At 44.7% G+C, this 72,089-nt stretch overlaps 1 protein-coding gene across 1 annotated transcript; it reads left to right on the forward strand.

Moving 5' to 3' along the window:
- The first annotated feature begins 6,472 nt into the window (after positions 1 to 6,472).
- On the forward strand, positions 6,473 to 31,593 carry LOC119648842 (transmembrane protein 145-like). The gene is made up of 6 exons (XM_038050717.1): positions 6,473 to 6,706; positions 6,840 to 6,989; positions 7,109 to 7,254; positions 16,581 to 16,965; positions 29,651 to 29,876; positions 30,169 to 31,593. The coding sequence occupies exons 1-6, from the start codon at positions 6,602 to 6,604 to the stop codon at positions 31,512 to 31,514; spliced, it is 2,358 nt and encodes a 785-aa protein (XP_037906645.1). The 5' UTR covers positions 6,473 to 6,601; the 3' UTR covers positions 31,515 to 31,593.
- Positions 31,594 to 72,089: the final 40,496 nt, after the last annotated feature.

Here is a 72,089-nt window from a genome sequence, read left to right on the forward strand (position 1 = left end):
CACTCACTAGCTCGATGAACGGAAACAGCCTGTTGTATATCACCCTCTCCAACAACTTCCCCATAGTGTCTAAAACATAGATAAAATGGTTTTCTTAGATTGAAAAAACGTCCTGTTGAACCGTTGGCTGAGGTCCCCTTTCTTCTTGTTGCGGAATTGCAATTATTTAGAACAAAAACCGCGGGCGCGTCACTTGAGGTGATTCTTGTCCACGAATCTTGTTCATTACAGCTTTGTACGCAACGCCCCCGCCCCGATGATATTCGTCTTTTGCAGATAAATATCCTCATTCCACTGATAAGGATTGATCAATCAGCGCACTGCAGGATAGACTAACGCCGTATATAGCTCCCTAGAGCCAACTTATCTTTCTCTGATGTAGCTCTCTGTGTGGACGACATGTAGCTCTCCATGCCAAGCTTCTCGTTTAGCAAGACCGTTAGTGAGTAATGATAGCCACACCATGTACTAGGTGGCCCTACTATCAACAAAATGGATCTAAACTGGGAAGTCGAAAAACACCTCCCCGAATCCAGGTTGTGCACCTATTGGATAGTTTGCAGTCGGGTTAACTGACTGTATTCGAAAGGAACTTCACTGACACCTGATCGCCTCAGTAAGTAAGCTTCGCCTTAACGTACTACGTGAGGCTAAGGCACGACGGACCTTCTAACTCCCATACTCCCCAGAACCAAAGGAGTACACGAATAAAAGCAAAATATAAATAAAACCAGAGAAGCGTACCGCACACAAACTGGCCAACCAAGTGGGTGCACATCTCCGAAACACTGAGAGCCAGGTGATTACACCCAAAAAGGGAGGAGTTGTGGCGTGAAGCAAGGGAGGATTAGCATATTGCGAGGATTACAACCAATAAAAATCACTGCTCAAAAAAAAGGGAAAACCAAAAGCACGTGTGACATCAGTATATCAGTCGTCATTAAGGAGATAGACCTCAGTGGCGCAGATGCCAAATGGTACCTGCGTTATCTGAAGCAAGGCTTGAAACTAGAAGGGGTCCTTTAGAAGGCTCAGGATAAATATAACCCATATTAATAGGAGCCAAGGAATCGGGAGGAACTGGAGGAACCCAAGAAGGGCGAAACCCAACTATGTTAATGGTGAAGGCAGGAATCAGCGCAGCAAGCCTACTATTAGCTTCGCTAGTGCGGTCAAGAGCATTCGGCTGGCCATAGTCTCAAAAACGTTTTTCGAGCAAATATTCAACGAGAATTCACTTGCCAAGATTGCAACCAGATCAGGATTTGATAGAGCCAAATGGCGAAACCGATCAAGACTAGCCGACCCCAATCGTGAGGAGCAGGAAACTACCGAAAACCTTGCCATTAGGCGTATGTGAAAGGGATGCAGTGCGAAGCTTGTATTCACCGGGATTCACTTTCGACCAGCTCACATGCCGGTGGACTGCGCGACGAAGGACACTACGGAGTGGCTTAGGACTATAGTTCCTAAATTGACAGCCTGGGAAAGAACAGAAGAACAGAAGAAGAAGAACTGTCGGCATGTGCTGTGGATGATATACCAGAAGCACACATGGTTACCGTAACGAAGATTTTAAGTGCCTCCTAATTACTTGAAAGCTCCATAGGCGATTATGGAGAGTTTTCAGAAGCAAGCTGGAGGACAAGAATAGACACCTTACGATCGAAGTGAAAGACCGATCCCTGGTAGCGATCAAACGTCGAAGTTGTCATATCAACTATAGGTTTGGTAACATAATAGTCCATGTGCACAGGGAAAAGTCTGGAAAGACATTTTAAAGAAGACATCGAGTGGAAAACTGTGGAACGCATGTCCCCGAACGAATCTCGGAAGCCATAGAAGCGGAAAACACTGTATCAATCAGTGAAGTAAATCTGTGGCCCAGTGAAGAGGCGAAATTGGACGACCCGACCTAGATCTTCTAGGACTCAACTCGGACGCCGACGTGCAAGAAAGCGGGGTGATACTCCGACAGTGGAGCAGAGCTCCAAACAATAGCCAATGGCCAGCACTAACATATCTCGGATAAAATTTAAAATAGATACGTTCCAGATGGGAGACCCTGTTACTGTCTGAGTCTCACTAGAAGCCGGGGAGAGAATTCGAGAGACAATCGTGGTATCGGACTACTTCCCAGTAAATGACTTCCAGATGCTACCGGAGCTAGTTGCTAAACTGGGGAAGCAACGACATCAATCGAAGAGGTGAGTACCTTCTTGAAATTATTCTCAGCATTAAGTTAGAGATATGACCAGCACTAGACGTCACTCTAGGTAATACTCTGATGAACGGCCTAGTCAGGAATCGGACGATGTCGGATGAGCCCTGTATATTGCAAAACAGAATAACCATTTTCGTCATTAAAGGCAACTCCGAAATAAAGAGAGCATAATAAAGAATCCTACTAGAACGGATTGGGACTCCTATTCAACGTGCCTGACCAACAACATGGCTCACTTACAAAGGGCAGTGATATCAGGAGCGACTTGGAACTTGGAATAGTAGTGGAAGACCTCATCAGAGTTGTCATTGACGCATTTGAGGCTAGCTTTCCGGCAAAGATGGTTAAGTCATCTAGACTAGCCGAGGTACAAAAAATGCGCTGACTGTGTATAACAACGTGATCACGGAAGCAAAAGGGAATAGCTTCAGAGAATTTTGTGAAGGGATCGGACAAACCAATGAAGCAACCAGACTATACAAAGCTGTAGCCAAAGATGGAATATCTCAGGATTCCACCACACTGCTGAAGGTGACAACAATGTGTGTGATACCCCAACAACGAACAAAGAAAGGTGAACTGGAAACTAACAAAAGAGGTACTAGCAAAAGAGGCTAATGTGTTGTAGGACCGGTGTAGTCTCGGGAGTTGTGAGTGAAAGTAGATGTCAAGCTCGAGGGGGCGATGTGCAAAATAATATCGACAGAGAGAAAGAGAGAGAGAGAGAGAATGGCAGAGCATTCCTTCAGAGGGAAGGAGATTCAATGGTCGTAGCCGTGACGAATAGTCCACCCAGAGAAAGTTTATTTTGAAGAAGAAAGTCAGGGTGAATTTAGGTATTATTATTACTTCAAGAGCGCGTCAGGTCTTCAAAGAAGGACAGTAGTAAAGGGGTTGTCCACCAAGATGAGTAGGTGAAGGATATTGGGGAGAGTTTAAGTGAATAACACATCCGATGACATTCGGCGTCAGCCTGTTAACCGAGCCACGACAGATCACAGTTTTCAGATTGGACTGCGAGGTAGTGAAGATAAAACAGAGGTCGTCTGCGTAGAGCAAACATGGGACGCGGGGGAGAACATTTAGAAAAAATAGGAAGGGTTGGGGGCCAAGTATACATATAGAATACCAGAGGAAGCGGAGAAGGAACGGGATGAGCACCCATTTAAAGAAACTCTGCAGGGACGGTTCGATACGTAGGAGGAGGAGCCATGTGATGATTGAAGAGGGGAAACTGACTAGAGAGAGTTTGGAGAGGAAAATATTGTCGTCAATGGTATAAAAGGCTTTGGAAAAATCGGCGAAAATATCGTGTTCCTTCTGTCAAGAATTACGATATTTACCAAGGAAGTTGGTAAAGACCAGAAAGTTTGAAACCGATTTACGAAACGATGCTGCTTTGACCGAAACACGCGACCAGCTAGTCGCTGACGTATGTCCCAAGGAATTTGGGGCAAAAGAAGAGAAGGAAGATAGAACGGTAGTTCCCAGAGTAGGGTCTCCGCTTTTGAGGATATGAGTAATTAGGTTCTCTTGCCAAAAACGAGGAAAGTAGCATTCTTTAAAACTGTCGTTGAAGTTTATACTCAGAGGGAGAGGAATACATTGTCGTGTGTGTGTGCTAACAAGGAAGAAGTGAGGAAGTCCATTGGGACCAGGTCCGACATTGGCCTCAAGATTACCATCCATGAACTTAACCAAAGAAGGAGTTTGAAGAGGAATGGCGAAAAAATTCGGAGCAGTCTGCACATAAAAAAGGCGTAAAGGTGCAGTGGTCAAGAAAGTAAACACTCTCTTCCGTGTTCACTTTCTTCACCAGAACAAAAAAGGTCGCAGCATTATTGGGGGAGTTGGCAGTGCAATCAGCAAGATTGATGAAAAAAAGGTAAAGATTGTGTGGAGTTACGGAGTAGCGAATGCGTGAGCAAACAGGTTTCAAGTCGACAGGCAAAGCGGCTTAGATATCTTTTATGTGTTTTGCTAATCATAGACTTCACATTGGAAGGCGTTGCCTTGAAATGAGCAAGGTTGGCGATACTTTTAGAAACCGGAAACTTCTATCGCAGTGTATGCTTCAGGCAGACGTTTTCATGGATTTCTTTGGTGAACTAAGTTGGGTAAGAACGAGGACAACTGGCAAAATGAGGAACTTGACAGGAGAGTAGATAGAAAAGGATAATATAAAATTGCTTAAAGCTTGATCACACGTTAAGGCAGATAGTAAGGGTTCCAGTATATTGAAGCTAAGGCTGAGTTGCACCGATCGTGAAAAACTGCAAGAGAGGCGTCTTCGATGGTATGGTCATGTAATTCGTGTTAATGAGAATTCACTTGTCAAGATTGGTCTGAACATCGAAGTCGATGATAAACGACCAAAAGGCAGGCCGAAACAACGGTGGCTTGATACGCCAGATGGGGATATGAAAGCCTCGAGATTACACCCAGATCAGGCAACCGATAGAGCGAAATGGCGAAACTGATCAGAACGAGCCGACCATGCTTGTGAACGGGACAAAGGCTGAAGAAAAAGAAAAAGGATGTGCTAGGAAGCAAGGAGCGCGCTCGGGCAGGGTGAAGGAATCAAGAGTGCGATTCAAAGAGTTATTGGAAGTTGAACAAGTATTCATGAAGGAGAAGAGTAGAAGGGAACAGTAGGAGGGGCTGTTGCAAGGAATAGGAGAGGTAGGATGATTAGACCAGTTGAGCATGGGAAAGTTACAAACCCCGTATAGGAAGGATAGGGAGGCAAGGAAATTTATCAGAATGGAGCTTTGACAAACAATTTTTAATACAGGTGAAGGTAAGCACAAGGGGCGTATATACAAGATGTAATGGACAGAGGAAGTTGGGGGCTGGAGAAACTCAAGGCACCACAAGCATAAGGAGAGCCAAAGAGGAAGCAGACACGTTCTTCGCATAGTGGATCTTTTATTGCAATTAGGACCCCATCGCGAGTGTACTTACGTAATGTGGTCTGGCATTTTGTAGTGGCTCTCGGACTCACTGAGCACAGCCAGAATAGTAGTCATTCTATAACTATTACCGCCAAAGTCATGACGATCGTCTCCAAAGGGCCTTCATGAAATCTGTGATGAGAGCTACATTCGGAGTTGGTACAGGTGTTATTTTCCGTAATAGCACGAGAGGACCAGAATTCGACAAAAAATAAGGAAGTTCTGGAGCCTATATAAAACGCTGGATTGCCACCGAGAGGGATCGGGATATCAAGCGTATTTGGAGTAGCGGGTGACAAAATGCTTCGACCCAAAAAACAGAGGTAACTGGAATGACCTGAGCGATCAACGAGGGTATCCTCCTCCTCCACTTTATTCCTCAATGAACTCAATGACTTAAGTCGCTTATTTTTTTAATTCCCATCCCCATCGCAATATCGGTTAGTAATTGAGTTTAAAACCTCCCCTGTTAGAAGTCCAGATGCACTGGGCTTAAAACATGTGAATTCAGGGTAAAGGTATATGAGGGATAGAAGCACCCAGAATACGACCTTCTCTTCCGAACTGGGTTTTTACAGGGCCGCCGTGTGTGAAGTGTTCCCCTCCTCAAGAAAAATCAGAAAATCAAAGGTTCAAACCAACACCATTTGATTTCTCGAGAACGATTTCATGTGTAGGAGTGAAATATGCGCCCACTCTAACATGGAACCCAACATTTGTAAGGATAAATGAAATATGCATAAAGGCATCTCGCACGAGCCTTCTTCAATGAAAAGCAGACAAGACAAATTTCAGTGTGTCAGGTACATGGAACCCAAAAATCGTTTGAGATCGTATGCCTTTTCCAGTCTAAATAAATTATCCGACTGACTTCCGTCAGCCTCTCCTAAAGTGGAAATTTGAAGATTCTCACAACTTTTGCTTCCAAACTTCATATTTGTGAAATGTAGTATGTTCCGACTTGATTGGAGGAAGTATAATCTGATTCCTCATAATTTCGAAAGGATTCGTTGTAGCATGGGTTATTCCCCTAAAATCATGGAAATGAAATTACTCTAATGAACGAATGGGAATGAAGTTGGAAGCCAATTAACAGTGAATTTCCCACACACGTCATAATAAGGATACGAGATGATATATGTATGTCTGAGGAGCATTATCCTTTCTGAAATCGAATTATACCAACAAAACTCTTTTGACATTCAAATTTGAAATTTAGCTGCCAGCATTATGACGCTCATTCAAAAAACATCCGTTACCAAGGCGACCAGGATCAACACACAAGCTCCTACCTCCACTCAGGTGAACAGAGAATCGATTAAAAATGTATGAAAATTTCCACCTCAACTCGCGTCCAATTTGAATAAAGTGAAAGTAATTTTCGAAAGACACCGCGGTAAATCCCCTTTTATGCTGTCGCATTATGATCTTCTCAACAGTGACGTTGTGTGTGTACATAGCACTTTATAATATTTCAAACTTTTGTGTTGTCTCAAAATATCTCGAAGGACATCTGAAAACTTTAGAGGTATGTCCACAAGTGGAGGAGACGATGAAACTGGGTCTCTCTTTGTTTAGGAAACGACAGGCTCAGGATTCCATCATTCGTTTTGTTGCTGTGTGTCCTTTCTAGCTGAAATATTTAAATTGTCTTTTCACAGGACTGGGCTTTTGTTGCACGATTCTGCTTCCTTTCAGGCAAAGGACGATATGAATATCATATTGAGTTCGAGCGAAGATACGGTGAACCGCAATTGTTACTCTACTATGACGACGACACTCAGTGGCCGGCAATTTACAAGACGGGAAAGGTAGGTTTACGGTAAATAGGACAACATCCTCTGATATTGTGAAAATCTTCACGTTCTCCATTCAGGACACGGGGTTGCATGCTATAAAGATAACTCAGCTGTCGCTCATTTCGTTTCAGACCTGCCTGCAAAAGTTGTCAGTCCTAAGTATACGAGATAATCAAATAGTGACTCTATCTGCCCGCAGTCCGTACAATGCTCTTTCCGGATGTACATTAAGGACTTCAAAGGAAGAGACAGGACCCTCTGATGACAGGAACGCAAAGTAAAGACATTTATTGAATTATATTTTCAGATTCGGCATCTTTTGTGTAGATCTGTGGATTGTCTAGCCAGTGGGAGGATGGGGAGGGGAAGGCTATGTTCTTGACAAAAAGCTGATAATTACTGGGGGTTTCATTGTGGCTCATGTTTAATAAGTTCAATTTAATCATTGTGTGGTGGTGTGAATACACAAGCCTATTTGCAACTCTGGTAAAAGTTTTGGACTCTGTTTGCGAAAAGTCTTCAGTGACTTGAAAAAAAAATGTAAGGTGATGAAGATAGAAGTGCCAAACACGCAATTTAAGCCGCTTAGAGATAACGAGGAGTACATTGACTTCTATTTGAAGAAGAACTTGCTGGAATATAAGTGATTGGAGCTTTGAGGAAAGCGGGAATTTCAGGAAATACTTGGAATGGCAAAGTACTAGGAATACCATAGTCTTCAAACCCCGAAAAATTAGCAACTGCACGTAGTTTCATAAGGGTGCCAGCTTGCATGTACTCCTGTGCTTTTTACTAAACAGTTGGGAAAGCCGAGAGGATTTCAGCGCTTTTCAGTTTTCTCTAATAATTCTGGGAGCATACAAATACTAAAAACTTCAAATGTCATATCTTGCTAAGTCATATTACTTTCACGAATATACATAAATTTCGCCAACTTTAAACCATTCAGCACCTTAAATTTGGCCAGCTAGACTCATACTTCATTCAGTTTGCCAATTAGTCAGTTGGAAATTGCTCAAAAACCTTCACACAACGTCCAGCAACATGCTTGAAGGCTATAGCGCCCAGAACTCAATACTGTCATACCTTCTTCTTCTTTTCCTTCAGCCTTTGTCACGTTCACAAGCGGGGTCGGCTCGTCGTGATCGGCTTCGCCATTTGGCTCTATCGAATGCCTGATCTGGGTGCAAGTGTCATACCTTATTGGTCAGTAAATTAAACAAACGGGCACCTATACATATCCGGGTGACTCAACTTCGGAATTCGCTTAGCTTATTATATTATTCCAGTAGTATTCCAGCTCTTTTTCGAAACCCTACATTTAAGCCGTCATATGGTGAAGAAAATGTTTGAACCTCAGTCCTGAGGCTGTCAGCTCCCTATACGATAATTAGGTCAGTTAGTCAGCCTTAGCTGACACTGAAAACCAGACCCAGGTACTTTCATGTTTGTCCTACGTTACATTATTATGTACGAAGCATTAATTTTTACAGTCCCAAGCGCATTCGAGAGATTAAGAGGGGAGATGAATGGCCATGCGACACTTTTGGCAACCAAAGGGGGTAGGTGTGACCCAACCCCACCCGTACTAACAATACTTATTATTAAGATCAGAAATCCGTGCCCCGTTGAAATAGTGACTCCTCTGTGAGTTACAGTTGCAGGATTCACTTAAAGCATTCCCTACTTGTCGTGAAGGGCAACTAAAAGGGATCCAGCAACCTGGAACTCCCAAAATTAAGTTTGCTTTGGAAACGGCTTCAGCAGCATTAACGCTTAACGCATTGAATAAGCGCGCCATTTTGTCCTCATATGGTACTAGACTGAATACTAACTGCGAGACTCCGATCCAAGATAAGGAACCACTCAACAGGGTGGTATTACGCACCACTACCGAAATCCCATGAAAATGGAAAGAAGGCTTTATATGAGCAACCCAACTCAGTTCGGGTGAGGCATCTGAAATGGGCTTTGATTGCAACTTGTTGGAACATGCGATGGGGAAACACGGTCTTAGGGGTCGCAAAAATGGTGATATATTTAAAAGTTTCTGCAGGTTCTCCGGCTGGTGGCACATTGTTCGACACAGAGGCCAGTTTTGGCTGACTGGCAGCGTCATTTGATCAGATCGACCACAAAACTTGCGAAACAAAAGATGTGCTGATATTGCCCTCGAGACTATCACTTAATGGTCACCTCCCTCCGCTTGTATAGACAAGCATCCGCATCCGCTCACAGGGATGGGGAGCTCCGGCCCTCGAAGTTTAACACAGTTCGCTTATGAAACCTGGCTGTCATTTGACGGTGAGAAAACTATCTATCGGAAGGAAGATATCTCGAACGGGCTGCCGGAGAATATTGACAAATACCGGCCTGCCATCTAGCGCGTTCTCCTTTCTGGTGCAAATGAGGTCATTGCTCACGTCCCGAAGTGGCGGCATAAGGTCTGGCTAATTCCTGGGACATAAAAGCGAGTCGAGGAACGTATGGCTTGTTGTCTTTTATTGGTGCTATAAGTGGGGGCGAACGTGATGCTCTTGAGCTTCGGTAAAGCGAAAAATATCGGGAACTGGAAATTAAAATGCGCCGTGTCAGAAGGGAATCCATTATTGTGCTAGTCAGGCAAGCAGTAGCTGATGCAAATAACTACGATTTCACTACCGTATATCGCATCATGAAAGAATTTGTAGGTAGTCTTAAGCCTGTCGATTTTAGGGAATATTTTTCCCCAATAAATTGAAGCGAATATTCTTCTCTCTTTACTGGGTGAAAGCTCGCGAAGCCTCGCAATATCGTAAATAAACAGCTGCCACTTCCTCGAAAAAATTTTGGGACTTCGGCAGTGACCAGTAAGAATTCACTTTATGATTCGGAGGATCTTTTTGTTGAGGTTTAAGCAATCCTTTGTGCACTTGGGTTCGTATCCCCCAATAAGCACCTTGGACTGCTCCATTCCTGGTAGGCCCGCCCAGTATAGTTCTCTAAACCGTCCCTCGTAATTTTTTAATGTCATCTCAGAAGGGTTCTGGTCCATGTAAAAGCGTCGCTGCTCCCCTCTTGATTAGTTCGTCCGCTGCCTCATTGCCTTGCAACTCAACATGGCCTGCAACGCAGAGTATCCAGACCTTGTTGTCTCCCAAGGCATTCCAATACCAGTTTAGAGTTCACCTGGTTGGACCTAAGTGCCTCGATTGCTGCTTGCCTGTCGGTAAGAATATCCACGCTCTCCCAGTTTGCCTTGTTACTCCAACGTGTTTCAAACTTCTTAATGAAGTAAAACCTCGTTGTCACCCCCTAGAAAAAGTATCCTTCGATTTAGGCAGCTTCCGGCCTCACCGACACTCCCAGTTATCCTGGAAATTGCCCTCCTTGCCTGCATTTGTATGTGCAGAAGGAGGGCGGTTAATCCCAGATAGACCTCCAGGGATGCCGTTGGGCATGTCCTCATTGCCCCACTGATACACACGCAAGCCATTCTTTAGGGTTTGTGTAACTCCCTGACTTGTGTGCCGAGTTCGGTTCTTTCTGCCTAGATTACTGCCCCATAGGTATTCATTGACCTTACTATTGCAATGTATATCCAAAGTAGCATCTTCGGACTGCAATCTTATCTTTTTTCTGCTATGGACCTACAAGTCATCAGAGCCCTAGTAGTTTTGCGACAAGTGTTTCCGAAATGCGTCTTCCGGAGTAATTTTTGGTCTAGCGTAATTCCCAAATATTCGACTTCTGTTTCTCGTTTCACCTCCATGTCATGTAACCTTCTGGCTCTCAGACAATCAAGCTTACGTTTCCTAGTGAATGGTACTATGGTGGTTTTGACTGGACTGATGCGCAGCCACGCCTTCCTGCAACAGGTGCTAGTAACCCTTAGTCCAGTTTGGAGTCTACACACGGAGCAAAGCAATTCCAGAGGCGTAACCCTAGGCTTACATTCCAGCATTCATTAGCACGTCCAGGAGTTTATTCACTACCATATTCCACATAAGCCGGGACAATACCCCTCCTTGTAGATAACTTTGAGTAGTATTCAAGACAATAGAATTTGTTTCTATCGGTTCTTGCTCCTTCGATATCCAAAAACGCACACAAAATTATTTTTTTTGTTTCTATGGAATCCCGTAATACATCCGTTAGCTGATATAGAGCAGTTTCGGTTCACCGTCCTGCCCGGTAAGCGTGTCGAAACGGATGTATTGGATTACACGTTAGAAAATTAGTTCTAATATCGTTGTCTATGACGTTTTAAGTGGGGACGATATCAGGCAGATTGGTCTGAAAAATTTGTGGTGAAAAGGATACTTTTCATTCGCTTTCGAAAATGAACCACTCTTGCCCAACTCCATGCCCTTGGTATATATCCCAAGGCTATGCTGCTCCTTACTGCTCCTTACCACTCTTAGGACAGATCCTAAGGTGATTTCAAGCCCTCGTTGGAATAGGCCTAGCAAAATGGCATATACTCCGGGTGATCTCAGTGGTGTAAAGGTTCCCATTGCCCATCTTACTCTAGTTTCTGAGCAGACCTTTTTTGCAAGTTCCCAATTCTCCCTTTTTCTCCTCCTTGCTTTGTATAGCCTGAATGCTTTGTGGTTTGTTTAATCTCTCCACACTTCTGAAGCTATTTTGTTTTGCTTCCCCATTCGCGTTACTATAGGCCGTCAGTGCGTTTTTGTACCTCTGCCAGTCTCCGGTTTGTTTAGCCTGATAGAAGGATTTGCGGACCCTTGCTCTCATTCTGGCGAAGTTCCTGTCCCACTAGGGTACATCACTTGATGGCTTGACTGTTTGAGCCGAAAAGGCCGGCCTCATATTCATCAATGAAGGCTCCGTCCGTCGTTCCACTGCTTCCAGCTGTATTTCATTCGTTATGTAACCAACCGCTCACCAGAAACCATGTTATTGCTCAGGAACTATGCATAGAAATCCCAATCTGTTCTCCTGATATTTCTTACCATTTTTTTTACTTCTGATTATTTTGTGACCTTATAGAGGGGTCGTCCGACACCCTCCGATTCTTGACCAGCCGTTCATCAGTATTCTCTTGAGTTATATCTAGTAACTTTAGTCTAGTGCGGGCCCCGAATCTAGGAGTACTTCCTTTATTATGTATTTCTATGTTATTACTAAGTATAATTTGAAAAAAGTACTTCTTCGTTTGATGTTGCTGCTTCCTTAGACTCTGTCATGGACGTTATCATCACAGCTGAGGATTATTGGTGGCAACCTCCTGTTATAGAACTTCACCGGTCTAACCACTAACTCCGGCGGGCTCCGGGTCTAGTCTCTTGGGAAGTAGCCTGATACCACGACTGCCTTGTCAGTTCTCGCCCAATTTCCACTGAAATTTGGATAGCCACAGATTGTGCAAGTTCTTGGTTATTCGCAAGAGGAATCTCAAGTTACCAGTATGCTTGCTCCTGCCTCGAATTTGCCTTGATAAGCCCAGTATTCTTTCGTCTGAACTATAATCGCGTTATAGTGATAAAAAAAGACTAAATTCTGTTTTCTAAATGCCGAATAAAAAAGGTTGCCCAACTTTTCCTCCTCGATGGGCGGCAGGTCCACTTCTCTGCTCGTATTTGTTCCGGAAATATTTTCAGTAAAATGGCCTGCCAGATGTCCTTTAATGCCCCAACATAGGTTATGCGGGCCTCCGGGCTGGTACCTTGGTTCCTCAACCACACGAGATTTCTAGCCAAGGTTATTTTAAGAGCCCACCAACCCAGGCCTCCGACATTTCTTTTTGGTCTCGAAGGCGATCCACAGCTGAGTCATCACCTCTTGTAGAATTCCCATCGGGGATATTGATTAAGAGGACATTTGTGTTGAAACCTCTACTGTTGCTAGTTTCGTGCCTTAAAATAAATCGATCTTATAGAACGTAATTGGCTATTTATCTCATTGTGTCGAGGCCAATAAACTCCAGCAGGTTCGAGAACATCAGACCTAACTTTGGAAACGCGCCTTTGCCCCGCCATTTGCGGCATTTATGCGGTTGGCTGCTGAGTTTTTTTACAATTGGTTTACGCTTGCATTCCCGATCGCCAATATTTTTTCCTGTTGGCGATTTCAGCACTCTGCACTGCGCCTAAAAGGATCGTTAACGTTTTTGAACTGCTACTCTTTACCACATTCGCTAGTGGATTGCCGCTTGCTATCACAATACCCTTCGAAACCGGGATTGACACTTCCCCTTCATGTTGAATCTCTTGCTCCATCTTCTAAATGTTCTAAAAATTTATAAATTAATAATTGCGAATTTACATGAAATTAGCCGCTACAAATACCATGAGTCATGGATACTTGTCCGTGTAAATATTAATTATGCACCCAATGAAAGTTTATTTTTAGAAAAAAGGCCCTGACTCAATCAAGCGTCGATTCCACTTTGATTTAAGTTAGAATCGAACCTAAGTCCTGGGGATTCGCGAGCCAATGCGCTTCCATCTCATCGTGTAGACTACTAGACCAGGTCTTTCAACATGCAATAATTCAGCTCACAAGCAATCCAATGATCAACAAATCCAATTCCCTGGCTGGTTGTCTCTCACACGCACTTTTCTCGGAAACGGTCACACCTTTTAATACATAATCTAGTAGATAGGTTAGAATGGCAAACGCCCGCATATGCGGCGAATTACATTATTTCACGTTGAGTTTAAGGGGGGTCTCCATACACGTAAAAGAGGGTGCCAATTTTTTTTTCACCGAATATAGTCAAGTCGGGCATCAAATGAAGGCCTTGATTAGTACTTCCCAAAGACATTATTGGTTTTGAAAAAAGTCAATTACTTCAAGGATCCATTCGAAGAAACCTCCAAACGAGAATTTGGAAGGATAGATTTTTGATTTGAGACGTTCGTTGAAGAATTTGTTGTTGATGCATGGAGCAGTCTCGAAACGCGGTTCGCCATTGACTGAGATCACTGATCCGGGAAACTTAAATCGCCCACTTCTGAGCAGGTTGTTACCATTGAAAGCAAATAGGGAACTGGATGCTGGATATCCGTGACAAGAACATAGAAAAGTTGGGAAAGGGAGCTTGTTTGATGAATACCGAGTGGGCACACGGAATGGTTTTAATAAGATTGCGAATTTTCCAGCTTCACTATTCGAATCGCAGTATAGCAAGTTAATCCATCGCTCTGGTTTGTCTGGTAATAGGTGTTTGTGGCAATGAATACCAGACGAGTGTGTGTGACATGCATTCAAACGTCCTCTTTAAATTTATGAAAATAATGTAGAGATGACATCTTTTTGCGAATATATAAAGGAGCGTTTTCCATCTGTTGCCGCTTACGGTCACGCTGCTCCCAGGGCAGAGGTGAATCAGCGTCTGATGAGTTGCCTCTGCCCTGGACGAAATTGTTAGTCCCTATTTTTGAATGCGTGGGTGCCATGCCCCAAACAAGGAATCCGTGGACCAAAAATCGTAAGAGTAAGTTGCTCTCCATTTGATCTGGTCCAACATCAAGTGGATGTGGACTTAGGATCCCTCACTATCCTAAACAATAATGTAGAGAGGACGATATTTTTCATAGTGTTGAAACAAATAAATGACTTTAACGTATTCAATGGTTACAAAGCGATCTATTTTTTAAATGGAAAACTGCTGATTTTTGAGAGCCTTCTGATAAGGGGATGTAAAATAAATCAGTTTATGCTACACCATATGTATGCAAGTTGTATGGTCTCCCAGGTTTCGCCAGTGTATTCCAGGCGGAAGTACTGGCGATATTGGAAGTCTGTCGATGGCTGGAGCGAAATTCGAGCCCCAAGCGTAATTTAGCCATTCTGACCGAAGCCAAGACCTTTCACTCAAGGACGACATCTTTCCGGCTGGTGGGGCAGTGCAGAGACGCGCTCAACCATCTGGGCGGCGCGCTCCCCACTCTCCTCTGGGTTCCCGGACATAGGAACATAGGGGGGAATGAGCGGGCTGACGGATTGGCCAGACCAGGCTCTGCTCTTGGCAGTCCTTCGGCGAATACAGTCGGTGTTCCGCTGGCGGCTGTCTTAGGCAGAGTCCACTCGCACTACCTAGCAGCCGCGGGCCTGAGATGGCGGAGGTTTACGAGCTGTGCCAAGCCAAGGAGAATTTGGCCCGCTTATTAAATAGCCCGATCACGAGAGCTGCTGTCCCAGACGCGTGCAAATGCATTCAAGATTACGGCGGTCTGCACGGGCACTGGCCCATAGGGGACCATGCCGCTAGGCTCGGCATACCGTACAACTCGCATTGCCGAAGCTGCGGAGAAGAAAGGGAAACCCTCATGTACTTTCTCTGCGATTGCCCAGGCAGGCTGCGGACACTGGGTAAACCATTCTTTGGGGACCTCAGAGAGATTTCTAACTGCAGGGTGGGAGAGCTGCTTTCCTTCGTGAATGCTACGGGCTGGCTTTGAACATACGAGCCGGCTGGACCCTGCCTCCCTGCTCCCATAACAACAGTAACGATCTTAGGATTTTGCAGCATCAAAACGGCGCACCACAGCGCTAATTCGGCTGCTCGGAGCGGCCACTGATACCTACCTACCTACCCATGCTACACCTTGTGTTTCCATTTTAAAATGCATCATAAGCCCCTAAACCTTCTTCGGCATTTATGGCAACAGGATCTTAGTAAAAATCAACAAAATTATAATTTTATTAGAAATTTTAATTAATTACGGAATAAATCGCCATCGGCATATAATCCAGGGGCGAGTAATCATCTTCTACTTTTTGAGTTACCTTAACTTTCTGGCAAATGTTAAAGCTTTCTCGTTACCTTTCCCTGAACCCGAAGTATTTTCAGCTAAATAAAAGGGGAGTGAGAATAAAAACAACTGAGAAATGGAGCTGCTGTGGTTGAATCTCAAACGAAGCTGAATTGCGGCAAACCAAACAAGATACATATAACGAATAATGAATTAAATCTGAATTAGAATGAGCTAAGCATTTCTGGTGAAAGTTGAACATATTGTTTCCCATTCAATAACGTAACATCTTCTAAAGAAATCATCAGTTAGCTTCTTCCCGGAAGATTCATACAAGTTAAACGAAGTTCTCCCTAATTGTTGATTTTGTACTTCCTTCCGGCATTATAATTCTAAGCATTTAATTTGTTCAATCTTGTTTTTAATAGCGTTGTTTTTCAATTCCTGCAAAGTTTCATCCCCCAACTTTCTGAAAGGTTAATATGCCAAAAGTTACCCAAAGGTTAGCAACCATGAACTCCGAACAGCATTGAATTAAGTCCAAATTCTCCCCAAAAAACCTGAAACCTGCTTGGTACAGGTAGAAGTTTCCGAGATATCCTTTCTGTAAATTTAATTCTCTCATTATTCATCCTCTCCGCAAATTTGCCAAAAAGGTGAACAGTGACAATAAGAAACAGAAATGATAAATGCCCCCGTCAGCAATGTAATCCTTTCATGTGTTTCATGGCTTTCCTCTTGGGAAGCCACAATGCTGGCGCGAGTCCCTAAACCGCACGCATGTGTACGCCTACACATATTTGTAAGTTCATCCGGCAGAGACTCAAGACAACCCTTTATATAAATCAAAACTCCGCTAGTTTATGCGACATTTCTTCAATCCATATCCTTCGTTTTGCAGGCCTACTCGACCGGAGGTGAAAGCTCGCACTACATCAAAACCCAATGATGACTCTGCCAACAAGGATGATGAATGGAACTACACATACTACGGGCAATTTCTCAAAACAACGCCTCCATCGTCCGAATCTCAAGGATCAGGATCGGGACCGACGTCGACTTTTTCACCACTCGAGAAATCAACGCACTTCGACTATGATTTCAATGTCACCTCCTTCAATGATACCATCGAGTCCTTTAATTTATCTTCCGTGGCGTACGTTCCCGTGGGACTGGATGTCGGGCTGGAGAATGAAGCGGAGAATAACACTCGCTACATGGAATACGTTGAGGAATTATTCACAGCTAACGGAGCCACTTATGGTGTTTCGGACAATGAATCAGAGGTAAGCATGGTTTGCAGTGTATTTGAGGAATTCATGAGCCTTGTTATTGGATATTTTTCTCGGGTTCCATGAGAAAAATTCCTCAGAATACTTGGATGAAGATTGAGAGCCTCCCGCTATATCATTTATGACCGTGTCAAGGGTGGATTGTTTTTAGGTTTTGTGCAAACAAAACCTTATTAAATTTGATTCATGACTGACTATTTGACTATATATCTGATTATCACACACAATTTACTCAAAGTAAATTGAGTCCTTCTTGGATTAGTGAGAGTAGAAAGTTTTCAGTCAATACGAAATTAGTTAGCTTCCTATCGATTGAGATAAAGTAACTCCTGGGGTCAAAGTAGAGGGAATCTCAAAACATCGCAAGCCTCATGTTCAGAAAATACTAAAAACCTCGGAAAGACCATAGTGATGCCCAGATATTGAACCCCCGCAGCAGTACATTGCCGCACTACCAACTAAACATCTCCCTGTCATCAGAGCTAGCCTGAAACAGGGGAGCTGCCACTCATGTAGGGTGCGTTGACGTTCTTCACAGGCAACATCCTCTCCTTTAAGTTTCGCCCTTACGGCGGTAGATAGCTTTACGCTCCTTGGTAAAGAGGGCAACGGGGATCACTCCCGCGATCACCATCACCGCCGGTTCTGAGACAGTATGATAAGCAGACACAATTCGCAAAGCTCCCCGTCTCTGTATTTGAGCAAGGCGTTTAGGATGGACCTCCGCGCCATAAAGCTGAAACGACTGCGTTGCTCCCATAAGGAGACGTCTCCTAGTAGATATATGCCCCAATATTTGCCATTGGCCGGCTCAAGCCCGAGACTCCAGCTGCAGCCCTGTCCGTTGCTGCTTTGATTTGCACGAAGAACCTCATCTTCGAGTCGAGCATTAGAGCAAGGTATTTAACCACTGGTTTTGACTCTATAGTCAACTCGCCAATCGATATGGGACGGAGTGTCGGGATTCTCTTTCAAGATGGTTTTTTTTCCAGCGCAAGGCTGAAACCATGAGGAGTCATCCATCCATTTACCCGTCACAAAAGTCTGCTTTGCGCCTGTTCAACAGTGCATTTGGCAACAAGTCGTCTACCTAACCGACCAGACGCGACTCTTCGGGCAAATCGAGTTTCAGCAGATTATGGTAGGAAGCATTCCAGAGGTACGGATCTAGGATGGATCCCTGTGCTACTCCCGACGTGATTTTCATCCTCCTTTCGGACTCTAGAGTCTCATAGAGCAGGGAGTGGTCTTTCATATAATCCGCCATATCAGCAAGAGCTAGCTTGACACGTGGGGTAAGTTTTCTAATGTGCGTAGCATATCTGTCCATCGTAATTCCGTAAGGAATTAAAGGTATTGCTGACATCAAGCGTCAAAAGGAGTACTATCCGTTGAGATCGGCGGCTGTATGCATCAACTCGATGAACCGCATCTACGACCTTCATAACAGCATCCATTGTGGATCTCCCTGTTCTGGATCCGAACTGCCTTGGGGGTGGCAGCGCAAATCGTTTCAGCGAGTCTACTCCAGATGAGTTTCTCGAGCACTTTCTCAACCGTGTCAAGCATACACAGCAAACGTTAGGCAGACGGCAACTCCAGGTCCCCTTTTCCCTTGATTTCCCCAAGCAGCAAGTCTGGGCGTTGGCGGAACATCAGTTTGTAAACTTTCACCGATATGCCATCAGGACCTGGCGCCTTCTTGTTTTTCAGAGTGAGAACTGCTTCTTCGAGCTCTCTCATTGTGAAAAGGGGGCAATCCTCCACGCTTTCTGCGCTTTTGGCATCAACCCGTATAAAAATAATGCCCGTACAATGCGGTCCATCTGGTCGGTTTTTAGTATGCAGGGTGTCCGTAGAGCCCCGATTATCCGAGTGACAAGCTTATAGTCAGGTGCACACAGGTCCACATTCACCTGGTTGACAGGTTCTACCAATCGTGAGCTTTGCTTTTATTTATCGCACTGCAGAGTCTCATTTTTGCTGATCTATACTGTATCTTTATGGCGCATACCTCCTCGTTGACGTGTAAATTTTATGCCAAATGGCGGAACTTACGACACTCCCTCCGTAGGTTGGCAATTTCTACCGTCCACCAGTACACAAAAGGCTTGTCGCGCCATCGTTATCAGGTACATCATTGAATACCATAATGCATGCAGCACTGCGTTACCAACTTTTGCATTCACATACACTATAAAAAGATCTCCAACCATTGCTACCGTAGCATCCATAAAGCGCGCTCCCTCAAATCGAAACTGTCACTCTTGTAAACCACCCACAAGCTCGATGAACGGAAGCGGTCTATTGTATATCACCTTCTCCAACGTATTAACCATAATATCGTAGATGCGACTATTCGACGTCCAGATCCGGATGCTCTGGCTTCCCACTTGGTCGTTGCAAAATCTCTCACCACAGTCACGATAATCGCAGCAACTCTATAAGGTTACTTCGGAGATTCCAGTATTCTTTCTTTCTCCTTACTAAAGTTTTTCGCTCGCAAATACGATAATTTCAACGTTGAGAGTTTCAGAAACAGCTGGTCTACCATATTTTTTTTATTTCCAGTGCACTTTGGGTCGCCACGTCCACTATTTACAATATGACCAGCTGTCACCCTCAAAGCCATCCCTGTCACCAGCTATGTACTGAGGTATGTCGGTTGTACGATCGAGTCTGATTCCCCCCGGAACTTTGTATGGAACATTTCGATGCGGGGACGACTCGTATTCCTTTCCGAGCCTCGCGACGAATCTTATTTAAGGGAAGGTTGAAGGCCTTCCTTGTTTCCTGTGGCAGCCTCTCAAGCATAAAGCTTTTGAAATCTTCCCAATATGTAACCTATCTTGGAAGATTATAAGCGCTGAGGAAGAGAGCAACTGGCTCCCGTAATATTGATATCTACGAATAAATACAATGGGGTTGTCCCTAATCAAAAAACAATCTTTTCGTTTCATTCAAACATTGAGGGCCACAAAACAGTTTAAGGTTACAAATTTCTGGAAGGGAACTGTTAATTTACGAAACACATACCTAGGTTGCCAATCAGCACCCATTTAGTATGTGTTGCCGTTCTTAAAAACCATCGCTTCCCTTGAGTGTCCCCCCCTGCACACAAGAATGGCAAGTGGAATCATTCCCGTGATCACCATCACTGCCGGTTTAGAGACAGTGCGATAGGAAGACACCACCTGCAAAGCTCCCTGTCTCGCGCAAGGCGCTTATGACGCACTTCCTTTCCAAAAGCGTCAGCCCCTACTTCACGCCCTAGACCTGAACGGATTGTAATGCACTCATTATGAAGCATCGCCTGCTTGATATAAGATCCCCATCGACCCCCCCCTGCTGCTTTGATTTACTCGAAAAACAACTCATCCTTGAATCAACTGCCAATCCGAAGTATTAAACCATTGGTTTGTACTCGATTGTCAACTCGCCGATCTCAGTCCTAATCTCCCCATTTCCACAAGAGATAACCGAGTACATGGAATGAATTGTCTAATTTACCTAGCACGTCTTTTCATCTTACGGAATTACAGGCATTTCTGACATCAATCGTTGCTAGGAGCCCCACCCGTCATGCTCGGCGACTTTGTGCCTCAGTTTGCTAAATTCCATCCAAAACTTACTTGACAGCATCCTCCGTGGATCTCCCTACCCTGAAACGGACCTGCGTTGGAGATAAGTCCGTGGCATTATATATCGCTTCAGCGAATGACCTCTTGATGAAGTTGATAAGCACTTCCCTGGCCATGTCAAGCATACAAAGTGGTCAGCATAAAGACGACAGCTGCTTTATTCGGCGTAAACCTCCTTTCCCTTTATTCAGCGTAAACCTCGCCCCTTCCAGCGGCAAGAAATAATACCCTCTTTCGGGCGAACATTGCCAGGATGCCGCGCCGGGTCCTGGCGCCTTCCTGTTTTTCTTAGAGGGGGCTACCTTTTTCAACTCTTTTATGGCAACGCCACCTAAGCAACTGTCTAGGTTTCCCCCATTTTTCAAACTATCACTTCATAACCAAGCCCCCACGGGATGCCCATTCATCTTGTCAAGGAAGTTTTGGCAGCAACAAGCTTTACTTTTTACTTCTGTTTATCGGACTGAGGTATATGGTTTGACTGAGCTCTTTTATTGTGCTACATGCCTCCTCCCGAGGGTTTAAACGTTAAAAGGAGGAACTTATGATGCTCCTTCCGGAGTTCGGTAATTTCCACCATTTACCAATACACAGAAAGTTCGCCACGTGCGGTTGCCCTCTTAGTCATGGAAATTCCTTTGACTGTCGTTATCAAGTTGATAACTCAATTGACAACAGTATCAGCTGGAGGGCGAATGCCTTCCAGCGCGGCTTTACTGTTCCAAGAGCGTCGACGAATCTGCTGGTGATCACCTTCGCGATGTTCTATACTTAGGGCTGCTGCACACTAAAAAGTAGCGTCAACCACTTCGAACGCGTTGTATCAGTCTACCAGCAACACCAGTGATTCCGCCGAGAATACTACGTCTTTGCTTTGAAGCCCGGGCGACTGAACGTTAGGGTGGATCCGGTGTTTAATATTATGAGTTTTGTTCTCACCGGTGTTTCGAGAATCCGTTGTGCGGCTTGATATACCCCATTGAAGTGAGCTATCATTGAAGTCAGCCCAACCAGGATCCACCCTCTGTGACCAAGACAGCGTCTTCAAGACCATCATCATCGATATTAGATAGACGCTGAAAAACATTATCCCTAATTACCGAAAACTCATAATGTAAAAGGATAAGAACAATAAGCCAGATGCCGTCCCGAACCCATATTGCAGCGGTACCCAAAAAAATCGGAATCAATCAAATCAATTTGTTCCGATATTGAACCCTAATGGTTTAGCTCCACTACCAGGTCATGAGCGGTTGCATTTCGATGTATGTTGGTCTGTCGGATGCGGGTCGAATTCCCGGCTGCCTCCAATTCCGCTCTCAAGACTGGACACCACTCAGAATTCATTTCATTTCATACCTCGTCAAGAATTCTGAAAATGTATGGCCTCCGTCGGTGCAATGAGCAGAATTGAGGGCCTAGCTCCCCTTTGTCCCCCCCCCACTCCTGCTGTTTGGTACCCCATCCACGCTATGTGTTGTTTTCTTTTATCCCTCTTTGCCTTTTTCGTTCGGGCCGTGGAGATTACCTGAGTGAAATCTCCTTAAGACGCCCCTTGGTCGTTTGGCTTTTTCCCCAGTTCATTTTGCGGCAGACTTTCTGGGATTGCGGTTGCTTCCGCTTTTCCCGCATCTACCGTTGCTCTCCACATCCGCCTGTTGAAGGAATCGGAATCTAGAGTTCCTGCAGCTAAATCAGACCGTTTCGCAAGCCATTACTGACGTTTTTGTTGTGGAATGTTGCAGACTCCTTCCGCTTTACAACTGGCGCACATTTCCTGAAAGGCCTTCTCTCTTCGGTTTTGGGGATAACAGTCCACTCTGCTCCTATTCGTTTTATACCCAAAGCCATCAGCCCTATTTAAGCAATTTCGTACGCAGCTCTTTCTGAAATAGGTGCACTACTAAGTACTGGGTTTGCCGACTCTGCCTCAAACGGCGCAACACCAAGCGAATTTTCACCTTTATTCTTTCTATCTATCTACCCAGTTCAAGAATTTTTTTTCTCCATATAAATTGCACTAGCGTGCATATAAGCGGGCAGCATTAGTCATTAAGGGGTGTACCCTCAATGAACTGAAATCCAACTGATCTTGTGGCAGGCTCTGTCATCATAAGATATGCTATTTATGACCATAGCACCGAAAATATTCAAAACCTCTCACCATTGTCTTTATGGTCCCTAAAACCATGTCCACCTCCGTCACATGTCCGAACAAGGTGTTGTCAACGATTCTTAATGGGTGGCTTACGATACGGGGAGTGGCGTTCCCGATCAAGTAGTTCTGACCCCCTAGTTGGCGTAATACCTGCGTCGTAGGTAGTAGCCTCGAGCCTCCACCAAACTGTTAATGACCGATACATGCCGGGACACACTGGGAATCCCCGGAGCCGTCGACAACTCTTTGTCGATTGGTGATGTACGCTTAGCTCTACCAAGATGGTAGTTGTGGGATGTATCAGGATCCAGCCTCTTCGGTACTCTGGTCGGATAGTGTAGGCCGCGTTGGCTCGAGCGAGAGGATCCGACCGTGAGTTCCGGGATCAACTAATCGTAGGTCAGGCCTCTTGGAATTAGGGTGGGGACTTTGTCCCCGAGGGCATACCCGTTCCTGACCATTGCGGCTCGCTTCCTTGCACACAATGCGCTGGTAAAAAACTTAAATGGCGAACAAAAACAAAACAAACGAGGAGATAGTGGAAATGGAGAGCTGACTCCGTTTATACACAGCACGAAAATGCGTCGCTCGCCCCAGCACCCAGCGAAGGACGTAATAAGGGCTGAAATACCCGCCAAGACATCGGGACGCGCAGATGGAGAGAAGGACTCGCAAAGTGATGCGGCACTTGCAACGGAGACAGGAGCCTAGACAGTACCAAGCAGTGCTATAATCATAGAAAGAGGGGCAATGGAAACTACCGAAGGTTAAGCCGAGTGGGAAGGCTGTCGACTACTCTGGCACAAGCTAAGGAGAAAAGGCCTGTTAAGAGATGCGCGGCAGTTGTGAAGCCCATGCGATCTACGACGTTCCTCCAGAAAAACCTTAGCAAAGGAGTGAAAAACGAGCTAATGGAACTGGAGGAGTTCCTGGACAGAATTTCCGTAAAGGGAACACCTGCAATCAAAAGGGAAGCTGCATACTATGCCGGGACCGTTTAGTGTCTGATAAGAACGTTGTGCACAATGCTTGCTTGGAGCGGTGTCCAGTCTTCAGAGCAGAATTGAAAACAGCTAGGACGCGATCAAGATGATTCGCATCCTATAAATCAATATGCACCGGAGTGCAACCGCTCACAAGTTGTTAGCACAGTTCGTTGCGGAGACCAAAGCTGATTTAGTACTCATCAGTGAGCAGTAACGAAACAAGGACCCAGATTCATGGCACCCTGACATATTGGGTACTGCTGCCACGTGGTTTCGGGACGGCACCCTCCGTTGGGTTCTTACTCAAGGCCTAGGGGATGGCTTTGTCTGGATGCGGTGGTGCTCAGAGGTGGCGGCGAGGAAGATGGTGCGGCAACCCTATCGGCCAAACCAAAACCAAGTGGCCGAGGAGAACCTCCATAGTGGTGGCACCGGGAGACGCTGTAATCACTTCGGTTTGCCGGCCGTGATTCAGTAGGCGAATGCTCCAAAGGCCTAATCAGGGCGATCAGACCCGAGTCTACACGGGGACTCATCTGAAGTGGCAAATTGGTCACGAAACCTTACCAGGGGTATACTAGTACCATGGGAACCGGGAAAGCTCCTGGACTCACATAGTTCGGGTGAACTCCTGTTGTATGTGAGGACAGCTCGGTTATTTGCGGTTGGCCCCCTAGTGGGAGTTTCACGGTGGTTGTAGTTATGCTCAAGCGAGAAGAGACCTTCGGGCCTCGACGTGGTGTTGCGTATCAACACGGGTGCCATACTCCATAGTTCGGTAGAGATTTAGGTAATTCTTGCATCCACCAGTATGAATGCTAAGCCATGCACTTGGTATAGACTGGTACCGTTGTTGCTTATCTCAGCGGGGCTCCGATTGTGGTCACAAAATCAATCCGTGTCTTAAAAGGACCGTAGGATTAATTCTCATGACAGGTGCCTACGTAAAACACCATGGGCTTCAATGTCTCTCAACAGTAAGAGAGCTACTTTGCTGCTTGAACAGCAGGTATACTAAATCATCCGCCTGAGAACATCGAGGAGCTGTGGGCAGCCATTAAAAATGCTATTTCTGGTGTAACAATCGGAGGAATATCTATGTACTCCCTGCCGTCGCAAAGACAATAGCTAAACTATGCCTGGGACACATTAAGGAACATCTCCAAATCTTGATCGACAGAAAGTGGACCGGTTTGCGCTCCAGATCCTCCATTGATCACATCAGATCATTTTGGGATAGTGAACTTCTACAAAGGCTTCGACAGCGTGAACAGAGAATGTATCTGGTGTGGTGCTCTACATAAAAGGGACATCCCGGAGATACTAATAGCTATTAACAGGGCATATATAATAGCCCAAAATTTCACGTGCACATCAAGGTAAAATCTTAGAGAACTTTGAGGTCCAAAGCGCAGTCCACCACAGTTGCATCCTGTCAACGATATAATTTCTTTTGTTATCGATGACGTTCTTTATGCTGTCTTGTCCGGAGGACGTGGAGGAGTTCAATAGACTATGATATCCTTCTCCAAACACTTCAATTACGCTGATGATACCTATTTGCTCTCAGACTGCTTCATAAATTTTAGCCAAATGGGTTTGGATTTGGAAAGAGAGGGAAGTAGAGTTGGGTTGAAAGTAAACACCAACAAACCCGTGGTCTTCAGCCTGGCGCGTTATGGTATTCTCCGTGCTTGCGATGCTGTAGAAACTAAAGAAATGAAATGTGTGTATTTTTTTATAGACATCGGACAACTATTTGATAACCCATCGCACACAAAGACATGAGTTGTCCTAGTCCAGAGGAGAGTAGAACCTTGTCGCCCTACATGGTCAATATGTTAGGAAGTAGGCAAATAGAAATGCTGACAAGAATAAACTCAATTGTCAAAAAAATTCCTCAAGGCAGTAAAAGGGCGGGGTACTGTCATCGCTAATGTGGGCTATGATAGTTGACGAACACCTAGCAGAACCAACAAACATTGCTTTAACTTGACTGCGAATCACTAGTACCTGGTGCAGGGTAGCGGGGCTGTGCATCAATTAAGCCAAAGTCAATATAGTAACATTTAGTAGGAGGTGCCACAAGTTGAAAACATATGTCGGAAAGCTACAAAGGCAGATCCATAGTAGGCAAAACATGGGGATGCACTCCGAAAATGGTGCAGTGGATATACACTGGAATTTTAAGGCCAATGATTACCTACGGGTCTATAACAGCACAACGGCCATGTAGTTATACGAACTTCAAAGACTGGCTTGTATATGTATCAGTATGGCAATGAGGAAATGCGAGGGAGATCTTCAAAATGTTCGGGAGTACCTGTGAGGCCGGGAGCTGCCTAAATCGAAGGGAGATTAATATTCCTTCTAGGTGGTGTCTTAACGACTGATTTCGACGGTTAGTTTCAATAGAAAATCTAAGACACGTTGGAGCAACATGGCAAACTGAGAGAAAGTGATGGTGACCTACGGCTTAATCAACTGATTATCTGGTGCACTGACAGACCCTTCAGGGGAGCGGGAGCGCGCAGGATATTTGTACCTGTAAAATACAATGCAACGTCACCATAATTCATCTCATAGACGCGTTGGCGTGGTTCATATGTAAGATTAACTTGCATTTTCTCAGTGGATCATGCCACACATGCCATGCTGCATACAACACTGCGTTATCAACGTTTGTATACACGATAAAGAGATTTCCAACCATTGCTACTGTAGCGACCGCTCCCTAAAATCGATACTGTTACTCTGAAAAACTTGTGCTTCTGGATAGCTCGATAAACGGAGGCGGTCTGTTATATATCATCTTCTCGTACGTATTTCCCATAATGTCGTAGATGCAAGTATTCTACATCTGCCTACAAGGCCGCCACACATCCAGTGGTGACTAGTGCGATGTCCACCTCCCCAAAGGTTTCGATGAGGATTTCGCCCTGATGTTCGCCAAAAGGTCTTCACACTCTAAGGCCCACCCGATCAAATTGCTAAAAATTATTTTAAGTTTATGATCTACAGCATCCAACAAAATACTGGCTAAATCCTTTTTATATTGCGGAATATCCTTCAGATGTGCTCTTTTTTAGTGCTAGCTGCCTCCTGCGGAGCGTTTAAACGTTGTGTTCCTCAGGCTGTTGTTATCAAGTCCATAACTCCATTGAGGACAGTGTCAGTTCAAGCGCCGTAACCTACGCAAATGCCCTCCAAGACGTCAACCGCTTTGAACGCGTTGTATCAGCCTACCAGCGACAACAGCGAATGCTGGCTTTGAAGGCTGAGCGAGGGAACGTTAGGGTGGATCCGGTGTTTAATATAATGAGCCTTGATTTCATGGACGTTCCGATAATCCGTTTCCTTCTGGAATGTGAACGTGGCATGCCCCATTCAAGTGGCCTATCATTGAAGCCATCCTCAACCAGAATCCACCATCTTTGACCAAGACAATGTCTCCCAGATTAGCAAGCCTGCGTCGAAAGTCCAACATTATCCCTAAATACCGAATACTGACAATGCTAAATGACGAGCACAGTAAGCCGGATGCCATCCCAAATCCAGATTGGAGCGGTACCCAAAAAGTCATGATTCCATAAAGCTGTTCTGACATTGACCCCTAGTCTAGCTTTTACCCCCGCAGCGAGCTCCAGTCAGATGCGGATCAGATTCTAAGTTGCTTCCAATTCCACCGATGGACACCGATCGGAACCCGCAATATGTTTCCGGATGCTTGTAGAGAACGCATCCTTCATTTTCATTGCAGGTATTTACTTCGTGACCTGCGGCAAGCCACCCTCTTGTCATATCCCCAGCAAGTTGCAGACGCGTCCCTATGATCTAAGCGCATTTCTCCGTTGTTAAGAAGTTTTCTAGCGTGTTGCTTAGTAATTTCCACCACAATGAGTTTTTGGCATCGAGAATTCGTTGGGGTGATACTACCACTCTGAGTATTCAAGACTGATGGACTGTTCTATTTCACTTTTTTCTATGAAATAGTAAAGATCTCTAATTTTCATATAACATGTGTGGTTTGGGCAAGAAATCAAAGCCTTTACTCCCAGTAGCCCCTTGACCGACCCTTGCTTTACAAGACAGGCCTTTGTTTGTTATTTTTAGACCTAATTTCACGAGGATTCCGTCTCTCTTCGTTTTTCAATTGGAAAACGAATCTGCTCCATTGTCTTTTCACTTAATCTTATATCAGATCTTGCGGAGGAATTCCGAAAGAGTTCTGGGTTCGCCGGCTTAATGAGCAGAACTTACGGCCTAGCTCCCCTTTGTATCCCCTCCTTTTCCTTTGGTATTCAACCCATGTAGTGTGTTGTTTCCTCTTGTCCTTTTTTCCCTTCTTTTTTTGGACCCTGGAAATGAACTGGGTGAAGTCTCCTTAAGACGCCCCTTTGTCTTTTCGGTTTTTCCCTAGTTCGCTCAGCAGCGAACTATCTGGGAGTGCGGTTTCTTCTGCTTTTCACGCATCTACAGTTGATCTCCATTTCCGCCTGTGGAAGAAAAGGGGATCCAGAGCTCCTCCAGCTCCATCAGATCGTTTTTCATGCTTATCTATCTATCTTCTCAGTTTTATAATTTTTTTTCTCCATGTAAATTGCACCTAAAGGGCGTTAAATTGGTCGTAGGTAGGCTGCGTCGCTTCTATATCACTTAGCACTGCACTCGTACTATTTAGGCGTCCTTCATTATTGACCAGAACCTGCCCGAAATTGCCTCTCAGGCAACGAAGAAACATCTTGTGATTTCTCGTAAACAATAGACGAACACCGGATTTACGTTTACTAATATGAGGGTTTTTTGGAGTAGAAAAACTCAATGTCTCAGGAAGGAGAGTACCTTAGCCCCCCTTTATCCTAGAATGTTCAGCTTATTGCGCTGGAACTCTCACCAAAGTTAGAGAACATTTCGCAAACCAATTCAAAGCCATTTTCGACAGTCTCTATCCAAAACTTAACTGAAAGGGATATCACTATCTGAGTGGGTAGATCGGCTGAGTTAATAGTGGATACTGCTAATAAAGAATGACATTTCCTCATCTACCTCTGGGTTGTCTTGGTTGCGCTGTCATTCAGAACATAATGAACCAAACCTAATTCATCTCAAACCGCTTTTGAAATCTTTTGGTTCATCACACTCTATCAGCATTATAATCTCTCAGGGTCTCCAATTTCTTAGCCAGTTGTCAAACGTTAACCTGGTCCACTTTTGTGTCCTGCATTACCATAGTATTCAGAAAATTGTTGACTACTACCCATGATCGCTCTACATTATACCACTTCCTGCTCTAGACCAACCTCCTTAGAGATAATCTCATCTGGAGATTGATATAAGGGAGGTACTCAGTCGGAGGTTGTTTCGTTGCACCCAAAGATTGATGCTCCATAACGCAACATAAATTTGCCTCTACCTAAAGTATTGGTCCACTATGAAGTGTTTGCATAAATTTATTTTTACACTATGAGGAAACAGATTGAATTTTACTTAAAAAAATTACGAATTTTTCCTGGGCTTTATATCCTATAAATATCCTGCTGTCAACTTTTCCTCAGTCTCGTATGAACGAAGAGCTGTACTTCAACAACCCTCACTTGTCCTTATGAGTATTTATTTGCTGAGAAGGCTTAGTGACAATGTTCAAAATCCCGTCTCAATTCAGAGTATCCTTGAAGGAATGCGGGATGCGTTCCGGAATATGAAATTTCTTAAAGATACCGCTCGCCTGAAAACATGCATCTAAAAAAATTCCATGTCCTACTCCTCAGATTCTAGGCACGATTTCTCCGAATTTGTATATTTCATGTTTTTAAATCCCTCCCCGAGTATCACCCACCATAAAAAAAACCCAAAAACAACATGAGTAAAAATACCCAAATGTTTATTTCCACAAGGCATACAACAGAGTGAAGCGAGCCCACTGGAAGTCAGAGAATCCTGGAACACTATATGTAAGCTGCCGAAGTAGCGGAGGATTCATCACAGCCCGCGAACGATGGTGGTACATTGCAATAGCGAATTGTGGAAGCAAAAAGGGAATTGATGTGAAGTACAGGTTTCGAATGACAAATGGTCCACCCGGCGACTTCTGGCATGAACATTTTTCCGCTGACGAAATGTGTAAGTAGACGAGAAAGTATCATAATCAATTGAATTGTGCGATTAGATTTCCTCGAGGTTTATTTGATTCCGAACAGGCACTCAAGGTAGCGACTTTTTTTGTAATCTGGCTTATTGAACGCTCACATTCACGGGACAAAGGGAAAACATTTTTGTAATTTCATTTGTTGCGCTCGTGCTCATTTATAACGCCGTCAATATAAATGGATCGAGCAGGCTTCCATTCCGAAATAAATCATTCCTTCACTTTGCTGCGAACTTGTCTTACTCACGTCCTCTTCTTCCTTTCCAGACATTCCACCGATACTCCTGGCTGAAAGTATTTGCTACACGTTCCTGATGCTGGCCATTTTTATATGTGCGATTGAATTGAAAGCGCGACACCTATTTCACTGCACCTATCGGCTCTTTACAGCCAGCGCGTCATTACAGTACATTGGCGTGTTATTCTCCGGGGTTGCCTGGGCAAAGTATGCACTGACCGGACTCGGACCACATGCTATCTTCGGGACATTACTTCAAGGCGCATCAGAAATTTCCTTCCTGGCTCTACTACTTCTCATGGCCAAAGGATACACAATTACTCGTGCCAGGCTCTCTACTTGTTCCACAATCAAATTGATGACTTTCATCAACGTCTACGTGATTGTCTATATCGCGCTATTCATCTTTCGAGAGGAAGTCTTCGATCCAGGGGAAGTCCTGAACCTGTATGAATCGCCAGCAGGATTGGCTATATCTGGACTAAGATGTGGAGCGTGGGGTGCATTTCTTGTATCGACAGCAACGACAGCTAAGAAATTCCCAGAGAAATCGAACTTTTACTACCCATTTGGCATCTTAGGGTCACTATGGATCCTGGGAGGTCCGATATTAGTTTTCATCGGAATATCGTTTTTCGATGCATGGGTACGGGAGAGTGTTATGTGTGCTGTATTTGCAATGCTATCTTTATGCGGTCATTCGTCATTCCTCTGGCTTACGTGGCCGTCACGTGCCAACATCAGCTTTCCGTACCATGTCCGAACAAACCATGTGGGAGTTATGTCTACAGAAGACGATGGCGCCGATTATCCCAGACATATCTATGAACCTGCGATGGAAGATCAAAACATCATTGTACCTTTATCACGTCGAACAGAGGAGCTTCTGAACGGAGTATACAATCAATATTTATGTGAAAGGGATTATTATAACACCGCAACAACCCCTCACAGTCACGCATCTTTTCCGACTGCACCCCCTCAAGACACAACATCCCCACAACAACCAAATCCACAAAGTTCTCAGCTTACACCTCAGAATCAACAGAGCACATCTTTATCACCTGAAAACGATGCTGCTAAGCAATTATATAACACACGAGGAGATGATACACCTTCATCTGAACACCAAGCAGATTCAGGACATTCTTCGTTCGACACTCAAAGCACTTTAAATAAAACCGAGACTCCACCGAAGGAGGCAGATTCTAACAGCCAACGGAATAAATTTGAATTGAAAAATAATCCCTTTCTGATAAATGGCGTCAAAAGTCAGCCCAACAAGATTATCCTAGATCCCATCAATCCGCCTGTCAAGAGTAGTCCTGGAGACGTTCCCAGGCACCTTTTCGCCGCACGGAAATCATCTGAGTAACTTCAGTCTTACTAGAGCTATTTAGATTGTGAATCTTTTTTAAAATGTTACTAATTGCAATAAATACATTAGGGATGAATCGGCGTTTTGTCTTAGGTTGCCTCTAAAGGATTCCAGGGGAGTACAGTTTGCTGCTCATCAAAAGTCTCCAAACAATCGCATACGCTAATCGCTAGCAAGATAGATACAGCGCTCACAAAATGCGGATTAATCTGCACCATATTTCACAATCACCTAATACACAACCAGGGATGATTAATCACCACCAATATAAAGCAAAAGGACGCCATTAATGCCGCCATAATGACGCTCAATTACAACCTTCTACACTAGCAATCGCTTGCTCAATCCTTGATGTAATATTAAATTGTCTGACAACAAGAGTGGGAGCCCTTGCTCCTGGCTATCCTCGTTGTATCATTATTCCCCCAGTTTCGAGCACTTTACGCCCCTGTTTTCCATTTCTGTTAAGGTATCCATGTTACACTGACATGTAAAGAACAATCAAGCCAACATTCCAAGGACGAACTTGAATAATAATAACTAGAACAATCTTAACCCGAAGGAATTCCTCTTTATTCTGGAGTAGTTTCTTACGGTATGGTCGTATGTAAATGTGGTGGAAACTTTAGGAGGTGTTCCAGTCCCGATGCCGAATTTTCGCAGAATATTTTGAATTTCGTCCTGCAGGCGAGTGATAATTAAACGAAGCTATATGGTATGGAGAGGTGTCCTCATAAGGACAAAAATCAGCGGTATCAACATCAACTTAATAATGTCGACAGAGGAATTGGGAACGGAAGGTGCTCTGGCAAGAAGATAGCCAGGTTACTTGCTAGTCAACAGGGTTTTTTGAGAGGGATACACTGAGGGTGTGTTTTCAGAAGGAAGTGACGACCGAAAGAGAACAACGATGAAGAGGGCGCAACAGTTATCCCAACGCGAAATTACTTGGACGATTACCTAGCTTGCCGTGATGCAGGAGCTAGGTGAAAAAAATTAAAACAAAAGCTGTCTTCATCACTTAATTTCAGGCAAAAAATGCGCCTCCCAGCAAGCACCTTCGGTCAAGCCATCTTTGGGGAAACCGCTTCAGGGCAAACCATAACCCTAGATCTGTATCAATTTCCAGTGAAGAGGACTGTGCCGGGCATATCCGACTTGAAGTAAACAGACGCGGCAGCAGTTCTGCGATAATCCAAATTCGTCCATCTAAATGGCAATAAGAAACAGTTCAGTCTAAGTCTTCCTGACCAGCCGTGACTATCGATGACCACATATTGACAAGACCAATCTGTCAGGTTACCACACTAAGCAAGGCAAATAACTTCGGAGAAAATTCATCCTAGCTGTGATCATTGCATCTTTGCAAAGCTCCTGCATCTGCTTTGAGCGGCAGGTGTACACCGTAAAACGATACGCCACAACTTTGGCTCCTCAACGGTATACGGGAAGATGCGCGACCAAATCCAAAGAAGCCACTAACCTATCATCACTCAATAACTGTTTCCTCTAACTTCCAGATTGAAATAACTTAGTCACCAGAAGAACTTCAACACAACCACCTTTGCTCAGCAGTCAAGAGGAGAAAAAGCTAACAGGTCGGAATTTTTTGCAGTATCGGTATTCCCGAATCGTAAGGGCCTTTGTCGGGGAAGTTCTATCATCAACACGAGGAGATTCACAGTGTTAGAATACCTGGTAGGGGCCGAACTGGAGAACCTAAACTTAGGTAACGAACACTCCTTCTTCAATGAGGTCATTCGTTAAGTGGTCGATATCACGTTGGAACCTGCTGACATTGATATAGGGTATCACATCCATTTCCTCCATTTCGGAATCCACGTCAGACAGATTTAGCAACGTAGAAACTAGTACAGATCACCTGAGTTACGATCTTGGTGTTTCCGTAACGGACTCACGGAGAGAAACAGAAATACTTGACTAGTTATATTTACTAGCAACGTCAGGTCGACCAACTAAATATTTACCATCTTATCGGGGATGGAAATTCAACTAATACAGACAATCAAGTATTAAGGGATGGATTTCAACTGTAAGTTAACATGGAAACATAATATCCAGAAACAAATTAATCCAGCGCTGAAGGACTGCAATGAATATGAACTGAAGACTAGCCCCACAATAGATGAGCAGCTTGGTCAAGAATTGGAGGGTATCGGACGGGCGTTCTAAGTCAAATCAGAGAATAATCAGATTCGACATTATGAGCAACTCAAATGTAAACAGAACTATAAGGAACCCCAGAAAAACAGGCTAGAGTTCCTACACAAGAGACCTGAGTGACAACATGGCTGGTAAGAGTCCTCAGTAGAGTCGCAATTGACACATATGAGGCCAGATGTCCGGCTAAAGCAGTCAATCATAGAGGGACAGACCCTGGTGGGACAGGAGCATAGCTGGGATGATAAAGAAAAAATTAGAAAACTCTTCAACCGGACGAAATGAACCATGTAGTGGCAGGGATACAAAAGAGCACTGTCAACATATAGCAACACAGGGGAAGCAAAACGAAACAACTTCAGAGAATTTTATGAAGCGATAAAACAAACCACAGGAAGATGAAGCATTTCCCGGGAGTGATGAGGAGAGGGTACACCTGTTTGAGGTGCTGATTTTCCCCAATCTTACCTACGGTAAATAAAACATTAAGGCGGCCTCCCGCGTCCGGTGCCAACGTTTCACCATACCATTGGATTGTGGATAGTATGCAGTAGTCCTATGACGTTTGAAGCCAAGAAGCTTTCCTAACATCACGAAAAGGGTGGATTCAAATTACATTCCTTAGTCCGTGATGATTACGGCTGGAAGTCACTCTCGACAAAGAGTCTCAGCACATGTGCCGTAATGTCAGACAGAGGTATTGAGACCTCTGCGTAAACCTGTCGATGTGTTGTCAGGCAATACTTGAATCCCTGCGGGTCTCGCAAAGGGCCGATGATGTCGAAAAGCGCTTGATTGACCTAGGGAATACACCTACTTCCTTCCGAACGTGCTAGTTGACCTTGCACTTCTGGCACGCAATGCACTGTTCGGTCCAAGAGTTTCGGTGACTAACTGGTTCGTCGTCCTGACACCAGGGTGTGCATTGCGTGTACTTCCCTGCGCAAATCGACGGAATGAATGGCCTGGGTCCATTATCTGATGCCTCGCAGAGTGAATAAAAGTTTGAGCCGAAATAGGAAACTCCTAGAACTTATATTTGGAGTTTGCTTTCAGGCTCTGAACCTCTGCATCGTCTTTTTGTGCCTCGACGATTGTCGTATAATCGACCTCGGCGGGGCCTACGACTTTCGAGATTCGAGACAAAGCGTCTGCAACAGCATAGCGTTTTCTACCCGCGTGTTGGATATTAAAAGTAAACTGGCTGAAATAAGTCAAGTACCGAAGTTGGCGAGGGGACGCTTTGTCAGTCTTTTGTCCAAGCGCGAAAGTAAGGGACTTGTGATCCGTGAGCACGGTGAAGTATTTTATAGTGGGGTACCCCGCTAGTAGCTCACGATCGTAGGCGCTGTAATTGCGTTAAGCCGGGTTAAGTTGTTTTGAGTAAGAAGCTCAACGGTTGCCAAATTTGATTCAGCCGTTGGTGGCAAGCGGTTCCTACCACTGCATCTAAGGCACCGACGAAGACAGCTAGGTATACATCTGACTGAGGAAATGTCAGTAGTGTAGCAACAAAAAGCTGCTGTTTGACTGTCTCAAAAGCATGAACGGCCTCACTAGACCACGCAATATGGAGTCTTTAGTTTTGGGCCCAGACAAATAGGCGTCCAGGATCGCTTGGTGATGAGCAGCCTTGGGCAAGAAATGACGATTACCGTGGTTGCCTACGGAAAGCTCTTTATCGCCTCAACCTTGTCTGGGTCAGGTTGGATACCGTCAGGGGTTACTAAGTGGCCTACAAATTTTACCTTTGCGACCTCAAGGAGATGTTAAAAACTGCACTAGAGATGTTCTAAGTTCCAAGATCTCCTCGTCAAAACCGATGGGGGCGTGGTTGAGCCGGGTGGCGTTCGCCGTGACACCCGCCAGCACAAATTTCGCCCCCAAGTGTCTGAAGCACGCAGCCGGATTGCGTCGCCAAAAGGGAGGCACGCTAACCGCGACTCCCGCCAGCAGTGGTGCCGCGCCTTTCGTGAATTTATCGCACGACATATTCCTAGACTTAACATATTGATGCGACGGGTAAACGGATGGATAACTGTTCATGGCTTCAGCCTTGGGCTGAAGAAATCGGAGTAGATACCAAAAGAGAATCCCAAGTAACCAAAAAGAGAATCCCGACCCTCGCGTCGCATATTAATCGGTGAATCGACTGAAAACCAATGGTTAAGTACCGAGAATTGACGAATTGACTCAAAGATGAGCTTTTTCGAGTAGTAGCGGACTGGGCTGCAGCTAGAGTCTCGGCCTTGGGTCGAATAATGGCGGTTGCTGGTAGTTCTATATTCATCAGGAGACGTTTTCTAATGGAAGCAGTACAGTTCTTTCTGCTCTACAACACGGAGGTTGGATGGCTTTCGTAAGTAGCATTAAGCAGACACAGGGGAGCTCCCTCCAGACAACATTGTCAGAAAGATGCTGAAGTGCGCTGGCAGATGGAGTCATGTTTCGGATTATATTCTGGTTCTTCTTGTTGCGAAGAAAATTGAGCTCAACCGTCAAAGGGACCGGATGGCAATGCATTCCCTGAACTAACAACTCCTTTACCCTGTCGTTGATGAAATGAATTCCTTGACCTAAATCGAGAGAGCAAGAGGGTTCGCCCAAAGTACTGTGCTGACAGGGAGGGGTTCGATTGGCAATCCGATGGCGTACCCTTGCGGGAGTTCAATACTCTCCATATAAGGGTATTCACCTACCTTACTCTCCCGGGTCATTACTAAGCCAGGGAAGAACTACACTAGAATCTGTTCATTGCAGAACGATGATCTGGTTTCTTCCATTATTATGATTAGCAATGAAAGATTAAACAAATCCAAACGAGTGGTTGTTGAACCAGCTAGAAACGACACCGTTATTTTTGAGGTTATTAAATTGAGAGTGGGCACAATCTGCCAATCTTTCTTGCTTCGAATGTATTTTACTGTCACTATTGTTTGTCTAGAACGTCACAAAATCCATGAAGCTCGAACAAACTCAGTGGCGCACTATTATTTTTTCCATGGCTGGTATTTCGGGGAGATAAGGAAGCTAATCCTCACATGAACCCCGAGGCACAAGATAACCACTACTGAATTTGTGTAAACCAAAATTGTCCCATCTACGTAGAATTCGTCTTGCAAATATTTTACTACCCTTAGAAAAGCACTTAATACTGTACAAATCATAAGCCTACAGCAGAGGGACACCACAAAGATGAACACAAACATCAATGACGAACCCGGAGTAGGGAGACTCAGGGGGCTGATGATCAATCGAATCGACCATTGCGTTGGGTTTTTCTGCCTTGTGGTTGAAATCTAAATAGTCCTAGATTATTGTTGTCATCCCAACTTATAGCCTGCCAGTCTCAAGTTGTCGGATTGTTCCGCGATAGTGACTTCCTATCATCACCTTTTTCTTAGTCGGAAATCAGAAATAAATCCCAGACAGCCACCTTAAAAGCTTTCAATTTCAAACAGATTTAATTGAACAAAGAACAATTCGCTCCACTATTTGATTTATGTCTCGCTAGAATGGATTGGGCGTCACACTGTTGTTCCCAAAATTGCTACCCGCATCTTCCCCAATAGATTATTAGTGAGGCACATATCATTACAATGTCTCCGGCAGGATGTTGGCCTAATTAGACCCATTCCACTATATGCTTGCAAATAGCGGCGAAGGATGAGCTGTTTTTTGAGTAAGTGGTACTCCCCTCTGATGTATGACTTCCATGTAATTTCCTTAATTAGTTCTCCGATAATAAGCAGAGGCTCCCCGACAAAATATTCGGCGAGAGTCTCCGAGGTAAAATGACTCTCCAGATTGTCTTCAAATTGTTTAAAACAATATCTAAACTTTTTAAATGCTTTAGGGAGCACATCAATGTAGTTTAACACAAATGGATGCTCTAGAGTGTCTGCAGAAACCACACTATGTTATGTGGGGGCGAAGTCTGCTGGTGAAGCACTTAGACAGGATATATTAACCGCAACATTTCCAGGATTCACGGGGGCGGAATTCAAACAGGACTAAATAGGAAGCAACATTATAACCTCATAATGTGTGAGGCATTTCAGAATAATGACAAACCCCAAATGGGATGCTCGTAATTGACTACAAAGTGTCGGTTCGAAAGCGGCAAACCATTGTTTTGTGAAGATGAATAAAGAGACAAGGATGGCTTGGGCACAAATACTACGTTAAATTGAAGCCCACGCTAAGACATTTAGATTCAATGATTCGAATGAATTTCATAAAATTAATTGCTTGTACGACTGATTTTCAAGATGATAATTGAGTATCGAGTTCAAAGGGAAAGACCAAATTTAAGTTTGTTTTGTTGATATTGAATTTTGTTCATTCAATTGGATGTGCTAATATATTCACTGATTTGTGTAACTTGGTATCTCCATACTATCATTGCTCTGCATCAAACACTTGAAGTAGCTAGGGCCACGTAGCGCTAATGAAGGAATTCAGTCCTTTGATATTTATCCAACTCGCTTCGCAATAAGCTATCTCTCCATAATCCTAGTCAATCCGTACCACATTCAATCGTAATAATATCATTTCAAGCTCCTTTGAAGAAGCTGTAAATAGTTCAAAGGACTAACGTATTCTTTGAACAATCGTTTTGGAACTGCAGAAAGAATGTATGACACTGAAATATCTTATCTTCAATAGCTTACTTCCATGGTAGGAAGCGAATACAAGTCTTGCCCCTGAGCACCCACTCGGAAGCCACTCGGCAACGACAACGGAATAACGATTTGCGCATTTTCTCATGGAACGTGCGCTCCCTGTACAGAAACGAAGCTGATGAGCAGCTAGCAAGTTTAGAAATATAAGCCTCATTAAGGTTCACGCCCCTACAGTAGAGACTGTAGAGTCAGAGAAGGATATCTTCTACGAGGCAGTAGAAAGAACCCTCGAAGACTGTCCCAGTTATGATATCAAAATTATACTTGGGGATTTATTGGGAGGGTATTCAGGCGATACGCTGGCTCCCATAGCTCACACCAAAGTACAAATGATAACGGACTGCGGATTATTCAATTAGCAGTGTCACACGAAATGGTTGTTGGAGAACCAACAAGTCTGTGAACTAGAAAAGTACAGGGAGCAACCGCACCAGGCGCGGAAGTTTTACCAACAAGTCAGCAGGATGAAACCTTATACACCTCGATGCTCATCCTGCCGAGACAAAGAGGGAAATCTGATTTCCGCCAGAATGGGTATGTTAGAGCGATGGGTTGAGTACTTTGATGAGCTACTGAACAACCAGAACATCGGCGAGTTGGAGGTCCCGCCAACTGAAGACGACGGATAAATACTGCAACCACCAAGTTTAGGAGAAACAGTCCGTGCAATTCATCGGCCAAAAAATCATAAGTCGCCAGGAGCCGATGGAATTACAGCCGAATTGGTTAAATATGGAGGCGACCAGTTACACCAAGTGGTTCATCAACTTGTGCTCAAGGTATGGGACAGCGAATCAATGCCCGACGATTGGCAACGAGGCATTATCTGTCTCATACATAAAAAGGGAGATATCACACTGTGCAGCAATTATATATTTATCACATTGCTGAGTACCATCTATAAGACATTCTCCGCTATCTTGCTAGGCCGGATAGCCCCATACGCCCAGAACATCATTGGCCCATACCAAAGAGGCTTCGCTCCAGGCAAATCAGCAACAGATCAGATTTTCTCTCTGCGGCAAGCAATGGAAAAACTGTTGGAATATGGACAACAGTTGCACCATCTGTTCATCGACTTTAAAGCCGCCTATGATAGCATAGCCAGGGTAAAACTGTACACGGCCATGGGAGAATTCGGTATCCCGACGAAACTAATAAGACTGATTAGGCTGACCTTTACCAATGTGCGAGACCAGATAAAGCAGCAGGATCACTCTCAAGACCACTTGACATCAACAATGATCTAGGACAAGGGGATGCCCTATCATGCGTCCTCTTTATCCTGGTCCTCGAGAAAGTGATCCGTGATGCTGAGGTGAATGCAAGAGGTACGATCCTCTTTAAGTCCACCCAACTACTGGCCTATGCTGACGATATCGACATCATGGGAAGAACCACCCGAGACGTACAAACTGCCTTCATCCAGATCGAGCAGGCGGCGCGAGATCTTGGGCTGCACATCAATGTAATGGCTGCTTAGGTTTTTGAAGCTGATTAACAATGATTTGCCAAACCTGATGCTTATATACATGATCGCGGTTATCCTCAAGGATATTTTAATCACCAGATATCATTAACTTATCATCTTCCGCAAAAATTATTTTTTTAATTATGACCACCTAAGGTTGATGAGGCATTTATCCAAACCATGTGCCAATAGCTAAAATAATCCTGGAACCCATCGAAGAACATCTTAAAAACTTAATTGACAGAAAGAGGTTTCCGCTCCGGATCCTTCTATTATGACCATCAACACCGGTTTCGAGAAAAGTTTTCACAGCGTCAACAGAGAGTATATCTGGCTTTCTCTTCACAAGAGGGGCCTTCAAGAGACACTAATAGCTATTACCAGAGCGATATATGATGCTGCAAAATGTCACGTGCTGAGTCGCGGTAAAATCCCTAAGGAACTTGAGGTCCAAAGTGGGGTTCACCAGGGTTACATCCTGTCACCGATATTATTTTTTCTTGCTATCGGTGACGTTCTTCAGCCTGCTTTGTCCGCATTATGATTACGTGGAGGAATTCACGACCACGCTGACGACAACTGTTTGTGCTCTTACTGGGTCATGGACCTTGGTTAAATGGCCCTATGTTTGGAAAATAAGAGTGAAGATAAACACCAACCCAACCAAGGTTCCCGGTTTGACATGTCATTGGACTTTCCCTATCTGTATTAATGGGCAGAGCATCGAAGATGCTGATCAATTTGTATATCTAGGTAGCGTGGTTTCTGACGGTGGCACCGAACCGTTGCCCAACAAATTAACAATGCTAGATCCGCTCAAACGAAGAACCTCATTAATGCGCATTCCTGGCACTCATATGCACTGTCATCGAAGGTCAGAAATGACAGTAGATAGGTCACACATTAAGTGGGGGCCGACAATGGTATTGCTGGCTATGCCATCTAGTGGAATTCCTCAGAAGGGGGAGGGGATTGATTTGAAGACCACAATCAGAGTCACGCCATGACTGGCACAGCGGTATTGGTTTATACTGAGTGCAGGCTCAACATTCATACCAGCGGAGCAAGGCTTATCTAACACCTCTGCCCCAACTAAGGGGTACGGCACCATGCTGCCCGCGATGTAGGCATAACCACAACCACCATGAAACTCCCACAAGGAACGCGACCAAGAGTTCATAATTTATGCTAAGAACTCAGGTTTCTTAAGAATACATAAGGACTGACACGATCACAGTCTTGTGCAGTAAGAGCTTTGACCCTATTTTCTAGCAGAACAACTTTTGTGAGCTGAAATAGGCTCTGTTGGCTGCTAACAACCGTGCGCGGATTTCATCGTCATAGCTGTTATCAGTTGTGATTTTCGACCCTAGATAGGAGAAATTATCAACGGTCTCAAAGTTGTAGTCTCTTATCATTATTGTTTTCGTTTGACCAGTGCGATTCGATGTTGATCGTTCTTTCGGTTTTGGTTTTGGCGCGGATCCTGCCACCATGTACTTCGTCATGCCTTCATTAATGTGCAGCCCAAGTTTTAACGCCGCCTGCTCGATCTGGACGAAAGTCGACTGTACATCTCCGGTTGTTCTTCCCATAACGCCAACATCGTCAGCGTAGGCCAGTAGTTGGGGTGATTTGAGGAGGATAGTGCCACTTGTATTTACATCTGCATCGCGAATCACTTTCTACAGGGCCGGTTGATGAGGACGCATGATAGGGCATCCCCTTTCTTGTCTTAGACCGTTGTTGATGTTGAATGGTCTCGAGAGTGATCGTGCTGCTTTTATCTGGCCTCCCACATTGGTCAGCCTAGTCAGTCTTATCAATTTCGTTGGGATACCGAATTCTCTGATGGCGTGTACATTACCCTGGCTGTGCTATCATAAGCGGCTTTAAAGTCAATGAGAACGTGGTGCAACTGATGTCCATGTTCCAACAGTTTTCCAATCATTGCCGCAGAGAGAAAATCTGATCTGGTGCTGATTTGCCTGGAGTGAAGCTCCTTTGGTATGGGCCAATGAAGTTGGGGCTATCCGGTCTAGCAAGATAGCGGAGAATATCTTATAGATGGTACTCAGCAACGTGATATCTCTGTAATTGCTGCACTGCGTGATATCCTCCTCTTTATGTATGGGATAGATAAAGAGGCACTTTGCCAGTCGCCAGGCATTGATTCGTTGGCCCATACCTTGAGTATAAGTTGATGAACTACTTGGTGTAATTGGTCGCCTCCACATTTAATCAATTCGGCAGTAATTCCGTCGACTTTTGGCGACTTATGTTTTTTAAATCCATGAATTGCCGATTCTGTTGGAAGTCAGATTTCCTTTTTTCTGTCGATAGTTTAAAACTGCCGCAAGGTGACTCTGGTGGTATGGGATAATTGAGTATGAATAGTCGTTCGTTCGATCAAGGAGTCATTTCAGTTTCAATCGTCATTAAAGTTCCAAGTAAAACTCAAAGAAAAAAGCATGGAAGGGAGTCAAAAACGTCTACTTTTTCTATATGAATTTAAACTTGGTCACAACGCAGCGGAGGCAACCAGAAACATTTGCAGAGCATTTGGAGCTGACGCAGCAAACGAACGAACGACACAGCGGTGGTTCGAAAAATTCCGATCAGGCGACATGACCCTCCAAAGTGAACCTCGTGGACACCCAGGACCATCGATCGACAACGACGAGTTGCGTTTGATAGTGGAATCTGATCCCCGATCATCGATTCGTGACATTCCAGAGAAAATAGGCGTACACTATTCGACAGTATCTCGGCACTTACAACAGCTTGGAAAGGTGAAGAAGCTTGATAAGTGGGTTCCGCATGAACTCAACGAGCAAAACATGGCGCTGCGAATGGAAATATCCAGTTCTCTACTCAACCGCAACAGGAACAATCCCTTTTTGCGCAGAATAGTGACATGCGATGAAAAGTGGATATTGTACGACAACCGTCGCAGATCAGCGCAATGGCTAGATGCCGATCAGCCTCCACAACACATGCCAAAACCGAGCCTTCACCCGAAGAAGGTAATGGTAACTGTTTGGTGGTCTGCATCTGGAATTATTCATTATTCGTTTTTGGAGCGTGGTGAAACAATTAATGCAGAGAAATATTGTGCCCAACTTGATGAAATGCACGAGAAATTACGTGTTCAGCGGCCTAGATTGGTCAACAGAGATGGAGTGATACTGCTCCATGATAACGCCCGACCTCATGTTTCCAGAATGACGGTCCAAAAATTAAATGAATTACGATATGAGACTCTTCCTCATCCACCATATTCACCCGACCTCTCGCCAACCGACTACCACTTTTTTAAGCATTTGGATCACTTTTTGGCGGGGAAACAATTCAGCAATGAAGTAGCTGTCAAAAGTGCCTTTGAAGAATTTCTTAGCTCTAGAAACCCAGACTTTTACGAAACTGGAATAAATGCCCTTGTATCTCGTTGGGAGAAGTGCATTGAAGCTGCTGGTTCTTATTTTGACTAATAAAATTAATTTTCATAAAAGTTATAGTTTTTTGAAATTTTACTCAAATATCCGACATTTCATTTGCAACAACCTAATAAAAAGTGCCAAGAGTAGTTACTAGAATCACCAGTGGTATGAGGTGAAGTGGTTTATATCAGTTTCCTCCGTCGAAGTACTGTCAGTCGAAGTCAGCTGCCCTCCATAAATTTGAGAGTGTCTCTCAAACAGGTAGATGGATATTGAACACTATCATCTTTTATTCCCATAATGCTTCTTTATGTCCTTGTTGCTGAAAAGCGATTTAAGCAATCAAAATTCATCTCTGCAATTTATCCAAAGTTTATTGGCTGCAAATATGTTCCAATTTGATTTAAGCCAGCTTCCATGAAATTATGAGTCCCCGCACATACGAGAGAGATTACAGCCTTCTGATATTTCGCTCCAATAAATCCGCGTACCGCGTCGTAATAAACGCAAATTGCAATTTAATCTTAATAATTACTTCTTTATTGAATACAATAACCAATCCATTAAAATTGAGCGAGTTTGTACGCGGTGGATCTTTACATCCTGAAATTACAATGTTCGAATAAATTTAATAAAACCTTGCCATCATTATCGGGGGTATTTTCAATACTCTGATTTATGGAGATAATTTCGGCTAATTATGGGTTGTCAGGCTGCTTGATATGAGTAAATTTCACCTGAGTAATTTTTAATGCATTATATATATTTATCGAGGGAGATATTAATGGAATATTGATTTAAAGTTATTGATTATATGAAGAGAAGTACATTCACACCTGGGTTGCGCTGCTGAAGAATGCGGACTGCTGAGGTATTTAGGTTCTATAGAGAAAAGACGAAATTTAATTTATTACCGACAATCAGATTGTCAGATTTGTATCTACACCGACTATTGTCCATAGGTAGATTACAGCTCCATCGTTCAAGGAGTTCATCATCATCATCAACGGCGCAACAACCGGTATCCGGTCTAGGCCTGCCTTAATAAGGAACTCCAGACATCCCGGTTTTGCGCCGAGGTCCACCATTTCGATATCCCTAAAAGCTGTCTGGCGTCCTGACCTACGCCATCGTTCCATCTTAGGCAGGGTCTGCCTCGTCTTCTTTTTCTACCATAGATATTGCCCTTATAGACTTTCCGAGTGGGATCATCCTCATCCATACGGATTAAGTGACCCGCCCACCGTAACCTATTGAGCCGGATTTTATCCACAACCGGACGGTCATGGTATCGCTCATAGATTTCGTCATTGTGTTGGCTACGGAATCGTCCATCCTCATGTAGGGGGCCAAAAATTCTTCGGAGGATTCTTCTCTCGAACGCGGCCAAGAGTTCGCAATTTTTCTTGCTAAGAACCCAAGTTTCCGAGGAATACATGAGGACTGGCAAGATCATAGTCTTGTACAGTAAGAGCTTTGACCCTATGGTGAGACATTTCGTGCGGAACAGTCTTTGTAAGCTGAAATAGGCTCTGTCGGCTGACAACAACCGTGCGCGGATTTCATCATCGTAGTTGTTATCGGTTGTGATTTTCGACCCTAGATAGGAGAAATTGTCAACGGTCTCAAAGTTGTATTCTCCTATCCTTATTCTTCTTCGTGTTTGACCAGTGCGGTTTGATGTTGTTGGTTGATTCGTCTTCGGTGCTGACGTTGCCACCATATATTTTGTCTTGCCTTCATTGATGTGTAGCCCAAGATCTCGCGCCAATCAGCGCCTGCTCGATCTGGATGAAGGCAGTTTGTACGTCTCGGGTCGTTCTTCCCATGATGTCGATATCGTCAGCATAGGCCAGTAGTTGGGTGGACTTGAAGAGGATCGTACCTCTTGCATTTACCTCAGCATCACGGATCACTTTCTCGAGGGCCAGGTTAAAGAGGACGCATGATAGCGCATCCCTTGTCGTAGACCGTTGTTGATGTCGAATGATCTTCAGAGTGATCCTGCTGCTTTTATCTGACCTCGTACATTGGTCAGGGTCAGCCTAGTCAGTCTTATTAATTTCGTCGGGATACCGAATTCTCTCATGGCCGTGTACAGTTTTACTCTGGCTATGCTATCATAGGCGGCTTTAAAGTCGATGAACAAATGGTGCAACTGTTGTCCATATTCCAACAGTTTTTCCATCGCTTGCCGCGCAGAGAAAATCTGATCTGTTGCTGATTTGCTTGGAGTGAAGCCTCTTTGGTATGGGCCAATGATGTTCTGGGCGTATGGGGCTATCCGGCCTACTAAGATAGCGGAAATATCTTATAGATGGTACTAAGCAACGTGATACCTCCATAATTGCTGCACTGTGCGATATCTCCCTTTTTATGTATGAGACAGATATTGCCTCGTTGCCAATCGTCAGGCATTGATTCGCTGTCTCATACCTTGAGCACAAGTTAATGAACCACTTGGTATAACTGGTCGCCTCCATATTTAAAAAATTCGGCTGTAATTCCATCGGCCCCAGGCGACTTATGATTTTTTAGCCGATGAATTGCACGGACTGTTTCTCCTAAACTTGGTGGTTGCGGTATTTATCCGTCGTCTTCAGTTGGCGGAACCTCCAACTCGCCGATGTTCTGGTTGTTCAGTAGCTCATCAAAGTACTCAATCCATCGCTCTAATATGCCCATTCTGTCGGAAATCAGATTTCTCTCTTTGTCTCAGCAGGATGAGCATCGAGGTGTATAAGGCTTCATCCTGCTGACTTGTTGGTAAAACTTCCGCGCCTGGTGCGGTTGCTCCCTGTACTTTTCTAGTTCACAGACTTGTTGGTTCTTCCAGGCTTCCTTTTTCCGTCTGTGAAGTCGCTTGTCCGCTCGACCGAGTTCGTGATAAGTCTCTGCGAGTGCCCGCGTTCTTTAAGAATGCAACATTACTCGGTATGCGGCATTCTTCCGTTCCGTTGCTAGCTTACATCCATCGTCAAACCAGCCGTTCCGACTCCTTTTGCGGCTGGGGCCAATTATGTTTGTGGCCGTATCAATGATAGCGTTCTTCAGGTGGTTGTGAAGATCATTTGTTGATGCTTTATCTCCAGGTCCTCTGTTGACTGCGGTTATTGCGGCATCCATTTCCCTTTTTTAGGTGTTGCGGAGGGTTGTTTTGTGGATGGCTTCAGTGTTCACTCTCATCTGATTGTCAGAGGGGATTCTAGGTGGTATTGTTATTCGACCTCGGAGCACCATGCCAACGAGATAGTGATTCGAGTCTATATTGGCCCCCCTATATGTTCTGACATTCATCAAGGCTGAGAGGTGGCGGCGTTCGATCAACACGTGGTCAATTTGGTTCAAAGTGGTCCCGTGTGGAGAGGCCCACGCATGTTTGTGGACCGCTTTCCGCGCAAACCGGGTACTTCCAACAACCATTTCGTGTGACCCTGCTAATTAAATTGTCCGCAGCCCGTTATCATTTGTTTTTTCGTGTAAGCTATGGGAGCCAACGTATCGCCTGAATACGGGCTCCTTCCCTACTTGGCTGTTAAAATCCCCAAGTATGATTTTGATATCATATCTGGGACAGGCTTCGAGGGTTCGTTCTACTGCCTCGTAGAAGGTATCCTTTTCCGACTCTGCAGTCTCCTCTGCAGGGGCGTGAACGTTTATGAGGCTTATATTTCTAAACTTGCCTCGCAAGCGCAGAGTGCACAGCCAGGTGCCAGCCAGCCAGGTTTCATTTGTCGGCTGACTAAGAAACCTACTCCGAGCACATGGTTTACTGGATGACCGCTATAATAAACGGTGTAGTGGCTCTTCTCCAGGAAACCGGTCCCTGTCCATCGCATCTCTTGTAACGCTGTTACACCAGCCCTATATTGGGACAGGGTATCGGCTAGCTGCTCATCAGCTTCATCTCTGTACAGGGAGCGCACGTTCCATGAGAAAATGCGCAAATCGTTATTCCGTTGTCGTTGTCGCTGCCGGGTCCGTCCTGTCCGAGGCTCCTGTTGTCGCTTCGTAACAAGTTGTTTTCCGTGTAGGGTTATCAGCCCTACCCAACTCCCAACCTGGAGGGCCAGTTGGTACAATTTGTCCCGTTTTTAGGCACGGGAGACTCGCCTTCATCCTTCTCCGTCGGCAGCTTTTCGTTAAGAAGAGCTCCCAGCGGTCACCACGTGGAGGTGGAGATAGGGTTTGGTAGTAGAGCTGTTGGTGTTGGTTCAGCAGGCATTGCCCAGGTTTTATGCTCCATCGTGGGTACCAATCCACGTTTCGCCCTGGGACCTATACTACCCTTTGACCACACCGTTCAAGGAGTTGTTGAGGAAAAGTCGGCTTCCAAATTTACACCACCAAAGTCAAGGCCTTTAGGAATACGCGTAATGGGATTCCACCTATTCATATGGGTTGTCAAAATAATGGAAACGTTGAGTAATCTGTAAACTGAGATCGTGTTGTAAGAGCATCGAACTCGGTCCCTACCTCACTACCAAGCTTCGCGTCAATTGTCTTTCATTCCAGTGTCATTGTGTTTTCCTATTATATCCTGACTTAATTTCTTACATGAGGAGTATTTGAGGGTTAATAGTCGCGCACAATAGAGCAAAAAAACTAGGAAACGCCAGCGGAAGCAACTACAACAGCTCTACTACCAACCCCTACCTCGACCTCCACGTGGTGATCCCTGAGAGTTCTTCAGCCCACGATAAGGAGAAATGACCCTTTCGAGCATCTTTCCTACCGTGTCAGTAAGGCAAATCGGATGGTATGACGATGGGCTGAATTTCGGGAGCAAAATTAGTTTCGCCTCTTCCACCGAAAGGGGAAAACTCCTTGGTAACCTAGTCGAGTCTGGGCTTAACAGCAACTTTAAGGGCTCAGTTGGGAACAGCATCCAAACCAGGAGGCCTATTATCACCGATTCTACGCCAATTCTCCGAAAGTTCCTCCACAGTTACCGCAGGTCGCTAATTTATACTTTCTGCGCTTCCCTTTATACGAGGGAAAGAGCGTCACATCTCCCATCTTCTTCATAACAATCCTGCACGCTGTTCCCCAGGGGTTTTGCTTTTCTTCCGTGCAAAGCTCCTTGAAACATTCTCGCTTATGGGTCTGTATAACCTGCTTAAGCCTACCTCGAAAGTTCGCATTTACTTGCCCCGTCGAAATCTCCGCGATTTCTTCATTCCACCAATAGTTTGGTCGCCTATTTTCGAGAACTCGCCGCCTTAGCATGGCAGCGTCGGATGCCCCCATTATGCGTCTTATTGTTTGCCCTACGTTTTCGGAAGTCACACTACCGGGGTTTTGGCGTCCCAATAATAATAATAATCGTTGGAGCAACAATTAGATCAGGGCCTTGAAATGTGTTAGAGCACTTTATTCAACACCGTAACGGCACACTACCATACACTGTAGGAGTCAATGTGATCAGCATAGGGCTCGTCCGAGATTATTATCTTGAATTGACTCAGGTACTCATTCATAGCTGAGTCGACTGGTATCCGGCGTGAAGTCATGATACAAATCCCACTGCAACCAGTGAGATTTTAACCGCGACCTTCTGTATGACAACCCAGTTCTCTAACCACTGAGCTGTAGCGACATGCGTCCCATGGTGGGCGCATCAAATGTGCAAACTCCATCGCATTCGCGAACCGTATATTGGACGCACCAATTGGCACAGAACCGGAGCCAGCAAATCTGAGCCGCGAAACCTGGGCGGAACGGCCTTTCTTCTAGTCGTGACCACCGACCCAACTTGACGTGTGTTGCCTCCTGGAGTCGTTGCTTTTTTCACCCAGAATTTCTCCAAGTATTAAGTGAAATCCCTTCTAGAATTTTGGTGACTACACTGGTGCCCCAACATGATCTCAACTCCCACCCTTTCGAGATCGCAATTTCGAAGCTGGCGGCGAGGAGCACTGCGTTCAAAAGGTAGATACCGATCATGTTCACGGTCTGCCTGCCGGAAATGCGATCGGGTAAGCGCACACCGGTGCCCTCAAAGGATTCGACTATTTGCTCGCAGTTAAATGTACCAATCCGTGCACTTTTATAGATAAAATAAAGCTAGTTTCGCTGGAAGCCTCGCAGTATCCCTTCGTCTTACGATTTATGACCCCCATACATTGCTTTTTGATTGATACCGGAGTGGAGGTGTCGATTCTCCCCATAACCAGCCAAAAAGGTGCAAACTTCCTTTTCCACTTGATAGGCCCCGCAACCAGTCGTCAGGGAAAATTTCAACCTGCTCCAATGACGCTTTTTCGTTAAATTTTGAGCACTTCTTCGAAAATTCCGCAACATAACTGCCGAATGTAGTTTCACTAAGCCCATTAAGCACGTGTCCAGCGATACATGTACACTATCGGCTCCCCTATATTCTCCAAGATGCGTCCTCTATCACCCCAGAAGCATGCTGTTGCCAAGAAAGAGTTTTCTGAGTTCATGAAACAAGGCATTTATACACCTTCTAACAGCTGTTGGTCGTCTCCACTCCATATGGTATCCAGGCCAAACGGCGAATGGGCAAGTGTCTAAATGTTCAGACAGTTCCTGACCGATACCTTATTCTACCCATCCATGATTTCACGCATTACTTGACAAACTGCCGCGTTTTCTCGAACTTGGATCTACCCAAGACCTATGATCAAATCCCTGTAACTCTTGAAGGTATTCCCAAGACTGCTAACGGACTCTTCGAGTTCACTAAGATAACTTTCGGCCTGTGCAATGGATCCAAATTTTTCATCCACTCTGTTCTACGAAACTGAAACATCTGTTTCGTCTGCATGGATGATGTCTTGGTTGCTTCTTCCTCAGCGTCTGAGTACTTGGATCAACACGAGTGCATTTTTCAATGTCTTCTTGAGGCCGGATTTGTTCGTAACGGTGAGAAGTTCAGGTTTCTAATAAAGCAGGTGAAATTCCTCGGCTACTATATTACAACTGATGGAATCCACCCAGCCCCAGACAACGTACAGGCCATATCCAGTTTTTGGGCATGTTATACTTCAATCGTCACTCACCATGAAACGATCCTCCACGCTTACTTGTCTGGTCACAAAACAAAAGTCTATTACGTGATTACATGGTCTATAAAGGCCGTCCAGGCATTTGAAACCATCAAACGACAGCTGGTTGACGCTGCGCTTTTGGCAGTTTTTCAATCAGATGCATTCCTAACTGTGTTCGTCACCAGCGGGTGAATCAAACTTGGCAACGGTTGAGTTTCTTCCCCAAGCAATTGAAGTCCGCTCAATGGAACTACAGCGCCTTCGATCGTGAGTTACTCGGCGCGTACCTTGCCATTCACTACTTTCGTTTCTCCCTCGAGGGCAACCCGTTCGCGGTGTTCACCGACCACAAGCGCCCCACTTTCGCTCTCAAAAGGAAGCCCGAAAAAGTACCCCTCGCCAATTTCCGGGACTCTGGTCGGATAGTATGCATTGAACAACGTTGCCCTGACTGAACCCTGATCCGTCTATAAGTTCAGGGATCAGTTTAGCATAAGTCAAGCTTTAGGGTACCGGAGTAGAGGCTTTATCCCCGTTCCTCACAATTACAGTGCGTAGAGAATAAGAATGGAGACGACTAGCAAGAGTACGTTCTGCGAACCGGTTAATGGACTACTGCGTGAGAAGACTCTCGCTTCTAATGTAGAGCCTATGTGCTCTCCAGAAATCCTCGCAGAAAAGTTTGAAGTCGAAGAGGCTATAAAACTTAAATGTCCTGAGGTAACCAATGCCCGGATAGGTATGTGAATATGTGAATGCTCGAGGACAAAAACTCGCCGTGGTGGAAGTCGCCGAGCAACACGCAAGGAAACGACGGGAAAATCAAAATTACGAATGCGGAAAACCTCCACCAAGGGTTACAGGTGTCTGTACTACTAACGCACGTCTGCAATTTTGAATGGACCCGACAGAGTCAGATAGGTCACCTGCAACGAGAGCGAGAGTTTCCTTCTTTGAAAATATTACGCGTCTTGTGAAAGCGTTGTACGCACTGCTATTTCGGGGCGATATCCAGTCATTAGGGCGGAACTAGAAAAAGCTAGAACGCGATCATCATAATCCGCATCCTACACATTAACATATACCGGAGTGCAACCGGTCACAAGCTACAAACGCAGCTCGGAGTGAAGGTAATAAATGACCTAGTGCTAATCAGTAAACAATACCCGAACAAGGGCCCGGATTCATGGCATACCGACTTATGGGGTACCGCTGCCATCTGGGTTCGGGACGGCATTCCACTTCGGGCTCTTTCCAAAGGGGAAATGGCTTCGCACGCATTCAGTGCTTAAGGCTAACATTTTTTGGGGTTTATCTAACGAAAGATCAGACAATGCCGGACTTTCGACGAAGGCTCGATTTACGAAGTGGCAAATCCTGGTAGAAGGTAACTTTATTGTTAGAGCCCTTAAATGGGCTGGGAATCTTAGAAATGGCTGCGAGAACCGGTTTGTAGTTTTAAACACAGGATCCACGCCAACGTTCCAGCGGCGAAGCTGCGAAGAAAGCATCCCTGACGAAACTTTTGCCTCGGAATCTCTGGCACCCTCGGTGGACAACTTCCCGGCAAGTGGCTACCAAGCGGTTGACGCTATTTGTCGGTGTGCACCAACCCAGGGCTCCTATTGCGTATGGAACTTTGCGGGAGTGAACACCGGAGATTCGTCCAAGCTCTCGGAATAAGCAGAACCGCGCTGGAGGGCACTTCTATGCGTTGCTGCGTTGCAGTGATGAACCAGATAACGATAGCCTGTGAAGCTTGCATGTCCGAAAGTGAGTGATCCCCGCTGCCCCTCTCAGCAACGTACACTAGACGAGTGACAACTCTGGCGACAAAAGGAGACTAGAGGCAGATGGATTTCGTGGCTCGTTGGCAACTTGGGTGCGTGGCTGAATCAGAAGCGTGGTGAGACTGTCATCAACAGCCCTGTTTAAACTCTCTCCGGACAGCACTGTTAAGAAAATGCTGAGGAGCGCTGAGAGGTGGAAACGTTGTGCGCATTACGTTCGAGTTCTTCTCGTTTTGAAGAAGATAGAGCCCGGCCGGTGGCGAGTTTCAAAAGGAGGAGGTTCCTTGAACCAACAGTTCCCTTCCTCCTCTACCTTCTCATTGGTGAAAGAAATTCCCTGATTTAGAGGCTCCACCAGGCGGGATAGCTCAGAGACTAGCCAGATGTAACGTGATGGGTGGTTCCAGGCTAGTTCTATGATGACTGGGAGGTGTCTACTTGGTATTCCAGCGCTCTGTACGTAAATGCATTCCCCTACCCTACCCCAAAAACAAACCCCAGGCGTGACAAGCCTTCATGTACTGACGGATGACAGGAACTGTCGATCTACGGAAACAGCTCCTCCCTTTTGGCACTGAAACAAGGATTCCGCGATAAATAAAAGCAAAATTGGCAGAACCTAGTCAACGAGATAAATGAAGATCCGTGAAGGCCCTGTGGAAACCCTGTATACTTAGTCCCGGCCAGATGGACCGAGTTGGAGCTGATGGCAACACCGTGGAATGCATGGAGGACCGTTCCCTTTGCAACATAAAGGAGTTCCAAGAGGGAGTTCTCACTATAAAAAATAGGAACGCGCTAGATCGAGAAATTTATAAACTGAGCTCTCCACCAACGGCCAGACTTGCTGCTCTGGAGGTGGCCAGGCTAGTAATAATCAGCAAAGGGAAAGGAAACCCCGAGCTGCCTTCTGAAAACTGACCGCAGCTGTCAGGGACTTATTCCCAACAAAATTCGGGTTCAGAGCAGGAGAATCGCGATGGATGCTATCATGGAGGTTGTGAATGGAAATCATCAAGCCCGCCGACCTCGATGGATAGCGCTTGATGTCAAGAAATTGCATAAAATGGACAGATATGTGCGGCACATTAGAAAACTCATTCCACGTGCCAAGCTATCATTTGCGGATATTGAGAGATTATTTGAGAAACCGGTCCCTGTACCATCAGATACTAGAGGTTCAGGAACTCCGCCATGCTATTAACATAGTATGCTGGTCCCAAGCCCAGGTAAAGGAGGAGGGTTTGAGGCAACGTACTCTGTACTATCCTCAGTAAAACAAAAATAAAATGCTGAGATCAGAGAAAGAGATAAATAGAGTATAGTTGGAGTTATTCTACTATGCTAAATCCTACCTGATCTCTCTTGGTGACAGGCCCCGCGACAGGTCGACCAAGAAAATGCATAGAATGTCGTTACAAACATGATGATCGGATTGAATCACAAGCCTCGGAGAAATGCTAGGGCGTCCACCTCGGTCGACGCGGCAGGACGGGCCCCGGTCCTGTCGAGAAATGGGCAAGGGTTCTTGACGCATGGACGGCGGAAGCAAGCAAGTTAGTTCGCACACAACGAACAAAACAAATACGTGTCTGCACGCTAAATGTTGGTACCCTAACTGGAAAGACGGAGGAACTCGCAAGAGCCCTTCGGAAAAGGTGCATTGACATCTGCGCTCTGCAAGCAACCCGATGGTCTGGTGCAAAAAGCTGCGACATTGAACGCGAACGCGGCAAAAATGGCTACAAACTTCTCTATTTTGGTAACCCACACACTCAATATGGTGTTGGCATTGCCATCTCAGAGGGTTTCCGTGATGCCATTAAAGAAGTCGAACGATTTGATGATCGGCTGATGAAGCTCACCATCATATCAGCTGATCGCACTATTCACTCCCTTCACCGCGTATGCACCACAGACAGGTCGACCTGATGCCGAGAAAGATGCCTTCTGGCAACTTCTTGATGAAAAGACTTGTCACGTGCCTGCTAACGATTACATAATCATTGCCGGCGACCTTAATGGTCATTTGGGTGAAAAGGCAGACGGTAACAGGTGCCATGGGGGAAAGGGGTTCGGAGCGCGCAATGAAGGTGGCGAGCGTATAATCGATTTTGCGGACACACATGACCTTGTACTTATGAATACATGGTTCATCAAACGATTGTCTCATCTTCCCACATTTTATAGTGGGAACAATAAAACGCAAATCGACTATATTCTCATAAGACGCCAACATTTTGCCACTGTCGCTGAATGCAAAGTCGTTCCCTATCAGACCATCGCACCTCAACATCGGCCGTTGATTACCGTCCTGCGAATTAAGCCACCGATAAAACAGCGTGAGGAACGCACTGGCCCGCCGCGAATTAAATGGTGGCGATTTGGTGAGAAGAAAGAAGAAACGGTCTCACTCATACGATTGCCAACCTTTACGAATGTGGAAGAGTCGTGGAACCAAATGAAATGATGCCAAATGATCCACAAAGCGGCCTCTGCAACCCTCGGGGTCACCAAGCCGGGTAAGCGGTACATCAACCGAGATACTTGGCTTTGGAATGATGATGTTGAAATGAAGGTCCGTGAAAAGAAACGCCTCTACCACAAATTTCTCGACGATAAAACGTCTGCTAATTGGCAACTTTATAAGAATGCCAACCGGGAAGCAAAGAAAGCGGCCGCTGTCACCCGAGCGAACCATTTCAAAAATCTTTACGATAAACTGGACACTCGGGATGGCGAGAGAGATCTGTATCGACCTGCCAAAAGCCGTAATGAACGCCCACAGGATATCGAACACTTCTGTTGTGTTAATGACAAGAACGGTACTTTGCTTACCAACCGTCGAGCTGCAACGGATAGATGGCGAGAATACTTCGAGCAGATTTCAACTGAAGAATTTGCTCATCCTTCACTTCCACAATGATTGCCGACATTTGGTGCAGTTCCACCAGTCAGCGCAACTGAAGTCGAGGAGGCAATAAAACAAATGAAATCGGGGAAAGCAACAGGCCCTGACGACATCGCATCTAAGCTCTGGAAAGCGAAGAGCTGGGACCAAACACTGTGGCTCAGTGAATTCTTTAACCGGGTTATTCAGGAAGGAAGAACACCATCTGACTGGCAAGAAAGTACCACTGTTCCAATATGGAAAAAGAAAGGTAGCCCAGTAGAATGTTCAAATTACCGTCCGATCCGGTTACTTTCCCATACCATGAAGACTTTTGAACGCATTCTTGACAACCGTATTCGCGAAATCGTTGAAATAACCGTGAATCAAGCCGGATTTGTCAAGAACTGCGGAACTACTGACGCAATACACGCTGCGCGGTTACTCATGGAGAAGCACCGTGAGAAGCATCGCCCTCTTTACATTGCATTTCTGGATCTAGAGAAAGCGTTTGACCGTGTACCACACGAACTCATCTGGTATGCTTTACGACAACACTTGGTGCCAGAAGAACTCGTGCGCTGGGTTCAATTGCTCTACCACGACCCGAAAAGTAAAGTTCGAAGTATGGCGGGTGTATCAAAACCGCTTCGTGTCTCTGTTGGTGTTCATCAAGGAAGTGCCCTCTCACCAATCCTCTTTGTCCTTGTTATGGACACCGTCACACGGGATATCCAACGTCCAGCGCCCTATGCACTGCTTTATGCAGATGATGTTTTCCTAGCATCTGATAGCAAAAATGATCTCGAGCAACTTGTTCAAAAATGGAATGATCGCCTTATGCAACACGGTCTCAGATTGAATTTAAACAAAACTGAATTTTTGACGACCGATCCCCATGAAACAGGCACAATCACTGTCAGCGGGAGTGATCTGCCTAGAACTGAGCGATTTAAATACCTCGGGTCAACGCTATCAGCGAATGGAGAACTGCGTTATGAAATTGCTTCACGCATTAATGCAACCTGGATGAAGTGGCGTTCCACAACTGGTGTTCTTTGTGATCGACGTATCAACGAACGTCTCAAATCTAAAATTTATCGCAATGTCGTCCGTCCAGTCGCTCTCTATGGTTCTGAGTGTTGGCCGACCATAAAAGACAATGAACGGCGTCTTGCAGTAATGGAGACGAAGATGCTACGTTGGACTAGTGGCGTCACACGTTTAGATCACATCCGAAATGAGGATATCCGCGATCGTTATGGGGTTGCACCGATCGTGGAAAAGTTGCGAGAGAGGCGTCTTCGATGGTATGGTCACGCAATTCGTGCAAACGAGAATTCACTTGCCAAGATTGGTCTGAACATCGAAGTCGATGGAAAACGACCAAAAGGCAGACCTAAGCAACGGTGGTTTGATACGCTAAATGGGGATTTGAAAGCCTCGAGATTGCACCCAGATCAGGCATTCGATAGAGTCAAATGGCGAAACCGATCACGACGAGCCGACCCCGCTTGTGAACGGGACAAAGGCTGAAGAAAAAGAAGAAGATATGAAAATGGCGACCACCTCGGAAGTAGCACAGGGATCTATCCTATTCTGCTAAGACTCGACATCCCAGAAGAGTCGCACCTGGCCGGATATTCCGATGACCTTGTCGTACTTATTGCCGGAAACTGTGTTGACCAGGCGGAAAACAGACTTGGCATCTCGATGCCATGGGTAAGCGGACGGTTTTCTCTCATGGTTCCAAAGAAAAAACCGAGCTAATAATGTTGACTAGAAAGCAAATCCGGACCCTGAATTCCATATAGATCGGCAAGTTGGCTATAGGAACAAAACCAGCGGTTAAATCTGTTAGTTTAATGCTCGACCCAAAAATGAGCTGCTTATACTAAATCAAAGAAGCAGCTGACAAGGCTGCAACTGAAGTCTCGGCCTTAAGTCGGCCAATGGTGAATGTCTGTTGCCCCAGGAGACGTCTTCTTACGTGAACAATGCAGTCCGTTCTGCTCGACAGCGCAGATGTTTGGACTGACGTCCTTAGCAAAGAGGCGGGAAGCTTTACGAGTGGCATCTGCTCATCGGACTGTTCAGAACTGGCCGTGATTGTGATCGCACATTTCGTTCAGGTTCTGCTTTGTGCAAAGAAGATCTTGGCCAGCGTATAAACTGGATAACTCCCCGGATGACTGCTCTTCAATGTTGCGTGAGAAAACAGATGTTCCTGTCGGATTTTACGCCACTCAAATTGAGAGCATCCAATCCATGTAAATAGGAAAGTTTAGTAAACATTCTTGTAATCGTTAGTACTACTTCAAAGAGTCTACCAATCCAACAGGCAAGTCACAACAAACAGATTTTAGTAGCATGCTGCCGATCAATCTGTTGACGTCCCAATGAATTTGTGAAACAAACTGCCTGTTCCCTTTTATCAAAGTTCATCAAATTATTTTGATTCATCCATTTATTTTCATTCATTCTCACCGAAAAGGACATGCGACAAAGATTACGTCCTTACAATATTTTTCCTACGCAGCAGAGCAACCTTTTTTCGTGTGGATAGCTCCCCTGAAGAGAAAGTTCATTTCATATCAGTAACCTTTACAACCACTTTATTTTCCAATTAAAAAATCCACGTCAAAAAATATGATTACTGTTGACAACTCAAACAATGCTCGTCAAAAGAAATAAATTTCCACTACCTTTTCTAAACCTTTTTCCGGGCCAACAATAACAAAAACAATTTGTATACTTAGCAAACACTCACTGGTCCAGTTTTCCCATGGTCGCCTCCGGCACCCACACATATCCTTTTGTCAGCATCCTCTAACCCTTAAAGTATTAAACTGTTCATTTTTCGTGGGTTAACACGAAAACCCCATTCGTTGGTCTCAATGTGAAACCATCCTTTGAAAGGATATGGAGGAAAATTATTGTTGTGCCGGAAAATAGGAATCCAATTTTCGAACGTGGATTCGACATGAAAACATTTCTTGAATCTTGAAAATGACTGTCAATCCGCATACTAAACAAGCAGGATTGAATAGTAGAGATACTGTGACACTTTGGGACTGGACGAAAGGCTCAAAATGGTCGTAAGGAGCTGGAGTGGTCAAATAAATTGCTTTAAGTCCCTTAACGCGTGCTATCCCGTTTTTTTGATAGTTCCTTCAAAGAGCGAGCTACTGCCGAGAGGTAATATCGGCTGGTCACATCTTATGAGATTCGGATGGCCTAAATTTTCCGTCCCCTGTCATTTCTCTCCCCACTCCAGCCTTCAGGCTGCTGGTAAAGATATCCGGCACTGTCTACGTCTTATCCTTCTGGGAGATAAGAAAACCTCAATGTCTTTAAGAGGCTTATCATGCACAGTAAGGGTTTTCTTTAAAAAAAGCTCGCTATCAATTGGGGCCGTTGAATGTACCTAATCCGTTTCGATCCTCACTATCTGCAGTCATTTATTTATCGCTGTGATATCGCTTTCGCTTATTCGCCACAATGACTAGATAATTTACGAAAATCACATTGTAATCACTTTATCGCAACTTGGCCTCCCTCCAAAATATATCAGGAAAAAGGAAAAATTAGGAACCTAATCACGTGCGAAATCCGAGATTTGTAAACACCGGGATTATTGTGTGTGGGAGAATATTCAGCTGGTATGCCGCCAATTAGTCATCCGGTGACTGTAGCTTCAGACATATCTGGCGTGTGGAGATTTACGAGGGTAGGTCATAAACTTCTTGGTATTTCACTTAAGTTATATTAATTGGGTTTCACTTATACTTGATATGAGCTCCCTTCCCAGAATATCAATGAAGATTTTTGTTTTTGTTTGCGAAGTAACCATGGAATTGTGATTGAAATATGTTTAGCGGCAATTCAAGGCGAAAGATATTTATATTGGTTAGGCAAACAGAATATTTGTTACAACGGTCTTCTCTGCCAGAAGTGGTGAACGGTCTTGAGTATCAATGACGGAGATAAAGTGGTTTTTAAGCTCCAACTTTAATAGAAATCTGCAATGCTCTACATCTTTACGTTGATAGACGATGGTTTCATTTTTCAGAATATATATAACTTCAAAACGATGTAAGATTGTTTGAACCTAGTTCACCGAAATTTGACTCTCGAGGACAACTGCCTGTTGATGGTGATTGATTGGCAATTGTGTACACGTGAATCTATCCACAGGTACAGTCGGCAGCAATCGTATTCGTATGAAATATTTCTTTTGAGACACTATAAAATAAAAATTGTTCTTCGCGACAGTTATAACTGAAAATGCACACCTAAATTCATTTATGTCTTAGTTATATACAGAAGATCACTTATGCTGTGAATTTTTTTTTCCTAAATTCACCACAAACTGTACTTGACGAAAGAACAGCAATTAACAAAAATCATGATCGATACTCGACGACGCATTCGTATTCGTACGAGCAAAAAATGTCCCGTTATATTTCAGCTGTTGAATTTTTGGGTATATTCTTAGAAATGATTTCTGTTCTAGAATTTTTCTAGCACTCAAAAACGTCATTGTATTTCGAAACAAGTGTTCGGAGTGATAAAAAGTGCAGGATGGGCAGAAAAGGCAAGGAAACTTCAATAGAGACCCGTGAAATCGTTGTATCCCTACATAATCAGGGAAAATCGTTAAGCGAGATAAGTAATATCGTTGGTCGAGCTAAATCAACGATTCAGTATATAATTCAAAAGTACAAGTCGGAGAATATGCTGGGAAATAAGCCGAGAAATTTAGGGCGAAAAAAGTTGACACCGCGAGACGAACGTTTTATTTTAAGGCAAATAAAAAAAAATCCTAAGGAATGTGCTACAACGATAACCGCAAGACTCCACCAACATTTTAATAAAATAGTTTCTGTTGATACCGTCCGAAGGACACTTAAAAGGTATGGTCTCTTTAACTCTGTACCAAGAAAGAAACCGTATATCAATAAAGTAAATAGAATTAAACGGTTAGATTTCGCGAAAAGATATATTCACAAGGATTACGACTTCTGGAAACAGGTAATATTTACAGACGAAAGTAAATTTAATATCATCACCTCGAACGGAATTGGAAAAATTTGGCGAGAGAAGAATTCAAACTTGCATCCGAAGAACCTAATACCCACCGTAAAGCATGGCGGAGGATCTGTTATGGTGTGGGGGTGTTTTTCTGCAGCAGGAACGGGCAATTTGCATTTCATTGATGGAATAATGGATGCTGCCAAATATGTGAATATCTTAAAATGTAATTTAAACCCAAGCGCGGAAAAATTACGAATACAAGATAACTTTATTTTTTATCAAGATAACGATCCGAAACACACGGCTCTCAATTCGCGTTTATGGTTACTTTATAATTGCCCTAAAGTATTACAGACACCCCCCCAATCACCGGACATTAATCCGATAGAACATTTGTGGTCGGAAATTAAAAGAGGGTTAAAAAAATATAATATAAAAAAAGCGGCAGACTTGAAAGATGCAATCGGAAAAGAATGGAGTGCAATATCCCCTCTATTTACAGAAAAATTGGTGAGGTCGATGCCAAATCGATTAAAACATGTTATTAAAAACAAAGACTACCCGACTAAATACTAAATGCTTAATTTTCTCGTTGTTTTTTCTCGAAATTCATAACGTACGAATACGAATGCGTCGTTTAGTTATACGACAGTTTAACTGAATACTTAATTTTTGGATTTTATTTTATTGTTGAGTAATTGAATTTGAATATTATTTTGTAAATTTAATTGGATTTAGATATTGTATTTAAATAAAATTTACGCAATGTAAAAATAATGTTTAAAATTCTTTATTTTTTCATGATTACTTAATTTTTTCCCTCAATACTCACGGTGTACGAATACGGATGCTGGCCTCTGTATGTATAAATCGATATTTGTAGAATTATGGTGGCATACCAAAATATTTAGGGAGTAGGTAGTCATCAATGGCTGTTGCGAGGAGCCCAATTAGATGATGACTGCTGTGGGAAGAGGAATTAAGCAAAGTCCAGCCGGCTCAGATCTTCAGAGTCAGCGCGTAGCATTCACAAAGGATAACAGCTCCCCTGCAACTAGAGATCACTTTGAAGTCTCCACAGAATTATTTATCTAACATCCGCAACCTGGCTCTATATAGAGCTGGGCAATCTCAAAGAAAGTGCCTGAGGATTTCTCCCTCCTCTCTGCAGCTTCCACAATTCCAATTCTAGGGTATGAGGAGTCCGGCGGTAAGGTCAAATGACCCGTGCAAACCGATGGTCAAATCCCCCTTGACTTGGTACAGGTGATGGATCTTCACGATCTGAAGTCATCGATTTCATCCTTGCCAGTCGCCAGGGAGACACAGAATGACCCAGCAAAGGACTGCCACGAGCAGAGCTAGACCTGGCCAGTCTGTCTGTCTGTTCATTCCTCTTTCTATCCCTATGACCGCGAATCCAGACCAGGAAACTCAGAGGGTACCACCCAGACTATTCAGTGCGTCCTTGCACTGCTTCACCAGCCTGGAGAATATCGCCACTGAGTACAAAGCATTAAATGCTATCGGTCGACTATGTTACCCTTATAGTGATGATCATTCTGCAGCTATCGACAGGCTTTCAGTATCATCAGTATTTCTGCTTGTCGGGGTCACGTCGGAGTCACCACTTTGGAGTCTTTTATTTGAACATTTCAGCTCTTCAAACTTATATTGAACAACATTTTCTTCTTTTATTATACTGTAATTATACTTAAAAGAATTAAGGGGTTTACAAGTCTTTTGGTTTGTGCAATTCTTTCTCCTTTGCTTCTTCCGATCGGCTGAAGAGAACTCTCTTTTCTGAATACTCTTGACAACCTGTCATTTCTGACATTTTGGCACCCCAGTCTCATGTCAGTCCGTCAGCTGTTTCTGCAGCCATTGGATGCAGCGGCGGAGGAGAATTAGTATTGGCGACTAGGTTGTGGTCAAAGTGGTGGTATAGATCCCAGGGCGAAACGTGGATTGGTACCCACGATGGAGCATAAAACGTGGGAAATGCCTGCTAAACCAACACCAACAGCTCTACTACCAAACCCTACCTCCACCTCCATGTGGTGACCGCTGGGAGCTCTCTCTTAACGAAAAGCAGCAAACGGAGAAGGATGAAGGCGAGTCTCCCGCCTAAAAACGGGACAAATTGTACCAACTGGTCCTCCAGGTTGGGGATTGGGTAGGGCTGACAACCCTGCACGGAAAACAACTTGTCACGAAGCCATAACAGGGGCCTCGGACTGGACGGATTTTACAACGACGAACCCGGCAACGACAACGGAATAACGATTTGCGCATTTTCTCATGGAAAGTGCACTCCCTGTACAGAGATGAAGCTTATAAGCAGCTAGCCGATACCCTGTCCCAATATAGGGCTGACGTAACAGCGTTACAGGAGATGCGATGGACAAGGACCGGTTTCCTGGAGAAGAGCAGCTATACCATATATTATAGTGGCGGTTTCTTAGTTAGCCAAAAAATGAAACCCGCTGTTATCGGCTTTGAAAACATAAGCGAACGGCTATGCACTCTGCGCTTGCAAGGCAAGTTTAGAAATATAAGCCCCATTAACGTTCACAGAGGAGACTGCAGAGTCGGAGAAGGATACCTTCTACGAGGCAGTAGAACGAACCCTCGAAGCCTGTCCCAGATATGACATCAAAATCATACTTGGGGATTTTAACAGCCAAGTAGGGAAGGAGCCCGTATTCAGGCGATACGTTGGCTCCCATAGCTTATACGAAAATACAGATGATAACGGACTGCGGATTATTCAATTAGCAGGGTCACATGAAATGGTTCTTGGAAGAAATTGCTTTGCGCGGGAAGCGGTCCACAAACATACATGGGCCTCTCCAGAGGAGACCACTTTCAACCAAATTAACCACGTGTTGGTCGAACGCCGCCACCTCTCAGCCTTGATGAATGTCAGAACATATAGGGGGGCCAATATAGACTCGGATCATTATCTCGTTGGCATGGTGCTCCGAGGTCGAATAACAATACCACCTCGAATCCCCTCTGATAATCAGGTGAGAGGGAATACTGAAGCCATTCACAACACAGGTCTCCGCGACATCTATAAGAGGGAGGTGGATGCCGCAATAACCGCAGTCAACAGAAAACCTGGAGATGAAGCATCTACAAATGATCTTCACAATTACCTGAAGAACGTTATCATTGATACGGCCACAAAGATACTTGGTTCCAACCTCAAAAGAAGTCGGAACGGTTGGTTTGACGATGAATGTAAGCTAGCAACGGAACAGAAGAATGCTGCATACCGAGTAATGTTGCATTCTCAAAAAAGGCGGGCACTCGCAGAGACTTATCACAAACTCCGTCGAGCGGAGAAGCGACCTCACAGACGGAAAAAGGAAGCCTGGCAGAACCAACAATTCTGTGAACTCGAAAAGTACTCATAAGTCGCCAGGAGCCGAAGGAATTACAGCCGAATTGGTTAAATATGGAGGCGACCAGTTACACCAAGTGGTTCATCAACTTGTGCTCAAGGTATGGGACAGCGAATCAATGCCGGACGATTGGCAACGAGGCATTATCTGTCTCATACATTAAAAGGGAGGTATCACACAGTGCAGCAATTATAGAGGTATCACGTTGCTGAGTACCATCTATAAGATATTCTCCGCTATCTTTCTAGGCCGGATAGCCCCATACGCCCAGAACATCATTAGCCCATACCAAAGAGGCTTCACTCCAAGCAAATCAGCAACAGATCAGATTTTCTCTCTGCGGCAAGCGATGGAAAAACTGTTGGAATATGGCCAACAGTTGAACCATCTGTTCATCGACTTTAAAGGCGCCTATGATAACATTGCCAGGGTAAAACCCTACACGGCCATGAGAGAATTCGGTATCCCGACGAAACTAATAATACTGATTAGGCTGACCTTTACCAATGTGCGAGGCCAGATAAAAGCAGCAGGATCACTCTCAAGACCACTTGACATCAACAATGGTCTACGAGAAGGGGATGCCCTATCATGCGTCCTCTTTATCCTAGTCCTCGAGAAAGTGATCCGTGATGCTGATGTAAATATAAGAGGCACGATCCTCTTTAAGTCCACCCCACTACTGGCCTATGCTGACGATATCGACAACATGGGAAGAACGGCCCGAGACGTACAAACTGCCTTCATCCAGATCGAGCAGGCGCTGATTGGCGCGAGATCTTGGGCTGCACATCAATGAAGGCAAGACAAAATATATAGTAGCAACGTCAGCACCGAAGACGAATCAACCAACAACATCAAACCGCACTGGTCAAACGGAAGGAATAAGGATAGGAGAATACAACTTTCAGACCGTTGACAATTTCTCCTATCTAGGGTCGAAAATCACAACCGATAACAGCTACGATGATGAAACCCGCGTACGGTTGTTGTCAGCCAACAGAGCCTATTTCAGCTTACAAAAACTGTTCCGCTCGGAACGTCTCACCATAGGGTCAAAGCTCTTACTGTACAAGACTATGATCTTGCCAGTCCTCATGTATTCCTCGGAAACTTGGGTTCCTAGCAAGAAAAATTGTGAACGCTTGGCCGCGTCCGAGAGCAGAATCCTCCGAAGAATTTTCGGCCCCCTACAAGAGGATGGACGATTCCGTAGCCTGCACAATGACTATATCCATGAGCGATACCATGGTTGTGGATAAAATCCGGCTCAATAGGTTACGGTGGGCGGGTTACTTAATCCGTATGGATGAGGATGATCTCATACGGAAAGTCTATAAGGGCAATATCTATGGTAGAAAAAGAAGACGAGGCAGACCCTGCCTAAGATGGAGCGGTGGCGTAGGCCAGGACGCCTGACAGCTTTTAGGGATATCGAATTGGTGGACCTCAGTGCAAAATCGGGATCTCTGGAGTTGCTTATTAAGGCAGGCCTAGACCAGATACCTGTTGTTGCGCCGTTGATAATGATGATGACTAGGTTAGGCTTACTCAACTTCCTGAGACGATATTCTTGTCCACATCAGAATTAAAACCTTCTCACCTCCGGCGCCTCTCGGCGTGCGAAGCTGACGAAATATACCACTCCCAGCTGTGTTATAGGATCCTTCATCCCCACGATCTCAAAATCGCCGTCCAACCTTTCTTTTTCCCGCAGTGGTTATCACGAAACCTTACCAGCGAAGCAAACAACAATAAAAATTCCGAGGCGTCCGCCATAAACGAATCATTCAATTGTTTAAACTTTTTACTTCTCTGCCCTTGTGTGTCTTCATGAACACCTGTGCTGCCAGAATTCATTTACGTAAACCGCGCTCTTGATCTTGTACCCTCCAGCTTGCCTACACGTTGCTTTTCTCAATTTTCAAATGTTTCTCACTGAGGAGGTCTTGATGTCCATCGCCCTCTTCTTGAATTCGATGCGAAAATCGCTCATGCCGATTTCCATATTGTGCGCAAGCCCGCTAAGTTCAACTTTCGAATGGCCAATTTCGAAGGTCAGAATTCAGCCCAGGGGAATAGAAATTGGGATCTCATTTTCACTCACAGCTTGTGACGAAGTCGCGACTGGTTTTATACCATTCTCACTAACCGGTTTTTTTCTCATATCCCTTCCACCCCCTGCGCTCTTACTCCTTTTGATTCGGAAGAAACTCCCTGTGAAACATGCTGCAGGGAAAAATATGTGAACCCCGAAGGCCCTGCCCTAATCTCGTTTATTTGAGAGGCCTGCTAGTTTCAGTGAAGCAAGTTATATGCAAGTCAAAAAAAAAAATATCTGGCTAACTTTGTGGCCACATTGGCATGCGGAAACTTCAACCCCTTTTGGTCTCACCTTCTCACACTTGTGTGCGGATAGCTCAGTGTTTAGAGCAATAGGCTCTCGTAGGGAAGGTCGTGGTTCAAATCTCACTGGTAACGCAAATGTTACCGAATTTATCTCCCACTGCTTAATGAACAAAAACTAGTTCTTTCCTCCAAAGTAAAGTTTCTGGATATGATCGGGATCCTAAGTTAAATTGGAGACTGAACATGTAACTCAGGGTTAAGGGGACCTATGTAACCTCTTATGACAGGATGAGAACCTTTGGAAGGGAATGGGGTCTTCGGCCAAGGATGGTTCTCTGGAAAGTTCATGGTCATAGTTCTCCGCATCCTAACAAACGATTCTGTTATGTAATAGCAGACGCTGCTACTGTGGCTCTGCAGGTCTGTCCAGCCACCTTCAAACTTCTCATGCAGTGTTGTCAGTCAACATACCTCCGAATGTTGAGAAGCACAAGCCGAGCTTCACAAGAAATTCTGCTGACGACTTTCAAGCAGAGTAGAGTGTTGGACCGACGATGTATTGTAAGGTTATGACACATTGAGTTGAGTTGAGTCGTTCCGATGGTTTTCTCAGATACTCGCAGTGTAGCCGAGTTGTACGGTCTCCCAAAATTCGCCAGTGTGTTCGAGACGAAAATACTGTCGATGACTGGGGCATGATCCGAGCTCCAGGTGTAACATAGCCATTCTGACCGGCAACTATGCGAATATTAAGGTTTTGAACTCCGTTAAGATATACTCCAGGCTGGCGGCGGCAGGAATACACTGAACCATCTAAACGACACGCTCAAGTAACCCTCCTCTGGGTTACCGATCATAGGAACATTGTAGAGAATGATTGGGCTGACGCACTGGCCAGGCGGGCTTTGTTCTTAGTACCTTGTTCTTGGTACCTAACAGCCACTGACTTCAGATGGCGGAGGACTCACCAACTGCGCAAAATAAAGGAGGACTTGGCCCGCCCATAATGAAACCCGATGGCAGGAGTTTATGAAAGTCTGCTCGGAGCACTGGCCTATAGGAGACCACGCCACCAGACTCGATATACTCTAAAGTTAGCATTGCCGAATTTGCGGTGTGGAGTTAGAAACCCTCAGATAATTCATTTGTGATTGCCCACCTCTAACAAAAGCCTGGCTGTGGACACTAGAAAAACAAAAGCTGGCTTGACTGTGCTCCCCGCGATCTTACCATAGCGAATATGGTCTTAGAAGTTTGTGGCATCAAAATGGGGCACCATAGCGATTCCGTAGTGGCCACTGATTCCTTAGTCTTCTGACCGGCAGAAATGTTAGGACAGTTTGTACTTGCAAGTGTCTTAACTTTAAATTGGTAATTAAGTATTCTGCCAGGTGCATTATCATAATTTAACATATTCCCAAAATATCTATGAAGATTTCATCATTCTCCGTAGATATCACTTGATTTCCTAGTCCTCCGAGTTTAGCTTGCACTAACTCGTGAATATTCCCACTATAACCCTAAGGCTTTGCTTTTTGAGGTTCAGACAATCCTGCGAACGCAGCGTTTCACATTTTCCCATGAGGGAGCTGGACTGCTCCATTTCATGTAAGTCCGCTCAATATGGTTCCCAGAATCGTCCCTATTCCTGCCTTATTCTCATAATCATGAACCACTTGTCCATTGGAGAGTTCTATGTACTACTTACACTGATCTATCCACTCCTTTCCTGGCGAGCTCATTTACTGCCTCATTACCCTAGGGTATTTCCACACTTTCATGCATACCAAACCTATTCCATTTGCACTCCCATTCTGCAGCACTGTTACGATACGGGAAGTCACCACTGAAAGGTTGACACTTTTAGTACGTAGTGATAGGGAAAGTACTACCCCAAACCGAGCAAACATACTGAGTGAATGAATCTTCTATACTGCTTTGCCCCAAGTACACACGCTCTTACACCCATTAGTTGGCCACAAATAGGATTTGGCCATTGGTTTCAGGATTAAAGTTCTGCTGGCTTCTATAGGAAAAAATGTAAAAATTCTAGTTGACCGCGAGCTGAGATTGTTTCATTTTCGTCGAATGGACACCAAGCGCTCATTAGACGAGGATTCTAGTTACTATTTACATTTTGCCGAATATTAAAAATCACATTTCAGTTGGCGGTCAAACAACACTAACAGTTCTATAATACTACCAAACTTTATCTCCACGTCCACATGCTGATCGATGAGAGTCTTTTCTTAATGAAAAGCTGCAGACAGAGAAAGATGAAGGCGAGTCTCGCGCGCCTAAAAACGGGACAAATGGTACCAACTGGTCCTCTAAGTTGGGGGTTGGGTAGGCGCTAACAACCGTACACGGAAAACCGATGTTACGAAGCAAAAGACGGAGCCTCGGACAGGATAGAATTTAAAATGGCGAACCCGCTAACGACAGAGGAATAACGATTTGCGTATTTTCTCATGGAAGGTGCTCTCCCTGTACAGACCGAATCCTGCTCAGCAGCTAGCCTTGGCTGATGTAACAGCATTGCAAGAAATGCGTTGGACAGGGACCGGATTGTGCAGAGTCGGGATACAGTGTCGGAGAAGGATACCTTCTACGAGGCAGTTGAGCACACCCGCGAAGCCTATCCCAAGTATGATATCAAAATCATACTTGGAGATTTCAATAGTCAAGTAGAGATAGAGTCCGTATTCAGGCGATACGTCGGCTCCCATAGCTTACATAGGGGGTAACGGACTGCACGAAATAATTGTTAGAAGTATCTGGTTTGCGCGGAAAGCGATCCACAAACATATGTGGGCCTCTCCACACAGGACCACCTTCAACCAAATGGACCAGGCCGCCTCTCACCCTTGATGAATGTCAGAACATATACGGGAGCCAGTATAGACTCGAATCACGATCTCGTTGGCATAGTGCTCCGGGACCGAATTGCAACACCACCTACAATCGGCTCTGACAATCAGATGAGAGTGAATACTGAAGCCATTCACAACAGAGGTCCTGGAGATGAAGCATCAACAAATAATCTTCACAACCACCTGAAGAGCGTTATCATTGATACGGCCACAAACATATTTGGCCCCAGCCACAAGAAAAGTCGGAACGGCTGGTTTGACGATGAAGCAACGGAACAGTCCGTGCAATCCATCGGCTTAAAAACCATAAATCACCAGACGCCGATGGAATTACAGCCGAATTAGTTAAATATGGAGGTGACCACAACAAGTGGTTCATCAACTGATGCTCACGTTGTGGGACAGCGAATCAATGCTAGACGACTGGTAACGAGGCATCATATATAAAAATGGAGATATCACGCAGTGCAGCAATTATAGAGGTATCACATTGCTGAGTACCATCTATAAGATATTCTCCACTATCTTGCTAGGCCGGATAGCCCCATACGCCCGGAACATCATTGGCTCATACGAAAGAGGCTTCACTCCAGGCAAATCAGCAACATATCTGATTTTCCCTCTGCAGCAAACGATGGAAAAACTTTTGGAATATAGGCATCAGTTGCACTTGACTTTAAGGCCGCCTATGATAGCATAGTCAAGGTAAAACTGTACATGGCCATAAGAGAATCCAGACGAAATTGATAAGGCTGACTAGACTGACCCTGGCCAAAGTGCGAGGCCAGATAAAAGGAGCAGGATCTCTTTCGAGACCATTCGACATCAACAACGGTCTAAGACAAGGGGGTGCCCTATCATACGTCCTCTATAACCTGGCACAGGACAAAGTGATCCGTGATGCTGAGGAAAATGCGAGAGGCATCATCCTCTTTAAGTCCCAGTATCGACACCTTGGCAAGGACGACCCGAGATGTAAAAACTGCCTTCATCCAGATCGAGCAGCCGCGTGAGATCTTGGACTGTACATAAATGAAGGCAAGACGAAATATATGGTGGCAACGGCAGCACCAAAAACCAAACAACCAACAACATTAAATCGCACTTGTCAAACGATAACAATAACGTTAGGAGACTACAACTTTGAGTCCGTTGATAATTTCTCCTATATAGGGCCGAAAATTGCAACTGGCAACAGTTACGGCGGTGAAATCCGCGCACGGTTATTGGCAGCCAACAGAGCCTATTTCAGCTTACAAAAACTGTTTCGGTCGAAACGCCTCACCATATAGTCCAAGGTCTTACCGTACAAGACAACGATCTTGCCTGTCCTCATGTATTTCTCGGAGACTTGGGTTCTTAGCAAGAAAAATTGGGAACTCTTGGCCGCATTCGAGAGAAGAATCCTCCGAGGGATTCTTGGCAATCCCCCTGCAAGATGCAACCCGTATATGGATAGACTCTGAGGTACTGGGACCCTGAGATGAATGTACTGATAAGATGGTATGCCACGTTCCTGATCCCTGACCGCGGACAGAATGTTATTGGTCTCGAGGTGACATTGAGCCTTCCACTAATAATGCAGATTATGAGTTTGTAGAAGGCTGGTAAACAAGTAACCCCGCACCATGTTCTTTTTAAGGACAAAGTAAATAATTCCCGCAGTGAGGAACACCTCTTCGGTAAAATTCGCAAAATTCATACCCCGCATATGGGTGGGTATCTTCCGCGATAATCCACTCACCATGCTCAGCATACTGGGGAGGTGACCCCCATTTTGGACACATCTGGAATGACTTTCTCCATACCGTCGCAACTGACTGTATACGACAGAAAGTTTCTGTTCTAGTTTGCCCTGAATCGCAGGGACAGGTGTCTGATTGAGGCTGGCATAATTACGGTAAACCTTATGCACTTTATTCTGTACCCGTTTGCTGACATTGCTAGAGATCTGACTAAGGTTCGCAATGGCCTGCCTTGGTGAGCCCCCCTGGCGATATTATTATTTATTTTTTTTTGTGAATTCGATTTCGTGAGTTTCAGGTTGGAAATATTGCGTACGAGGAGTTCTTCAATTAAAGAAACGTGAGAAATCGGTACAATCCGCCATTGGACTAGAAGTTTATGAAGTTTGTTATTGAGAGAGTATGAGTGGTTCAATATGAGCCGAAGAACACGAATGGTCATAATCTGGGCGTTCCATGAGCAAAAAACCTGAAAATTAAACCAACATCTTAGCTGTGTTATCTCAAGGGAGCTTCGAAATCCAACCATCGCTTTAGTCTCCACCTGTACCAGTGTGCACGGAGGACTACAGTCCTTCATTCGGAGAAGTGCCTCTAGTCATGCTAATCCCATGTTTACTCCAGAACATTGTATTTCCACATTTTCCCCCGACCCCAATCTTCCTGATAATTACAAATCTCTCATTTTCCCTTACGTATAGTCACGTTTTTCACTCAAAATCTAGTCATCAGGAACGTACCCAATCTTACAGCGAAATGTTTAACCATTTTCTAGTAAACACTGATGATAGACGTCACAGCAAAAACCTTGGAAAAAGCTCCAGTTTTGCGACTCGACTTCCATAAAATTTCGGGAGTACCAAGTATTTTTCATAGACTTACAGAGGTCCATGACAGCTCCTAATTATAATAGAATGTGTCCAATAAAACCTTCTCCTACATCAATCAAATGGTAGCCGTAGATATGCCGAAAGTTTCACAGTTTAGTGCAAATTCACCTTACTTAGGCTGACAGTCACGTAGTGCATAAAACACCCCAAAAAGGTTTTGGCCCAATAAAAATTGCACATTACTCGAAAGGACCCTCTGGGCGAGCACAAATTTAAAATATAAAAAGCCAAGTCAGCGTTGATTTCCTTGAAGCAATCGAAGTTTTATGCATCTTCCCACTTCATGGCGTCCTTTATGAGAACTTTAACATGAATGAATCGCGAATTTTACTCAGATATTTATATCTTATATCGCAGTGGAGTGGTGGGTGATAATCGATTCAATTTAATGATCATTTCCCTCATCATCGTTCATGGGATAGGTCATAATTCAAGCAAGGGCCATAATAATTTCATTTTACATTCAATCTTCTTACAACATATTTTATGGTAATCCCTCGCATAAAATCTAATCGCTATGGTCGTCTTTTCTTGCTCCCCCACCCTCTCGCAACTAATGCCCGGATATGTATAAATACACATAAAACCGGGAAGAAAATGGTGAATAGGAGCCATCAACAATGTACGTGAAAACTCGGAACTTATAAAAAGGACTTTCTATAGACGTTATTATAGCGAGCACCGTTTCAGATATTACCCAAATGTGATGATAAAATGACGACTACGTGCGACAAAAGCATCCTCGACCAGTATCTTTCTTTCGTCACTAAATTGATATAAATCGATAACAATAAAATA

Source organism: Hermetia illucens, chromosome 2 (genome assembly GCF_905115235.1).
Source record: "Hermetia illucens chromosome 2, iHerIll2.2.curated.20191125, whole genome shotgun sequence".
Taxonomy (NCBI): Eukaryota; Metazoa; Arthropoda; class Insecta; order Diptera; family Stratiomyidae; genus Hermetia; species Hermetia illucens.

What these genes read in the sequence shown, in the direction of transcription:
- LOC119648842 (XM_038050717.1), top strand. Translation starts at nt 6,602, where the DNA reads ATGATCTTCTCAACAGTGACGTTGTGTGTGTACATAGCACTTTATAAT. An exon ending in TCTGATGACAGGAACGCAAA is followed by an intron (nt 7,255 to 16,580) that starts GTAAAGACATTT and finishes TTCGTTTTGCAG; the next exon opens with GCCTACTCGACCGGAGGTGA. An exon ending in TTTTTCCGCTGACGAAATGT is followed by an intron (nt 29,877 to 30,168) that starts GTAAGTAGACGA and finishes CTTCCTTTCCAG; the next exon opens with ACATTCCACCGATACTCCTG.